Source organism: Dendronephthya gigantea, unplaced genomic scaffold (assembly GCF_004324835.1).
Source record: "Dendronephthya gigantea isolate DGI-Jeju-01 unplaced genomic scaffold, DenGig_1.0 000011F, whole genome shotgun sequence".
Classification (NCBI taxonomy): domain Eukaryota; kingdom Metazoa; phylum Cnidaria; class Anthozoa; order Malacalcyonacea; family Nephtheidae; genus Dendronephthya; species Dendronephthya gigantea.
The window spans coordinates 1,853,932-1,926,020 of NW_021163021.1; the positions used below are offsets into that span (position 1 = coordinate 1,853,932).

General features: G+C 36.8%; 7 protein-coding genes and 2 pseudogenes across 7 annotated transcripts in view; 4 read left to right on the forward strand and 5 right to left on the reverse strand.

The window, feature by feature from the left end:
• Positions 1-865, reverse strand: part of LOC114518665 — a 1,902-nt gene extending 1,037 nt beyond the window's left edge. Inside the window, exon 1 of the mRNA XM_028538670.1 lies at positions 1-865. This exon is cut by the window's left edge and continues 1,037 nt beyond it. Coding sequence (XP_028394471.1) covers positions 1-865 — 865 coding nt within the window.
• Positions 866-1,093: 228 nt separating this feature from the next.
• On the reverse strand, positions 1,094-4,258 carry LOC114518666. The gene has a single exon (XM_028538672.1). The coding sequence runs from the start codon at positions 4,256-4,258 to the stop codon at positions 1,094-1,096; it is 3,165 nt and encodes a 1,054-aa protein (XP_028394473.1).
• An 8,933-nt stretch (positions 4,259-13,191) lies between these two features.
• Positions 13,192-13,983, reverse strand: LOC114518667. The gene has a single exon (XM_028538673.1). The coding sequence runs from the start codon at positions 13,981-13,983 to the stop codon at positions 13,192-13,194; it is 792 nt and encodes a 263-aa protein (XP_028394474.1).
• A 5,358-nt stretch (positions 13,984-19,341) lies between these two features.
• On the forward strand, positions 19,342-21,547 carry LOC114518668. Its single transcript, XM_028538674.1, has 7 exons — positions 19,342-19,692; positions 19,847-19,984; positions 20,103-20,238; positions 20,402-20,582; positions 20,725-21,076; positions 21,166-21,360; positions 21,497-21,547. Exons 1-7 carry the CDS (start codon positions 19,342-19,344, stop codon positions 21,545-21,547), a joined length of 1,404 nt encoding a protein of 467 aa, XP_028394475.1.
• A 615-nt stretch (positions 21,548-22,162) lies between these two features.
• On the forward strand, positions 22,163-22,772 carry LOC114518669. The gene is made up of 3 exons (XM_028538675.1): positions 22,163-22,197; positions 22,286-22,434; positions 22,528-22,772. The coding sequence occupies exons 1-3, from the start codon at positions 22,163-22,165 to the stop codon at positions 22,770-22,772; spliced, it is 429 nt and encodes a 142-aa protein (XP_028394476.1).
• A 4,589-nt stretch (positions 22,773-27,361) lies between these two features.
• Positions 27,362-30,982, forward strand: LOC114518670 (annotated as a pseudogene).
• A 176-nt stretch (positions 30,983-31,158) lies between these two features.
• LOC114518671 lies at positions 31,159-31,950 on the reverse strand (annotated as a pseudogene).
• A 21,373-nt stretch (positions 31,951-53,323) lies between these two features.
• LOC114518672 lies at positions 53,324-55,136 on the forward strand. Its single transcript, XM_028538676.1, has 6 exons — positions 53,324-53,334; positions 53,427-53,481; positions 53,632-54,079; positions 54,391-54,474; positions 54,682-54,804; positions 54,937-55,136. The coding sequence occupies exons 1-6, from the start codon at positions 53,324-53,326 to the stop codon at positions 55,134-55,136; spliced, it is 921 nt and encodes a 306-aa protein (XP_028394477.1).
• Positions 55,137-58,597: 3,461 nt separating this feature from the next.
• Positions 58,598-59,417, reverse strand: LOC114518632. Its single transcript, XM_028538639.1, has 4 exons — positions 59,375-59,417; positions 59,149-59,286; positions 58,891-58,983; positions 58,598-58,741 (listed from the first exon to the last, which is right to left on the reverse strand). Exons 1-4 carry the CDS (start codon positions 59,414-59,416, stop codon positions 58,637-58,639), a joined length of 378 nt encoding a protein of 125 aa, XP_028394440.1. The 5' UTR covers position 59,417; the 3' UTR covers positions 58,598-58,636.
• Between the last annotated feature and the right edge of the window lie 12,672 nt (positions 59,418-72,089).

Genomic DNA, 72,089 nt, shown 5'->3' on the forward strand with positions numbered 1-72,089 from the left:
GGAATGGGCGACTGCCTTCCGTTCGATTACGTGGGAGCAGACCAGGTACAGGTTGCTCTAGGGCTTTTGCGTGGAATCTGCGGCAACCGTAGCATTTCTTGATCGCTTTCCAAGCGAGTCTGCGAAGCCTCGGGATCCAGTACTTCTCACGAATGTAAGCCATCGTCATTCCTACTCCTCCATGCAGAGTGCGTATATGAGCTTGATCCACCAACTTTGCTGTGAAGGGATGTGTGTCTGGTAGGAATATGGGATAATTTCCTTGGATTCTTCCTCGGCATACCAAAACTCCGAGTTCGTTTGGCTTCAGATTCAATGCCGATCGTTCCTCTTCGTACGTTGCGCTGGTTTGGGCACGTTTGATCCAGAATAATTTCTGCTTCTCGATCTCGTCTGTCGTTAATGGTCCTTTTAGCTTTTGTCTGGGTTGACGGCAGTTGAAAGCAAATCTTGCTACCCATGCACAGATTCTCAACATTTTCCACAAGTTGTATTTCATAAGCATCTCGTCTAGCTCGTTGATGCTCTCCAACGATACTGCCAGTACCTGTTTAACCATCTTCGCTTCGGCGTTGCTTTCCTTGGACGGGGTAGTGGTTATGTCTGCGGGCCAACTCTCTGGAGTGCTGAGCCATGCTGGACCGTTCCACCACAATTGTTTGTTCACTACAGAACCCCCTCTACTTCCCAGGTCAGCTGGGTTTTGGTCGGTTGGTACATGACGCCATTGGATACCGCTGTTCGACTTAATTTTCTGGATTCGTTGGCAACAAATTGTTTGTATTCTCCCCGCCGTTGATCCAGTGTAGCGCAACTGTGCTGTCAAGCCAACACGTGCACTGGACAACCGTGATCGGAAATCCATCTAAGGCGTTTCTTACGTTGCTGATAAGGTTAGCAGCCATGTGAGCAGACACCAGCTCCAGGCGCGGAATCGTTAAGCCTTGTTTCGCTAGTCTCGACTTTGCTGCCACGAGTCCTTGGCTAACGCCGGATGGCTGATGGACAACTGCGTACACTGCGCTCGATACACCATCACCACTTGCATCTCCGAACGCATGCAGCTCTATTGACTCAATATTTTCGCGGAATTTTACCAGTGATCTCTCGGTTGTGACTTGGTTCGGCAGACTTCGTTCCCAGCGTGCCAGATTTTTCTTGGCTTCGCTATCGATCTCCACGTCCCATCCGACCTTCTTTTGCATACTTCTCGGTAGATAAGCTTCCCTTGCAGGGTATGAGGTGATACCAGTCCTAACGGATCGTATATTCTTGCAAGTTTTTGTAAAGTTCCTCGCTTCGTTGGCTTCGTTGGCTCGCAAGGAATGACTACGCTGATGGTATCAGAAGACTTGTGCCAGGGAAGCCCCAGTAGACTACATTCTCCTCCTTTGGTTGTTCCTAGTTGTTGCTTGGCGTAAGTCACTTCGTCCGCTGATTTGTCAGGCGAATCTTCCAGCTCTGGCTCATTTGAATGCCACTTATGTAACGTAAATGTCGCATCATTGAATATCTCTGTCGCGTTTCTTTTCAGTTGCTTGGCTTCTTCGACTGTTGTTCTCCCGCTGATGAAGTCGTCTACGTACATACTCTTCCGTAACTCGCTCACCTCTTCTGGCATTCGCTCCTCCCAGGCGTTAAGGTGTTGTTCGACGACTCCGCCGAGCAGGAATGGAGAGCAGGTAAGGCCAAACAACGCTCGCGTAAATCTTAATGTTTGCAGTTCACTCTGCTCGCGTGGTTTCCAGTGGAACCGTAATGCGTCTCTGTCTGCTTCCTTGATTCTGACTTGCAGGAAGGCTTTCTTCAGGTCTCCCGTCACCGCTACAGGATGAAAGCGCATTCGGACTAGCACGTCCCACAGACGGTTTTGAAGAGGTGGACCAGCGTTGAGACAGTCGTTCAGGCTTGGCGCGTCTGCGTAGGCTCTCGCTGATGCATCGTAGACAACTCTCAACTTGGTTGACTCCGCTGATTCCCGTATCACTGGTTTGTGGGGTATGTAGAACTCATTTCCGATAGGAGGTTCACATGCGTTCTCAACAATTCCTTCTGTCTTTTGGTCACTGATTATCGCATCATAAGCTTCAAGGAGTTCAGTTCGATTTAGTTTTTGTGTCAGGTTGGAAAGGCGTCGCAAACTCCCAGTCTTGTTGTTTGGAAGGGTAGGGTGGTTGCCTTTCCATGGTAGTCCAGTCTCATACCAGCCTTCTTCACTGCGCACGAGTTGTTCTCGGAATTCTGCGTAGACGCTCCTTTGGTCGTGTTCTGGTCGATCTTCCAACCCGAGAACATCCAAACGGCAAAGTTGTTCATAGTCACTTTGGTTTGTTTGTGTGATCAGCAAGGCGGCATAGTCAATCTCGTTACCCTTCGCGATTATTGTCCACCCGAATTTCGTCAGTTCTGCTATGGGCTCCCCCGTCTTTCCTACACGGGCTGGTTGGTCAGTTTTGATGGAGATATAGTCGCTTGCTCCGATAATCAGGTGGATTGGTAGTTTGGGCTTTTGATCGTTATCGTTCATGGTGACGCCATGAAGGTGGGGGTAGTTGGTAATCAGCTGGTCGTAGTTGGGATTGTCGACATGTAGCAATTCGGGTTTATCTACTTTGGTTACACTCACGTCCATGTCAAATTGACTGTCCAGCGATTGCACGTTGATGGTGGACAACTCCATATTACGGGTCACGACTCCCAGCATCATTTCTATCCGACGCGTCTCTCGTCGATGGTTACGGGTTTTCAAGCGGTTCAACAGCGTAGCAGAAGCGTAAGAACTTCCTGCCCCGGTATCGAGCAGCGCACGACATTTCGTTCCTCCAACATTCACAACTACCACTGGATATACCATTGGGACATGGTTCTCCGCGGCGGTCATTAATTTCTCTCCCTCGGTGGTGGTGGTTTTCCCACAGATAGATGTGTGATGCTTTTCCTGACAGTTCTGGCACGTCATGGTACTTCTACATTCTGATGCACGATGTTTCGCACCAGTGCAGTTAAAGCAAAGTTTACATTCGGCCAGGAATTTCTTTCGTTCGGTCACGGAGGCTAACTTTGTGCAGTCTTTCGACGAGTGGGTTTTGTCGCCACAATACACGCAGGAACGCTGTTTTCGCTCACCGTCTTTAGCATGGTAGAAGTTTGATCGCCGCATAGTTTGTTTTGGTGGGGACTTGTCGTCATTACTGTTCGTGTTCACGACCGGGTTGATATCTCTCCACTTTTTCAAGGCTATGACCAAGCGTGGCAGGTCCCAATCTTGCCATCCTTCTTCTCCGCGAACTAAATCCGCTTTAATGCCTTTCAGTTTCTCTAATACGACACGAGTGTTCCCGTTCACCCTCTCGATTTTTCCCAATGTTTGCAAGGACTGTACGTTATGGGATAAGGTCTTATAAAAGTCATTAACTTTTGCTGGACTCGACCCGTTTATCACCGGTAAGTTTATAATCTCTTGGATGTAGGCGTTTACAATCTCGCTTGTCTTCCCGTATTCATTCTTGAGAATGTTCTTCGCTCGTTCGTATCCTTCGGAACTGAAAGGTAAACCCTCGACTTCCGATCTTACGTTAGGTTGCAGTAGTTCTCTCAGATAGGCAAACTTCGACACAGTCGGCAGCTCGGTTGAATCTATCTCGACTTCGAAGGTGTTCCAGAATGATAGCCATTCCGATAACTTCCCACTGAATTTAGTGATCGACAATTTGGGTAGTTTCACGTTTTTGACCTGAAGCTCCTTGGTGCTCTCCACGTCTGATTCCCGCGCCTTTCCGAATTTCTTTTGTTGTTGCAAAATGAAGTCCTGGTGTTCTAAATCTCGTTTACGCTCTTCTTCCTTATGTATACGTTCTAGTTCGATTCTCGCTTTCTCGATCGCTACTTGTTTTTCCGTCTCCGCTCTGATGACTTCGCGCCTTATCGCTTCGTCCCTTTCTCGTTCAATAATTGTCTCGTTGTTCTCGATGTCAGATAACACTTGCTTTAGCTGTTCAATTTTCCCTTTAGCATCGTTCAATTTATTCTCCGTTTCGGTAGCCCAAGTTTCCACATCATCGTCGCTCTCCTGGTTTAGGAATTTCATTTCTTCGATTTCCTCCTTTAGGTCATAAATGCCGTTAATTTTCTTCGTTAGTGATGCTTCGATTCGTTTCAAGGATTCCTTTTCGCGCTTTGTCACGGCGTCGTCAACCTTGGTTACTGTCAGGTTGAGTGCCTTTAATTTCGCAGTTAACTCGTTCAGCTTTGCATCCATTTCTCGCGTTGATTAAGGTCTATTTGTCATGGTTTAATATCCAGTTGAATTCGCACAATCACGTTCTTGTTAGAACATCGTGAAGTTCATGTTCTGCTATCGCTGCGCCCAAATGTTGTGGTTGTTAAAGTGACGTAAGTCTATGCTTACGCCGCGGTTTGAAAGCTCTAGATTATTACGCTGCATTTATGTTTATACCATGCACGTATTCGGTGGTTTTAACTAACTCTATACTAAAATATTTTCTGTTATATATTTTTATATATATGCTATATTCGTTTGGTTATATATTCCTAGTGTAATTCTATCCTAATAATTGCAAGTCTCCGACAGTGGCCAATGATTATTTGTCTCACATTTATTGGGATAAGACCAGTAATTGGGACAAGGCCCATCATTGGAACATGGTCCATCATTGGGGCATGGCCCGTTATAGGTATAAGACTTGGGCATGGCCCATGACACATTGGGACATGGCCCATGATCGCACTGATACCAAATTTTAAGACATTAGATTTTCTACAAGGAACGAAAAAGTTAAATTAAGTACTAGGTGAAATGATACCATATAATCTCACTCAAGATTTTTTTCAAGACTGTTTCATCACCCTGTTACATAGCCATAGTCAGACTATAGGCTAGTGTTTCATAGGCTTTGTCGTTAATAATATGACAGGTTAATAGGGACATGCAAGTATCTCAAAATTGATTTATTTATTAATGCCTGGAACACAACATTCACTACGTTTGAAGGGGAATAATTAAACAACGTCAACAATAATAAATCTACAAGTGTTTCTAAAATTAGAAATGACTGTATTTAAATTAATTTGGCGCCATGGAAATGTAGAGTTGACCTTGCTTAAATGTTGCGTGCCTGAATGCATGTGCAGCTCAAATTTTGCCTAGAAAACGTGGCGTTGACATTGCTTATTTATTGAAGGAGAACAGTATTTGTTGGGCTGCTATGGTCTAACAGTAACACATTTACAATAATATTAATAATACCCTTTATCTATACTATGTATGAAACAGAACAGAACTCAACATGAATGAAGGTCAGCTTACTAAAAATACAGGTCACTATAATGATTTTAGTAGCAATATAATATTTAGGTTTCTTATAAGTAAATGTTTTTCAGCAATCTCATCGGCTGATAAAACGGTTGAAACGAAACTCAACATGATGAATGTTTATCACCTGACAAATTGTTTATAGTCAAATATATAGGTCATTGCGGTAATGTCACTGGCACTGATGTTCAATTTTGGTAACAATATCCTGATTGAATGAAATTTTTAGGTTTTCCACTAATAAAAGTTTTTCAGCAATCTCATCGGCTGATAAAACGGTTGTATCCACATTTAGAAAGTTTGTAATTACTTCCGGAAATATAGTAAGACTGAGTGTTGAATCGTTCTCATCAACAATTGTTATTTTAGCGATGACCATCACTTTACAATCTTGAAAACACATTCTATCACCACAACAGAGACACTTAAGGATCTTTATTTGAATTGCAGGAGGAAATTTAGCAGAACACTCAACACAACTTCAAAACGTTTCAATATTGACCGACCTTATAGATTTCACTTTTATTCTGGTATTGATTTTGATTTTATTAAATTTGCCACTGAAAAAGATGTACATTACATATACAAATAACTACTAAATTACCCTAGTAAATAAAATGGCAGGGTCACCACAACAGCGGTTGCCAAAAAAACTGTTCTACAGTTAAATGCAACAAGAAATTGGTTTGTTCAGTGAACGTCCTCGATTACACTTGATGCAAACCGTTTTGAAAGAGTGTGGGTCATCGAGTTGATAATTTGACAATGATGCTTTGTAATAATTAAGCATGATTGTTTTAAAAAATGTCAGATTGTTAGTACTCAAACAAAGTTCATCTGCCGAAACGTTCCATACTCTACATGTTCGTACAAATTAAGAACGCTGATATGTGGTTGTTTTGCATTTTGGCACTACAAACTTTATCACATTGCTCGCTGATGATCTGGTCAACCTAGAGATTCTGGCCGTGGGTTTTACGGTATGATCTATAATGAATAGTCAGTGAATGATCTTGAAGAAAAGTATCATATCCTGCAGTTTATGCCAGTAGGTAATAGGAATAAGATTCAATTTTTTCAATCGAAGAGTATAATCTACATTAGGACTATATGGGATGCTAAGAATATATCTCGTTCCACGCCTTTGTATACGCTCTAATTTACCAATCAATTGGACGGATTGCGGGGCCCACACCTGGGTGGCATGACCTAAATCAGGTCGGATCAATCCTAGATAGAACGTATGCCTGATTGATGCGCCTTTTGATATAAATGGTGTTTTGCTTAATATATCCTAGAAGTTTATTGGCCTTGCCAGTTTGTTCTGAGACTTGTTTATTCCATGTTAATTTGTTTGTAGTCCATACACCTAAATCTCGTTCATCTTCAATCTTTTCGAGATCAATATTAGGAATATTCGTGCAGAAGATTATCGTTAATTTAACGGTGAGGACATGTTGGTTTGTGGTTACTGGCCAGGACTGCCAGCAAAGTGACTGGGTACAAGACAGTGATCAGGTTAGCAGACCTGCAAGGGGGGGGGGAAATCTCGGCCATAGTAAAATGAACACTACTGGATTTAAAACCTTGCTGTTGCTATGCAACTGTAATTAGTTAACATGAACTACAGGGTGTCTTAAAAAAAGCAAACTTAAATATGCAAGTATTAATATATTGTTCTAAAGTGCAGTAAGTTGTACCTCTGGAAATTAAATTAGAAGAACACAATTAGAACCATTTTAACCCTTTGCTTCCCATGGGGGATGGATTCCATCATATCCCCATGCCGATCTTTCCTGATTACTTCATGTAAAACAAGCAATGTGGTCTGTTGACAATCCTATATTATTTATCAATGCCCCTGCTGACAAATTTTACCGGAATAACTGCAAAGGTTTGACTTTCGCATTATTTTCTTGACGATTTATTCATCGCGTTTTCAAAATGGCGGCCAGAAATACAACATAGGATGTTTTATTATAGGATAATGCCACTTTATAGGTATTTAGATATTAGATATTAGATCTCTTTTATAGATTGTAATTCTACTTTGACCACATATGAATTATAATGTTATATTTACATTATTCAACATTCATCTGGCATTCCTGGCACAAAATTGGTGATGTGAATGACCACATTATGTATCACAGATGTAGCAATTTTTCATGCATTGAAAACCAATTTGTATTATAATTACAAGATAATATTTCAGTATTATTTTGGTTGAAAATACTGTTTATCGAGACTACTTTCTTTGTTTTATCTACTTTCACATCACTATGATCGGAAAAGGAATGCAAGACATATTATAATAAGAGACGGGAAAGCATCACTGGTAAAAGTTCTGCAAAATCGACTGAAAATACTAACGAAAGCATAATTTCATAACATAGCATAATTTCTTTACAGTTTTTGACCTTTTCTGTCAAAAAAGTCTTTAAAACAGTTTAGACTTAAATGAAATGATGTTTTGTTACTAATAATGGTCTTGTTTGTAACTTTTGAATTTCTAATAATTTTTTAACATTCAATGGCATACCGATTTTTTACATTATTTGAACTGTTGTAACCATAAAATTGCACCATAAAATTGGTATCAAAATGATCCTAAATATATTATGTTTCCAACAAAAGACATTACAAATCTATATCTTTAATATAGTACATTTTACAGCAGCTGAAACTTTGTAATTTTATGGTTGAAAAAAAATTGACGAAAATTCAAATAGATTATGTGACTCACTGGTACTTTTGAGGACCATATTGTATGTACTACCTTGTAGAGAATGTTATGGGCTTTCAGATGATATATAATATGTTGGTGTAGCTTTCATTGTATACATGTTATTTGGCTGTTTTCGCAGCAGGGTCCTTAGGGGGGAAAATCAGGGGGGAAAACCCGGGAAGCAAAGGGTTAAAAAATAATATTAATATTCTTGCATATTTAAGTGTTTTTTTACAATAATGGATAGTTTTACAAAGCTCAACAAAGACTGGGCAGGATTTGCTTCAGTATCACCACTTAGATTAAACCTGTAGCAGTTTACACGACTCAGGCTTTTGTAAGTATTACATTTACAGCAAGTTGCTAAATATAAGGCTATTGAAAGATTTTTTGCACTATCACTATTCTTATTTGTACTATCACTATCACACCATGCAGAACCACCCTTGCATTGCCATTCAGTAATTGATAAAAATGCCCTACTTGGTTTATATTCATCAGTCTGTGGTGTTTATGACTTATCATGCATCAAGTAGAGGGAAGTATATACTTTCCAACTAGCTTTCTGCTTTTTCCCAGAAGACAACTTAGTTTCTTTGCTCAGCTGGTATTCTACTAGGCTCTCAATCACATGGTCTAACATGGTGCTTGATCTTGCGCTTGATAATCACAGAGTAAACTGGTATTTCAAAACTTTTGTCATAGACAAACCTGGCAAGTGTTCTCGACTGACTCTACTGTACATGTAGTATTGATCCTTCTAGTTTCAGTAGCACTTGGTAATTGTGGCATATAAGCTTTTCTTGGTAATTCTTATGCACCACTTGATAGTGCATGTCTGTATGTGTTAAAAAGGGCTCATACAAAACCTGCATGCATGCAGAAATGTGACTGTTATGGCAATACACTTAGGTAAGTAATGTTTCAATTATTTATAATTTTAAAATTCACAGCCTGGATAAACTAGGATTTTTTTTCTAGGATTTTGCTGTAACATTGTATCTTCCCAGAGTGGATCTAATCATTATTAACAATTGTGAGCTGAACCGTGAACTTCTATTTTACTGCTCCTAATACGATCCAGGGACCACACCCAAGAGAACTTAAAATAAAATTTTATTAAGAAATTACAGACCATCAGCTTACATTATAGCTTGTATTTTAGAATATTTATATATTTATTAGACTGCTTGTCTTTTTCTGAATTATTTACCTTTTTCCATCAATATGGGGTAAAATATATATTTATTAGACTGCTTGTCTTTTTCTGAATTATTTACCTTTTTCCATCAATATGGGGTAAAATCAGTATTCAATCGCTCACAAATATAACACACAAATCATTTCTACACAATGCTACCAAAAAGGTAATGACATAGAAACAGCAGCCATGAAAATTTTTATTTAACATTTAACAAGGGAGAGTACATGACCAAAAGAATAGATAATATGATAATATAAAAAAAACAACTCCAAATTACTCAGTTTAAGTTTGTACACAGTATTTACGCTGGCAGATTGTCATTGTCATTTGCTATTTAATTATTAAACTTAAACTTAACCAAACGATTGAAATTTCAACATGAACAGTCTACAACCTTTAAAAAAAAGAACAATCCACGCAGTTACGACATAACCTTTGTAACAGCCAATGTCATTACGTTATATGAAACTTCGGTAAAAGCAATAAACAAAAGTTTTTCTCCAAGGCTGGTTTCGTCCATTGGCAGGACGTCTTCCCCCAGAAGAGTTTTTAAGATATCATCGCCAAATTTCAGGCTGACGATCTTATCTTCGCTATCAGCATCACAAATTTGAACTTCTATTTTTACTAGAAGCCCATACGAGCACTTGTCTGCCCGCATTACACCACAGTGTTGACATTTCACTACTTTGGAGCCTCCTTGTTGCTGAACCTTCTTCAGGCATTTTCTGCATTTCAGGAATTTATTAATACTTTCAATTATTTGAAATTCGTGAATCTGCACCGTAGCTGTTTTGGCTTTCTCGGAATATTCGTCATCGGTTGTGTTGACAGCGATATCTTTGAAAAGTTCATTATCAGTTACTAGCTGTGTTGTAGTTTTCGTTACTGTGGCCAGCTTTTTCAAGCCCGACCATACACGTAGACTGACAGGGTTTATAATGTAAACGGAGCCAACAGAAAACTTCTCAACTTGTTCCTCCCAAATGTCAAATGGAATGGACGCTGTGTCGTCAGCCAGAACAGCTTCGCACAGTGTAAGTTTTTTTGCACCGACAGTGACCGGTTGTTTCTTGTGGGTAATCTTTGCTTTTATTGCCATCTGATCCTATTCTTTTCTGTTGTTTAATATTTCTAGTATAGAGACTTCTTTCAGTGGGCGAGGCTGCAACTCAGTATACTGGAAATCGTACTCAGACTGGTTTGGCGTTGTACTGGTCATATCATTGACGATTATCTTCTCGTCGTTAGTGTGTGCAAAATCTTGAAGTTTTACCAGGGTCCTACTTCCATGCTTTCCTGCAAACAACTTGCGCTTTTGAGGAGAATAGAGCAAGACTTCACGTGTTTCTGTCTTGGATGTTTGGAGAGTCAACGTAGTGTAATTCATCGTATTACCACGATTTCTTTTTATTGGCGAAAGGTTATGCACGTATCCGATAACGGATTCTGGTGCTGGTCTCTTTATAGAGTTACTCTCACTAGACGACATTTTAAAAAAGACACGACGATTAACTTTGCATGATCAAACTGCCAACAGCTGTTCAAAAACTTTGACTGTCGCATAGCAAGTTGTTGAATATCGCTACGTCAGACCCATGTGACCAGATTTTAAAATTAAAAATTCATATGCTACTGGCTACACAGTTGTCTAATTACGCTAATTGACATAATATTATGCTAAATGCGGTTTTGCCCATATTCTGTGGTTTCTATCGTTATACTTATAACTTTATATGATTCTTGAAAGAACTAAATACAAATCTAAACCGAAGACCTGTTGAAAAATATTTGGAGGAGCATGACCCGACCTAGGCATTAACCTCGCGTTACTTGGGCTGAGCTAGGCTAGAGTACTTTTGTCTGGACTCTGTGATGACGACTAAAATAATGTCCGCTAGGCATTAAACTTGCATTGCCTAAATGCTGCTTGGGCTGACCTACTGGCTACGGCTATTGGTCCCAATAGATTAGCAGAGAAGTGTTTTATCTCATAGTTAATAAAACTCTATGGTTATAGTTTTAGAAAACAGTAATAATATATAACATGACCTGATTATTAATTGAAAGACAAAAAACATTTTTCGATGATTTATTAATAAACATGGACTAGTCTATAATATGAGGGATGTATGTGACAACAAATTATTTTTAATTAAATATATTATACTGGTAGTCAATTCCACATCAATTCAAATAAAAATTCTGGTGTCTGTGCATTTTGAATAAAACAGTAATAGATATGGCACATTTGTTGCTGAGCAACTACTAGTGCAGTTTTTCCTTTTTTTATGGTTTATTGCAGGTTTATCATTGGCAGCATATAATTCCAGTTGTACAGGCTGCATGAATCAGACTGTGTGCTAGCTGCACTGCAGTATAGTGGTTTGATTGTTACATAATCCACAGTTTATCATAATCCGGGCTCTAGCATCTGGTAACATAAAATCCCAATTGATAGACTATACACATTAAACCATTTTAAAAATAAGTCTTGACTATTTCATGATGGTGATTTGATTGTTGTAAATCCAGGTGGAGTAAATGATACAGTACCATATGGTCAGTGCATAACATCTTGGTCATGATGACACTAATAGTGGTTGGTCATCTTGTAACAAGGTATCATTAGGGTACCACAAGTGAAGCAGGAATGTTTGGCTTGAATAAACACTGGATATAGCTCATCATAATTCTCAAGTATCCAGGCAGCATTAATTTGACAAATAAGACCCAGCCTCATGATAGTGTTTTCGACTGATAGTTGTTTTAGTTCAGGTGAAGTTGATATTTTCCATATGATCACTGCCCTGTTGCCATTTTGACACTGACCATGTTGTAGTAAGGTATTGATAGTTAGTGTACCAGACTGGACCATATCAAAGCACAGTGGAACCAAAATGTTTACTTTAAATGGATAGGAAATAATGTTCATCATGATCTAGCTTCCAAGCAACACCCAGGGTCAACAGTCCGTAAAATTGTACATTTGGAATGGTGCAATGGTAGACAATGCTTGATTTGAATAGTATCCTTCATATGTGTTTTCTTTTGATGGCTGCTATGATAGTGTATATTTACTAATAACACTATTTTTTCTCTGAGAAGTTCCACTGTAAATTTGTTGATTTGATGTTATCTGTAAACGCATGGAAAATGAGATTATAATTAGTATTATTAATATTAAATGACAGTCAATTTATGAAACAGGATATCAATTAACTCTATAACCATAGAGCATACTTACATTTGTTGTCACTTGTCACATGGATCAGGCATGTCCATGTATGTAGTATCAGACCTTTTCAGGACTGACACTACAGTATTAGGTGGTGCAATTGTTTCTAGTCATGCAAAGAATCTTTAATTTATAGAGCTAGGTGAAGAGTACAAATATCAGTCAAACACAAGTCACCTTATAGCGATGATGGTTGCTAATTGGTATACATGTTATGAAATTGATTTCTATGGCATTTACTTAATAAAACGTAGATGACTATGACGATGGTCAAGGCAGAGCAAGTCTAAACATGGTTACAATGATGTCATAACATTTTGAAGTTCAATCACATTAGCTATATTACAATAATAGTTCTAGTACATTGTGTATAGTTACAGTTGTAGTTTCGGTATAATAGGATGTCCATGTTCAGATAATTGTAAGTTTGACTTTCACAGCATCGTGATCTGAATAATAAACACTGAGCACATCATTTTCAATTATTTCAACTGCTGTTGATCTGATATAAACATGATCTAATAAGCTTCCAGATGATACAAATGTTGGCTTTGTTACAATTTAAAGATAATTAAAAGAATCCATTAATAATTTAAGATCTTCAACTTGTTTATCATTGAAGTAGTTAATATTAAAATCACCAAGAACAATATCAACAGTAGTACTTGTAAGTATGTATCTCAAACATTCTATGTATTGCAAGACATTACAGTTCTGTTTTGGATAGAGTAGAAGAATATTTTGTGTTCCATTGGAGATGTTGTTAACCAGTTCATATTTGACTGTTTTACTAATTCTGTGCTGACTACCACTTGATCAAGTGTTAAACCTTGAACTTTATGTACAGTACATGCCCAAGCTAGCGTCACAGGAAATTGTACTCTCTGTATTTGTGGGGTTGATGGTTTACCTGGTCTTATTTTGATCTTGACCAAAACAGGTTCAATTGGGACAACTTGATGTTCTCTTGCCAACAGGTTGCTAGTAGTGTTAAGAAGATTTTTACCAGCATTTGGATAATCAAATTTAATGTAAAGAATGGTTGGTTTCTGGTTAGTTGGATTGACATCAACTTTAAACACAGTTCCCATTTGTCCATTGATAAGTCTGTCTGCAATGCTAATATTGCTTGTCAACATCACTCTGGCAGCTTCCTTGATGTGACTTACTAAATAAAGTCCACCTGTTTCAGAACGTTTTCTTGCAAGAACTTTATCAATATCTTGTTTCTTCACATTTGTTGGCAATTGGTCTTCAGCTTTTAGAACAAACAATGGTCCAGCAAGTTGTTCTAATTTCTCATTATTGTGTTTGTCAACTGGTGAGTTCTCTGCCCATATATGGAGTGCATGTGATGTGTAATCAGGGTCATCTAGGGATATTGATCTCGATTGGATTACCTTTATATCATCATCTGTCTGGTTAGCTGTTCTTACTCTGTTAAGAAGTTCAATAAATGCTTTATCATTTCTTTGTCTCATGATTTCTACAAGTTCTATTATTTGGAATACCTCCATGGATGCATAAATTATAAATATCATTCTTGTAAGTAACAAAAACAAACTTCTTACGTATTGGTGGTAGTTGACAAAGATCACCAACAACTATAATAGAGATTCCTGCAAATAACAGAACTTGGTGTACCAAATATATCTTTTAATCTCTGATGAATATTAAGCAACGTTGTGTTTCCTACCATAGAAATTTCATCTATAACAATAAGCTTTAACTCTGACAATGTTAACCTTAATTGTGTCCTTTTTTGATCAGATAATGGTGGTACAATATCACCAGCTTCTTTAGGAATAGCAAGACCAGTATTAATTGTTGTTCCATCAATATTAATTGCAGCTACACCTGTTGGTGCCATTAGTAATACAGTTGGTAACTCAGGGTTAACAGGAGGATGTCTAAAAGTCTTAACTGCTGTATGATATATTGTTTTAATGACATGACTTTTTCCAGGACCACCACCTCCAGTCAAGAACAGATAGATTGGATCTATGTCAACTGGTTTGAGACTGTTTAAGTTCTTCATTGTGTTGCGACACCATGTGAGGAATGTATCATATGCAAGGCATTGTTGTTTGTTTAGTGATCTGATATTGTGACGTAATACATCATCGGAGATCTCTGTTGGTTGGTTGTAGGTTGTAATAGCTCCAGAAGGAGAGTCGTTACATTGTCCTGGATCAAGATGTGAAGGTAACTGTTCATTAAATGATTCGTCTGGGTTTAAATCATCAGGCATTTCATCTAGTAAATCTGCATTCTCCTGGTCATTAAGTGAGTCATATGATTGACCAATCTTGCCTTCATTAGATTTCATTGCCTTAAATGCTTCACTAATAGCATCTGCATCAAGTTCAAATATTGATCTATTGTGTTCGACAATGTTTTGGACATCTTCTTCATAAAATTTGGATGTGTACGTTTGATCAGAAGATAATAATTTATTTTCATCTCGCCATGGGTAATAAAGCACAAGCAGGTGATGGAAATATAACTCTGGCTGTTTCTTTTTGTTTGGTGTGTGATACCTCAACACAGCTTTGACTTTTCGACATTTCATGTACTCATTTTTGTTAAGCAATTGAATTGTTTTAGGAAGGTTCTGTATTGTATCACTGGTAGTACTTTGGCTTTCAATAACATCGTCTGTTAGGACATCTGGCTGGGCATCCTGTGTCTCACAGTCTATTTTGTAATCTTTATAGTAATATGCAGCAAATTCTGCAAGACACATGTTGTCAACAATAGGTATGGATGTTGGTCTAATCATGTAACGTTCAATAATATTTGATTTAAATACATCAGTGCTATCATCATCTAGTTCATCAAGCTCATCTTGACTCTTAGTTACTCGTACTCTTTGTTCTGGAATATTAGTATTAACAAAAATTGTTTTGGGGAATATTTTTCTGAAGTTCAGGCATTGCTCTGTAAACACATTCCTGTGAGCTCACTTCCCTTGTTGATAAAAAGGCTGCACCAACTTTTTTCAACCCATCTCTAATTGTCATGTTGCTAGCTTTAGCTTCTTTTGCTGCATTGACAATTGCTTGTGAACATTCGGTCTCATCTTTAGTAAAGTATGAACACACATATGTTATACATTTATAGTGGTTAAATACAGGTTGCAAGTCAACATTTGCTGCAAATGCTTTAATTCCAGCAACAAAATAATTATTAATAAAACAGCTATGCACAGATCTTTGGAGATGTAATTCAAAATCTGAGTCTGGGGAAATGGATAATGCCCAGTAATATTGATCTTCAGTGATATCTAAAGATTCTAAAATGTCTGTTTCAGTTAATGAGGGGTCATATTCTGGCTTGGATGGGTTAAGGATGTCATCTATTTTCTGTTTGACTGAGGTGAGAATTTTGCATTCGTCTTTCAAGTATGTTACTTCTGACTGCCTCATCTAATTAATCGCTGAGAGGTTCTGCTAGAATAGTTCTGTTTGTAAAAAACTGTCCAAAATTAAATCTGCAACTAACATTTTTGTATTTTCTGCACGTTTTTGAATGATTGTGCTTTTGATAGGTGTTAACTAACTCATACAACTCTGGTTCTGCATTTTTATCTGGAAGATTGCCAGGTACATGGTTGTCAATAAATTTTATGTAAGCATCCTTGTTATCAGAAGTTAGCTTAGGACAATCAGATGTCCATATCAATGCATGTAAATGTGGAGATCCTCTCATCTGAAATTCAATACAAAGTGCATAGTATATTATTTTACCTATTGGGTTACTTTGACGGAGTAAAACTTCAGGGAAAAATGTTTCCACTCTGTCTTGGAAATGTTTTGCAACAACAACAGGATTCAGATTAAGCATCGAACATCTTTCATTGTAAGATAGAGCTTCAACTTGCTCATCGGTCATGTTTTTACCTTGTGTTTTGGCTATAATCTGGAACAGCTCAGGCCATCTAAGATCTGCACATGACAATGTCATGAACCATGTTGGAATACCCAATTGTTTGACCATTGCTGCTACTTCGTACATGAATTTTTGCCAATATGGTGGTGTGCCTGGGATTTGTCTTAAGAACAAATATGCTTGGTCTTGACAAACCAAATTTTTTAATTTATTTACGTTCGATTTTATGTCTGATGCAGTCGCAGATTGTCCCTGTATTTTTTTCAAGGCTATGTTAATACTGTCAGACACTTTCTTTTGTTCTGTTATGGACTGTGCAAAAAAAAAGATGCTCTGGGTTTGTTGCAAATCTTCCGCTATAATGTAAAAGTCTAGCATTAAAATATTTTACTGGTGATAATGTAAAAGTCTAGCATTAAAATATTTTACTGGTGACAATTTAATCTTGCGTTCATGTGTAAAGCCAAATCGACCTTTTGGAAACAATGCTGGGAATGCAAGCTCTTCATAATTTTTATGCATCATTAGTGAAACAGGGTGCTTGTTTTCACCAGGTGCAATGTTGTATACTTCACTGCCTAATGAGCAATTACTGCTGTTTTGTGTTATTGTAATTGGATAATCTGGTAACACAGATTGCAAACAGGTCACACTAGGTGCTTGGCGATGCTCATTTAAGGTGGCTCGATACAGTTTTCAAAAATTCCATCATTCATCACTTTGACACGTTCAAACAACGAATTTTTGTGATTTATTCCAGAGATATTTGGGTTTTTATGTATTTTGATGACTCTACTTTTGAATCGTATTAGTTTTAGTAGCAGTTCGTTGCTATGGCGACATACGTGTACAAAATTCACTCCAAAATGACCAATTGCCTCGGATAGTTGGAAAAAAAGCACGGTGACCCCCAATTTTTTTTCGTCCATTATTTTACTTGGAAGAAAAACTAACAATTGGCAAAAACTAACAAATGCCAAATTTTTGAAAAATGTAAAAATGACATTTTTTTCAATAATTTTTTTTGCTATTATAGAATTTTTTTATATTTTGCTAATTGTTAGTTTTTCTTCCAAGTAAAATAATGGATGAAAAAAAATTGGGGGTCACCCTGCTTGTTTTCCAACTATGCGAGGCAACTGGCCATTTTGAAGTGAATTTTGTTCACGTATGTCGCTATAGCAACGGACGATTTGTTACTAAAACTAATACGATTCAAAAGTAGAAACATCAAAATATATAAAAACCCCAATATCTCTAGAATAAATCACAAAAATGCGTTGTTTGAACGTGTCAAAGTAATGAACAATGGAATTTTTGAAAACTGTATCGAGCCACCTTAACGGGTCATCCTGTTCTTCGTTGTCATCATCAACGTGTTGTTTTGTGGTACTGGATAAATAATTTTGATTTGCAAAATCATCACCATTCTGCAGCTTTTGAAAACTTGTGGAATTGGCACCAATACTTGTAATATCAATAGTGATATCATTATACAATGGATTGTGGACTTTTAGCCAGTTCAAGGCATTGAGGAGAAATTGAGGATGTACTGCTTGGAAATATACATGTCCTCTGAATTCAAGTTTTCTTTTCAGTTTTAACATAATAATACCTGATCTTTCTGAAGCACAAGGTAAAATCTTACAGGATTGATCACATTCAACAGGGACATTACAAATGGCTCTCTTAACTTTTTTATGCTGTCCTTTTGGCATCACTACAATTTTTTCAAAAACTAGTCTTTGTGCTTTGAGAATCTGCTCTAGTTTATCTAAACACAGCAACTCATTTGGTACCTCATTAACGTACATGTCATTACATACTGCTTGACATGGTGTTTTACCCCTTGAAATTTTTAAACGGCATGTCTTGCAAATGTATAGTTTGTTATCATATGATTTAATTTCAGTGAACAAATTTGCCACACCATTGTCATCATACATGTGCTTTTGTAATAAAACAACTGACTTTCTATACAGCAGTCTCTGGCAAACTGAACATACAAAAAATGAACCATCTTTAATTTTACTTTCAAATCTTGTTATACAGGCTTCTTGATCAGAGTGCATTGATTCACACTTAGCAACTTTCTTGGTTAGAAGATCAATTTTTTGGCAGTGGTTCATTGAACTATATTTCTTGGCATTTGATTCTAGAAGAGCTTGCTTTTTTAAAGGATCCATTGATTTATATGTTTTAGCTTTGGTATCAAGAAGTGTTTCCTTTTTTAAAGGATCCATGGACTTATACTTTTTAATTGATGTTCTCTGCAATTTCTCCAAATATAGTTTTTTTTCTGCAGGCTCCAAGTCAGCATAATCAGTTCTACGTTTTTCTAGTTGTCTTCTCTTATGTTCTGAGGACTTATGTTTCCTTACAATTTTTTGTTTCTCTAACGTCGACAAATTGTGTGAACACAGTAGAAATTGAAAATTACACAAAATATTATCACATTTTTCACATTTTATTAAAAAATCATAGATTTTATCAACTAGATAATTTAGGTTGTCACAATATTCATAACCAATTTTTTTCAGCAATACATTATATGCAATTAAACAATATTTTGTACCAGATTTGTTATGTTGAAAAATGCAAGCTAAACACCAGTCAGAAAACCACAACAAAAATCCAGTGTTGTTCGAAACATTTGTTAAAGTGCTCCTGGCAGAAAAATGAATTTTACATTTTTAGAATCTTTGTTAGCAGTGTATACTCTATTCGAAAACCGAATTGCAATTGCGACTTTAGTTTAGAAGTTATTGCCACTTAAACATAGCATTTGGAAAAAAAAAACACGCAAAAGGGATTGGTACAAAATCATTGATGTGACGTCACAATAGGAACCGGTTTGACTCATTCATATTACAAAAATCATTAGCGTGTATAATTCAGATGTCGTTGTAAGAAAGGTGGCGGCGCAAAAAAATCACGCAAATAAAAATATGCCGAATAGATGTATTGTCGGGGGTTGCTCTAATACTTCTAATGCGGAGAAAGGAATTTCTCTTCATTTCATACCGTTTTCTGGCGACGAAAGGCCAGAAGCCAAAAAGAGACGAAAGCAGTGGATTGATTTCGTGCGGTCAAAGCGGGCAAAATGGGATCCGACTCCCAATTCGAGTATTTGCTCAGCGCATTTTGACAGGAAAGATTTTACACAAATGTTTTCTGGTTTCTCTGGCAAAGTACCGCGGTTAGCCTCTGATGAAATTGGCGTAGTGGCAGTTCCTAAGTACCACACAGTAACTACAGAGACAGTGGTTAAACCCTCGTCAGCGAGAGCTAGGAGAATGGTAAGTTTGTACGTATTGTTAATTGTTAATTGTAAAGAATCATTTTTATGTTTGCTGTTTCTTAAACACAGTGCAATTTTCTTTTGTCGGCTATTTGAATACATACATACGATTATATGCCGCGTTGTATGCAAATATTTATCACATTGTAAAGGTTGTAAAAGAAGCGTTGTCTGGAAGTGTGACCGCCCAAGGCAAAGCGCCGGATGAAACTTGCCACGAAACAGACCCAGCTGAACACGCAATGGAAAATGTTGGAGAAGAACTGCCAGAAAACACTTCTCCGAACAAAGTACGTATAAAGGTTTAACAAACAAATATTTCGGTGTAACATTTGCGGGCACCAAACACCGATTGACAGTGACCGCATTGATTGAGTCTACATTTTTGTGTTTGGCTTCTTGCTTTAGACAAACAGCGTTTCAACTGGAACAGACGGTTGTGTTGGTTGTGCGTACTTGCTAAAAGAAAAGCGTAAGACTTGGAACAAGTATATTGCGCTTAAAAGCAAGTACGATGCACTGGTGAAAGTAAAACATTCCAAAGGTAGCGTGTTTTTATCTTTGGTACTGTACATATGTGCTGCAGGGAAAACCCATATGTTTCATACTGTGCGAAAACCCCTTTGTAAATAAGGATATAGGTTTTCCCTGCGCACTATACGTTTTAATGATCTATTCATCAAGTGCAAACGTTCCAATTTATGTAGGTGTTCAGTGTAATATACTAAATGTGGAAGAACTAAGCCGTGCTGAAATGCTCCTAACACTTCCAGAACCCGAACCGGGAAGTGAAGAGACAGGAGATGATATGGACACCAGCGACGAGGATTTCCAATGCGGAGATGAAAGCGAGTCTGACAAATCGGAATTAGGAGACGAAGACACAAGGTATATTTTAATTATTTTTAATACTCAATAGAGTTCACAGACTGAATATTTGGCTTGCAGGTCAGCTTAGTACAAAGTTGGAATATCCTGTGATTTTGCAATGGTCGTATATTGATATACCTATAAATCTTCTCACGTTTAGTAATCCCACTGAGAACCTACGCCAGCAACCTAAATACATCATATTCCTGTCACAGTTGCTGTTGCTATTTAAGTTTTGCCATTATTGCAAAGCAGATGACCCTCTCGTTGAAACTACGACGGATGGAACCCTGCTAATTGTGAGGACAACTTGTGCCAATCCCGTTTGTAGTCGAAAAAACAACATATGGAGAAGTCAACCACTGATGCCTACGACAAAACTGAACGCTTGCGATTTCCTGCTAAGTTTCGCTATTCTTGTATCTGGAGGATCACCCACTAAAGTGCTCAACATGTTTCGACACATGGGACTTGTTGGAATGTGCAATGAATCTTACTATAGACACCAAGGGGTATGTATATATATAACTGACTCAGGTCTTAGACCCAGAGCAAATTGAGGTGTAACTTCTACTATACCAGTTGTGATTTTTCTTTGAAGAAAATGTTGTTTCCAACAATCTTTCTTCACTGGGAAGATTACCGAAGAAAGATTCTGGATCGGTTACAAGCATTGGAATCTTTGGTTATTTCTGGTGATGGACGGCACGATAGCATGGGGCATAGTGCAAAATATGGTGCTTACACAATATTTTGTTGTACGTCAGCTGAAATAATTGATTTTAGTTTGATCCAGGTAATATCAATGAAAAGAACTCAAGTGCTCTTTTTTGCTCATATAATTGATTCGAGTTTTTTATAGAGAAATGAAGTTGGAAGCAGCCTTGCAATGGAATTTGAAGGGTTCCAAAGATGTTTGAACTTTCTCCTAGCTGAAGGCCTGGACATTTCCACCTTTGTCTCAGACAGACATCAAACAATAGCAAAACACATGAGGGAGAAACTACCAAAGATAAAACATTATTTTGACATATGGCACTTGAAAAAGAGTAAGTATCTATTATTTGCAGCAGTTTTGTTTATAAATACACATCATAATAAGTACACTGCACAATTGTTTTACTCAACCTATGTATTTTTCACTTCAAGAGCTGCATAAGGTCTTGACTAAGCTGGCTAAAGAGGCAGATTGTGAAGAACTGGCAGAATGGATACAACCCTGTATAAACCACCTTTACTGGAGTGCCACATCTACTTACTCAGGAAATGGCAGGATTATACTGGCTAAGTTCAAGTCTTTCCTTGGTCATATTGTTGACAAACATGATGGGTTTGATGACCCATTGTATGATAAATGTGTTCATGGTGAACTGACTCCAAGAAAGTGGATTCTACCTGGTATGCTTTGTAAAAATGGCTCTTCGCTCATACTGCCCAGATGTTATTAATGTGATACAATTTTTTTTCACAATAAACTATATATAGATTCTCCAGCCTACACAAAACTAAGTGGTGCTATGCTAAAGAAGTCCTTTGTTAAGGACCAAACTAGTTGTTTGGAAGGTTTCCACTCTGTTATCAATCAGTTCTCCCCAAAAATGAATGCTTATTCATTTTCTGGTATATACTGCAGGTTGGTTTTACTCTATTAGTAATAAACTAACAGCAACTGATTTGGTTAGCTAGCTTATTATTTTGATTAAAATTTCTACATCATTTAGACACATCCTGGCAGCAATCCATTTTAATGCTAACTTATGTCGTAAGGCAAAACTCCATGAAGATGGTACACCACAGGTCAAGGTGTCTTATCCAAAGTTTAAAGGTGGCGATGCCACTGTTAGGGAAAGCAAAGTAAAACAAAACTTTGGTAAGGAAGTTAAAAGAATGAATGGTGCAATGAGCATTAATGAAGTATGACTGATGTGTGTTATCGTATTGATAAATAAATCTTTGTCATTAGAATATGTGGAAGAGATATATCAGACTTTCCTAAAAGCATCTGGAAATGGCACCCTCAAGAAAGCTTCTGAAAAATTAAAAGAGATGACACCTGCCCCCATGAACACCATGTTTGAAAACAAGGAATTGAAAGAAATTGCCATCAAAAAGCAGAAGGCAAGAAAAAATCTTGTTGTGGAAGATGTTCCTCCAACAACACCAAGTATGTACAGTATAATATTTTTGGCCACAATCATAACTCATTAGTTAAGTTAAAATAGTAATAAATAACTTTTCTCAGTTTCAGTTGTTCTTGCTCAGGAAAAGGCACAAAGGCTGCTAAAGCAGCCTCTGGCAGAGCAGCTCCAAGGTGTTCCTTGTGCAAGAATTTGATGAAGGGACACAAAGAAGTGAAGGATTGTCCCAAAAATCAAAAGCAAACACAGCAGTAAAACCAAACCAGTTGTAAATAAATGTACATAGTTATCTGAAACCAATAAATGTACATAGTTATCTGAAATAATATATAATGTGGAGTATTATAACATATAACATTAATGATATAATTATATACACAAATTGTCAAGAGCTATCCTCTTCCTCTACAAATCCTACAAAGTGCTCATTGTCTGTAGGTGAAAAATGACGTCTTATTCGTTCATATGTGCATGCTGGTAAGGGATACTTTCTATTTCCCAGATGCCCAAAAACCAACCACACAAAACTTCTGTAGGCTGTGCTTCGATAGAATCTACAAATCATAGAGCATGTTTAAACATGTCAGTGTGTGATTGTGCATTTAAATTTCATGTGTATAATGTACTTACTTATCTTCTGTGCTTGTTTGACGGTATTGTTCTTTCTTCCTTGTGCGTAATTTGGTTGCCGTTAAACGAAGCGACCACTTGTCTAAGCACACACTGTTAAATCCAGGATGGTCGACAATGCAAGATGGAGGGTTTTCCCTTTCCAGCTCCTGCATGACAAGCTCGCTATTCAGCGCTTCTTCACACTCTTCGATTTCTACGCAACACTGACATTCTTTAGCATTGTGAAGGAGTTCAATCCGACAGTTGCCACACTTACACCTGAAATAAAATCTGTAGTTATCGTACCCTGTGCCATTACCTTAGCACCCTAACTGGGACTCTGGTCCTTCAGTGGATTTCTTCCCAGGTGTCCCCTAAGCATTCCTGAAGGTTTTTTCAGTCGAAACTTTGCGTGTGGACTCAGGGGGGAAGGGGGTGGGGACCAACTTATCCCGGGGGGGACCAAAAAAATTTTTTTTTCTATAGACCTCCAAAGTTAAAGTGCCTATGTCACTCATGGGATCTTTATGCATTTGAAAAAAACGTAAAAAGTTAGTTAATATATTAAAAACATTTTTGATTTAGTGCAATAATTTCGAAGATACAAGCCTCTAAACTACCTGCGGTTCCTGAGTCCCAACCTCCTGGGTTTAAACACGGCTATTCAATTTGAAACTGCCCATTGTTTACAGGAGCCTGGGACTCAGGAATTGCAGGTAGTTTAAAGGCTAGTATCTTCAAAATTATTGCACTAAATCAAAAACTTTCTTTAATATATTAACTAAGTTTTTACATTCTTTTCAAATGCATAAAGATTCCACAAGTGATATAGGCACTTTAAAAATCTGAAAAATGTTTTACCCAAACTTCCGGTAACTTTGTGGGCATGCGTAAGTGCGCGTGGTCTATCCCTGTGCCAATTTTTGAAATGATTCGTTTAAAAAAATGGCAGGAAATTCAAATTTGCCTCTATTTTTAAACACTTTTGAAACCCTCACCCCACCCATAACAGGGTTAGAGTTGAAATTGGGTGAAGCTTCCACATCTCCTTATGTGGACGGTTTTTGATTTGTTGTATCGACTTGAAACTTTGTGCCACAATACACAGAAGCCCTAGCTCTTGTGTATTCAAGGTTTGTGGAAAAATATTAATCCCCTAATATTTTACAGATTTTTAAAAAATCATACCTGAAATAATGCCACTTTACAAAAAAATCTGGAAAATATTCCCATTTTAACTAAATTGCCCCAAACTTTGTACGCATTTGTAAGAGGTTGTGGGCACTATATTTGCCAAGTTTCAATAGGTTTGCTTAAAAGGAAAAGGAAGAATCAAGGTCAGAAAAAATGTCATGAGTTGGTGAAAAACATCCCCCCTGAAAATCCACTCAAAGACCAACTAAAGTGACGTAGGATAATCAGGGCGTGGTCCTAAACACGTGACTACACCCAATTCCGGTCTCGAGCCTGTTAGACTGATATGTGTAATTAAACACATATCCACTAAAGGACGACAAAAATCCACTAAAGGACAAAAAAAATCCACTAAAGGACCATGTGTTGTTAAGATTTTATCTGTTTTCAACCAAAGTTGAGTGGGGTCATTAGGGCGTGGTCCTAAACACGTGACTATGCCCGGTTTCGAGTTTCTTATACTCATATATGTCATTAAATACATAATCCACTAAAGGACCAGAAAAATCCACTAAAGGACCAGACAAATCCACTAAAGGACCACCTCTATTACAGAGACTTAAAATTTTATCCATTTTTGACCAAAGTTGGGTGGGGTAATTAGGGCGTAGTCCTAAATACGTAACCATGCCCACTTCCGGTTTCGAGTTATACACACTGAGATATGTAAAAAACGCATATTTTCATAGTTAAAACCGTTTTCAGAAAAATTTCTTAGAATATAAAATGTTGCAAATCACATCAGAAAATACATATAAAAATTTCACGGAAATATATTAATTGCGAATATTTTAAACAACTTCAATCTCATGTGAGATGTAATGGTAAATACCTTGATAAAAAAGTCTGGAAAAGATTTTAATGTCAACGAAATACCGTCAAACTCGGGCCGGGTAACTAGGGTGTGGCCCTAAACATGTGACTATGCCCACTTCCAGTTTCGAGCTTCTTAGACTGATATATGTGGTTAAATACATATCCACTAAAGGACCAGAAAAATCCACTGAAGCGCCAGCAAATCCACTAAAGGACCAGGAAAATCCACAAAAGGACCACCTGTATTATAGAGATTATATTTTATCCAGATTTCATCCATTTTCAACCAAAGTCGGGTGGGATAATTAGGGTGTTGTCCTTAATATGTGACCACACCCACTTCCGGTTTCGAGTTATAGACACTGAGATATGTGAAAAAACGCATATTTTCATAGTTAAAAATTTTTTCAGAAAAATTTCTGAGAATATAAAATGTTGCAAATCACATCAGAAAACACATATAAAAATTTCACGCAAATATATTTAATCGCAAATATTTTGAAAAAATCCACTAAAGGACCATGTGTAGTTTGATATATGCAATTAACAAAATATAGCAGCTTAAATGACTTGAAACCGGAGGTGGGTGTATGCATAGGTTAAAGACCACTCCTTCAAGACCCCACCCAAATTTGTTTGTCAACGGATAAAATCATAAGTGTCTACTTGTAAAAAAACCGAGAAGCAGTTTTTCATTAAATTTTTAATAATTTTTTAATTAATTATTTACAATTTTTTACAACTATTTACAAAATAATAAAGGACAGCCGGAACTCAGATATGATATAGTCTCTTGTAATTTAGTCTCTTGTAATATAGTCTCTTGTAATTGTCTCTTTGAAATTTAAAATTTTGCTCCGCAGAAATAGCGCTTCAAGATCTGCTAGACATGGAAAGACTTGAGAAGAGGAGAGACGGATGTTCCACTAGGATAACTATGGTATGAAAATGTGAACTATAGTATGTATTTTTATTATTATTATGGTATATTTTATTATTATGTATTTATGGTATTTATCTCAGAAACTTCAGTATCTGCGAAAGTATCTTGATTGGGTGAAAAAATGCAAAAAGGAAAAAGAGGAGGAGGTGGAGCTTCAGTGAAGAAGAACCATCATCTTCATACACAGCAAGTACACCACGTGATTTAAGGAAACTAGAAAATAATAAGCATAGGAATATGGTGCAAACGACAAAGTGAAGAAGTTCCCTAAATACGAGGATGAGAATGCGGAGGAGAGGAGGAGATGCAGAGTGTGCTGGAATTACCCAATGAAGTGAAAGATTGGATGAAAGATGAAAATGCCTTGTACAAAATGGGACATCATGCTGAAGCTTTGAATAAATTTAGTAATTGACATGACCGTATGACCAAGAATCCGGACAATTCCACTGATACCTCCAGTTGTATTGATTCGCCTGGAATAAAATGGATATCATTAGATTTCTCGTGGTGAAAGGAACATTTTGATATGCCATACATAGGTTTACATAGCATATTTGTCTTTTGAAAATTTAAAACATGAGTGGTATTTTACTATGTCAATATGACAAAAATACAAAGATTTTCACTAATAACTCAAGTTCTATAAATTCCCCTGGAATGAATTGGATATAATTAGAATTCGCATGTTCAGAGGAACATCTTGATATGCCATACATTGCTGTACATAGCATATTTGTCTTTGGGAAATTTAAAATATTTTTGTTCCAATTCAGGAATAAAAATTGTACTTTAAGCGCGCAAAAACGCGCGTCTTTGACTAGATTATTTTGGATACACCAGAATGGTATCTTCCATTTAAAAAAACAAAATACCTTAATATTAAAGTGCTTATGAAACGAAATTTTTAACTTTGTAGTTTTTATTGCTTATAGTAGTTTTTGAGCGGCTGAACAAAATGCACTTATCTATTTTTACCTATGCTGAAGAGAAAATCCTTTTTTTCCCCCTCGAAAAATGTAATTCGGCACAAGAAGGCTTCCGAAGTCTTGCGCGGCCGGTGACGTCACTGGTTAGAGTCAGCTATTATAAAGATGGCATCTTCAACAAGTTCTCACGCGAGTTCCCAAAAAAAGCAAAAACAATTGGGCAAATATTGTGTTGCTGGCAGTCCTGGTAATGTGAGTTGTAACAATAACTCACAAACTATTGGAATATCCATGCATTTGTTTCCGAAGTCAAATGAAAAATTGCAAAATGCCTGGATAAAGTTTGTGCGAAGACATCGATCCGGCTGGCAACCATCACCATATCCTATGTTTGCTCAGCTCATTTTGAAGATCGCTACTTCACACAGCGTTTCGACATCAGTTTAGAAATAGGAAAAGAAGCACAAACAAAGAGGTGGCTTGACAGAAACGTTGCGTATCCAACAGTAGATACTGCGATACCAGTCGTTTCAACTACACCTGAAATTTCTGGCCGTGAACGCAGAAAGGTAAAATTAATATATTCATAAACGTAACACATTTCAAACTGAATAGCAACATGCACACTTATTCCACGGATGGGCCTATGATCGTGCCAATTGTAAGCTCAAATAATCATTCTGGTTTAAATACGTTAATTATTCCAGATATTGAGAGATATCAAGAAACCCGACGTACGGCACAAGTCATCATCGACAGTACAAGTGTCCGTTCAAGAGCCAAATGACAATGTTGGCCAAGCGCTGTCAAACGTTCCGGACAATACTCCTTCCACGTCAAGAGTGTCAAAAGAGCTTGAGGAGTACAAAGAGCGTTTGCGCAAAAGTAAGGAACGAGAAAGAAACTGTTTGCTGAGCGTGGTGATAAACGAGAGATGCTCAAGGTGAGAATTATTTATATTATGACTATTTGTAGAGTTATACATGTCCAAAATACATGCATGCCTATTTCTGATTTTGCGCATTCAGGTTCTAGACACCTATGAAGTCCCTACCAAATCCAAAAACAATGAGAGAACAAATGAGGGGCAGACCAAGACGGTAACAAGAAAGGAACTAGAGTATGATGAAGAAATTGATATGGAATCAGATGTGGAAAGTGATTATGGGGAACCCGACCCAGACTGGGATGTCCTGGAACAAGGTGCCCGAGGACAGTGGAGATGATGCTGAACATCTGAATTCTTAGTCAAGAAATTTAATAAGGTTCTTGCATTGCAAACAATATTAATGGATTATGAAGTGAAGTACATGTTATGCAGGCCAATTGAACCTTCAAAAAGCCATCAACCCCCTCCCTGTTCTCTTGTGCTGTAAGTCTAACACATTTTATTTATTTCTTGTATAGTTCGCCTTCAGATATAAAATGCCAGGATGAACCCAAGTTTATTGTGTTCCACAGCATGCTGCTATCTATATTTTCTTTGTTTTGTTTTACCTGCAAAAAAGAGAGCCCTAAGGTGGACATTATAGAAATGGGACCATGGTAACTGTTGTGCAACATTGTGATTCTTGTGGTATGGAATCATTCAAATGGAGAAGTCAACCTTTTCTTTTTGGATGATACCCAGCTGGGAACCTTTGTTTGGAATTCTAATGGCTGGTGCCTCAGTTGGCAAGATAATTCTAGTTTTCAAACACATGGGCCTTGCTGTCTACACATCACGGACATTCTTCTACCATCAGAACATGTTTATCTTCCCTACCATCCTAACACACTGGGAATCCTATCATGCCAAATTGATAGAGTCACTTAGGAATGTCACAGATGCAGTTTGGTGTGGAGATGGTCGGTTTGACTCCATGGAACATTTTGCTAAGTTTGGAGCTTACACAATGTTTTGTGCAACAATTATGAAAATTGTACATTTTGATTTGTTGCAGGTAAGTATGAAACAATGTTGATTTGTAGAAACAAATTGCACAACTTTATCAAGTAGAGCTATAGCTATTTTTTTAATTATAATATGTGTAGCTATCTATTTATTTATTTTTGGTCCTTTTTGGAACAGAGCTACAAAATATTAGATTGCTTAACATGAAGACTGCATTGTTTTTGTTGCAGGCAAACCAAACTGGAAGCAGTAATGCTATGGAGCTGGAAGGGGCAAAGGCATGCTTTGATTTCCTCCTTACTATTGCTGGATTAACAGTCCCAGTATTCATCTCAGATCGACACCATGGGATTACCAAGTGGATCAGAGAATCCCATCCAACAATTCAGCACTTTTTTGACCAATGGCACATTGCAAAAGGCATTGTTAAAAAAATGCTGGCTGCAAGCAAGAAAAAAGGATGCGAGCGAATTGGAGAGTGGACAAAAGCTGCCAGAAACCACATTTACTGGTGCTCAACCTCTACTGTAAAAGGCTTTGGAAGTATGATCCAGGCAAAGTGGAAATCCTTTATGCGGCATGTGGCCAACAAACATGATGACCATCCTGATCAGCTATTTCCCAAGTGTGCTCATGAAGAGCTTGAAGATGAAAGGAAATGGATTAAAATTGGTAAGAGAGTCAAGTAGCACACCAATTTGATAAACAGCAATTTGCTTTTTTTCATGCAAGGAATGTAGTTGATCTATAAGGTAGTTATGCCTATTTATCGCTTTGAGAAAAGAACAATTAAACTCCAAAATAATTAGTCACTTAGATACAAGATAGTGTAATGAATAGTAATGATATTTCCTAAATGATTATTTTAGGAACCAGAGCTCATGACAAACTACAAGCCATTATCATGAAGAAAGCAATCCTGAAAGATGTGAAGAAGCTTTCGCCTGATGCTCAAACAAGTTCATTGGAGGGTTTCCACTCTACTCTCAACCAATGGCACCCTAAAATGATTTGTTTTTCATGGCTTGGGACATATTGCAGGTAATATGATTGTTTCACCATAATTATGAATTAGGGTGATAACAAATGTAAGATATGTTTGGCAAATCAGATATAATAAATAATATATTATATAATCAGTTATCTCCAACAAGAAAAGGAATATTGCTGATTACAAGATGTTAGCATGTGGGAATTTTCTTTGTTTTAGACATATTCTTGCTATCCTCCATTTCAATGAAAATATAAAACGAAAACAAAAAACAACAAGATGGCAAGAACTATGTCAGTGTGACATATACAAAATTTAAATTTGTAGATGAAGTTGTACGAAATATTCCAGTACCACCAACTTACAGTAAGTGGATTGTTGTTGATTGATATTTTGGCTTAGATTAATCATCAAGTATATGTTTTTTAATAGACTATGTAGAAGACATGAAACATTTACTATTTGCAACATCTGAAGAAGACCTAGACAAGATGATAGATAAATATGAAGAACGGGTACCAAAACCATTGAATAGTCGGTTTCTATGCAAAGTGCCTAGGGATGAAGCCATTACTAAGAATGCTGCTCGAAAACGAAAGATAGCTGAACTTTATCCATCAGGTATATATATTTTTATAGTCTTTGCAGGCATTCTAAAAAATTGTTATTATTCTATTGGTGCAATGTGCTAGGCTTTTACCTCTGTCTAAGGCTTGACAACTGTACTCTAAATATTTTTAAAAACTTTTAAGGTGAATTACAAAATCAAGAAATGGTAAAGGAAAAAAGAAGTAGACAGCAATTGCAACAGAGAAGACCAAGATGCTGCAAAAAATGCAAACTGCCAATGAAAGGTCATCCCCATTTTCACTGCCCAACACAGCAAGTAGCACCACAGTAGTGTATTGGGGAAATGTAAATAATTTTATATGAGGTCAACAAAGTTTGCAAAATATTTTTCATAGCATCTAATCTTGCATACAATTTAAAATAAACAACCCATAAAGCTTTAGAAAAGGCATAGCCATGCATATTCAAATTATGTAAACAAAGTTTACTCATCAATGTCCTGTTTTGTTACTCTTTCTTACCAGATGAATATCCAACAGAGCTGCTTGTTGGGAATGTCTTCCTTATGTTGTGATATATGCAGGCAGAAAGAGGTCTAGTGTTTTCCCATCCCATTTCACCGAACGACCATCTGGCTAGCCATCTGTAGGCAACAGCTCGCAGAAATCTACCACAAAAATATTGTTAAACATGAGATCAATACTTCAACTTTATCTGATATTAATAAACAATTTATTAAGACGGATTAGGACCTTACTCTTTTCTGTATGACCATATTTCGTGTAGCGTTTCCCACTTTTGTCTCTCAGTAAAGGTCCAACTTGCAGCAAAACTGTCCTATTAGTCAGTGGACCAAAGTCATGGTGGCTCAAAATACATGCAGCATTTATTCCCCCGAAAGTAAATTTTCCTGTAGCTTTCAAGTATTTCCTTGCAACAACGAAATTCTCTCAAACCAACAAGAAGGGAGTCCTCACAACCACCACAGGATTTTAGAGGCAAAAAAAATTATTTTTATATTTAATGAACTCTATTTGCAAGGAAAATAGATAGTTCTTACCACTGTTCTATTGGAATTTGTCTTTCGTAGCGTTGCTCCAAAACATCCTGTGAAATTCCATCCTCGTTGTGGTGTTCTTCGTTGCTGCCTTCATCCTCAGTGGTAGCCAATGGCTCATCTTGGTAGGGCAAAAAATTGTCCTCAAAAGCGTATTCCTCGCAGTCACTTACGCTGTTTGCTTCACTATTATCACCATGAAAAGATCCATCATATGAATAATTCGAGTCCTCATCAGACATATTTTCGAAATAAAAACAGTGTATTTTTGTTCTCTTGAATATACACAAATCGTGTTACAAAGTATAGGACTCTAACCAGTGACGTCACAACTCAAACCCAGGTTTCGGCTGACTTTTCTACCAAATGCAAAATTATGGTATTACAATTCATTAATTTGAAAAACTAACCAGCGCATCATTGTATTCAGCCGCTCAAAAAGTACTTGAAGCCATAAAAAGAAAAAAGTTGAAAATTTCGTTTCACAAACACTCTAAAAAATTAAAAAATTCAAGCATTTTGACTAATATCTCAAGTTCTATACATTCCCCTAGAATGCAAGTGCTATCATTAGATTCCTCATTGCCAGATCTTTTGATATCCCATACATGGCTGTACATAGCATATTTCGCTTTTAAAAATTTAAAATATGAGTGTTATTTAATTATCTCAAAACGACATAGAGTTGAGATATTTTCACTAATATCTCCAGTTCTATACATTCCCCTAGAATGCAAGTGCTATCATTAGGTTTCTCATTGCCAGAGCAATCTTTTGATAGCCCATATACGCCTGTACATAGCATATTTCTCTTTTGAAAATTTAAAATATGAATGTTATTTAATTATCTTAAAATGACCAATGTTGGAGACATTTTCACTAATATCCCCAGTTCTATACATTCCCCTAGAATGCAAGTGCTATCATTAGATTCCTCATTGCCAGAGCAATCTTTTGATAGCCCATACATTTAAAATATAAATGTTATTTATTTCTCTCAAAACCACCTGTATTATAGAAACTTAAGATTTTAACCATTTTCAACCAAAGTTGGGTGGGGTAATTAGGGCGCGGCCCTTAACATGGTACCACGCCCACTTCCGGTTTCGACATATACACACTGAGATATGTAAAAAACACATATTTTCATAGGTAAAACCGTTTTCAAAAAAAATTTTAGAATATAAAATGTTGCAAATCACATGAGAAAATACATATAAAAATTTCACGGAAATATATTTAATTGCGAACATTTTGCACAACTTCAATCTCATGTGTAAGGTAATGGTAAATACCTTGATAAAAAAAGTCTGGAAAAGATTTCGATTTCAACAAAATACCATCAAACTCAGGCGGGGTATTTAGGGTGTGGCTCTAAACACATGACTACGCCCACTTCCGGTTTTGACTTTTTTAGACTGATATATGTCATTAAATACATACCTTACTTGTATTAAAATTCGCGCAGTACTAGAATCCGCGCAGCCCTGAGTGCACGATTTTTAGTACTGCGCAAAATATAATCCGTGCGAAAAGGTAATTATGGTGTCATATGAGACACTCATTGTCAATAATGCAAATCGGTTCATTTATTAACGCATAAACACATTTCACTTATGTTTTAAGTTGTCCTGGTAACATTAAAAGTCAAAAATATCTTCATCTTCATCCTGGACAATTTCAGTCGGGATATTGTCAGGTTCCACGTAGTATTCCTTCATGAATGCCTGCATTTTGCTGTAGATCCTCTGACTTGCATGGTTTTTCAGGACTGTAACGGTAATGGGAATCTCCAAGCCTCCCTGTGGTAATGGAGATCGACGGAATTTAATGTCACACACATTTGCTTCTATATTGCCCCCATATTCAATGAAGAACTTGCAAAATTGGGAGATCTCTCGAGGCAAATGTCCAACCAGTGATAATGGCTCAATCTTGCCTCTGATTTTGGTGAAAAGACCAATAGCATATGGGTCGAATAGGTTCCTTGATTCTGGCTTTACTGTTAACTGCTGGTTGATCCTTGGAGCCCAAATTTTTCTGTATTCATGAAAACCTCGTGATGCGCAAGCCAGGGAAAACGATGTCTCCTTGGTGCTCTGTTTCACTGAATCAGAGTCGTCTGTTTCTGAATCGTAGGTTTCTTGAAGTGAATCAAGTGCATAAATGCAGTTAGATGCATACTTTTCTTTCCCATCGCACGCTTCACATAAAGCAACACTCGAACCACTTTTCCATCCAGGATAGTCTTCAGATGCAGGGATTGAACACTGGATTCCTCGGTTACAAACAAATGATTTGCACTTTAAACATGTGTATTTTTTTGAACTCATTGCAGCTAACACAAATGCCTTCCATTTTTCCAACACAACAGAACATTCAATGAGCAGTCGCGTTTGCTTTAGGTGTTACATGTCATTTGATGTTCTATTATTATTTTACTGACTGATTTTACTTCCTTATTAGTAACTAATGGGCTAAAACGTCAAGCATTTCCGTTCAAGTATTGCTAACAGAGAATAGCTTGTGCGGGAAATCAACGCACATGGCTCTGTTACGATATTTCAAAAAAGTTTCCCAGGACGATATTTCTGTTGCATCATCGAACAGCAAACTAAATGCTGCCGAAAAAACTGCAGTAAGAAAGCAAATATCTGTTGACGCTCCAGAACCAAAGAAAAAGAGGGTCAAATATGGGGCATATGATGCTTTTCAACGAGCAGAAATTGCAAAATGGGGAATTGCGCACGGAATAAGGCCGGCAGCAAGAAAGTATTCTGTACCAGAGTCTACTGTTCGTGGACTTGTGAAATCTTACAAAGATCGAAAAGAAAGCACCGAACTCGACCAATTGCCAAGGAAGCATCGTGGAGCAAAAACTTTGTTACCCATAAACATTGATGAGAAAGTTATCGGTATGATCAAAAGCATGAGAGCGGCCGGTTGTGTTGTCAATTACAACATTGCTATTTCCATAGTGAAGGGGATAGTAATGGCTAATGATCGGAAGGAGGAATCCTGGAATTCCACAATACATGGTGCCAGTCAATTTTCAGAAGATTGGGTTTCAGTAAACGCCGAGCAACAACTGCAAAACAACCCAATCTCCTGGCTTCTTGAAAGAAATTCGCTTCACATTTTGTCGTTCTGTCAAGGAGGTGGTTAGTGCTTATGACATCCCGGACGATCTCATCATTAACATTGACCAGACCCCTCTCCCGTTTGTGCTCATCAGCAAATATACAATGGACAAAACCAACGAGAAGTTTGTGCCGATCAGTGATAGCGCCGATTATCGCCAAATTACTGGCACATTCTCAGTCACCGCCTCGGGAAAGTTTCTGCCCATTCAACTAATCTACCAGGGGAAAACAGATCGGTGTCACCCTAAATTCAAGTTTCCAAAAGAATTCCACGTTACACACACGGAAAATCATTGGTCTAACGAAACGAAAGCACTTGAATTGGTCAATCGTACTCTCATCCCCTATGTTAAGCAAGTTAGAGAAGAGCTTGGTTTTCGCGCAACAAAACAATGGGTTTTGGTAGCGGATGTTTTTAAAGCACATTGGACGGATGCCGTGAGGAAGATCATTTCCGACAACAACGGGAAGATGATACCTGTTCCCAATAATATGACATCATACCTGCAGCCCTTAGATTTAACGGTCAATCGCTCTTGCAAAGCATTCCTTCGAAACCAAGCGCAAACATGGTACTCAGAGCAAGTCCAAGCCCAAATAGAGAGAGATATCCTACCTGATAAAGTGTCGGTTGATTTGAGAATTAGCGTGCTCAAACCACTTCACGCAAAATGGGCAGTGCAGTTCTATTGACTACATGCAATTGAACAAGGACATTGTCGTCAAAGGTTGGCAACGATCAGGTGTGTGTCGCATTGGATGAGCCACAACGAAAAGAGGATTCATTTGAACTCTAGCTAAAAGTTTGTTTGACTTGGTTTAAACTATAATGTTAAGCAATACCATTTATGAACCTATATTATATACAGGAATACTAATAAAGATTGTTGGTTTTGTTATTGTATTTGGTTGTGGGAACCATTGTAATACAAATACATTATTTTTTTAGTTCTTATTGGTATTTTGACTCATGCTTTATTGTTATCATACATTTTGCTTGCATTATATAATTCTGAAGCCACCTAATCAAACGTAATCGCTTTTTGATTAAGTTCTGACATTTATTGAGATATTTGTTGATGAAAAGTGCTCATTATAAATGTGTTAATTGTTAATATAGTTCTATTAAACAAAGCAACAAGAACGAAGACGGAAAATTACTTGCGCGAATTTAAAGCTGCGCGAATAAGTCTCATCAAGGTGCGCGAAATTAAATCGCACAAATTTAAAGCTGAGCGAAAATGAGTACCGCGCGAATTTTAATACAAGTAAGGTATCCACTAAACCACCAGAAAAATCCACTAAAGGACCAGCAAATCCACTAAAGGACCAGATAAGTCCACAAAAGGACCACATGTATTATAGAGATTATATTTTATCAACATTTCATCCATTCTCAACCAAAATTGGGCGGGATAATTAGGGCGTGGTCCTTAACATGTGACCACGCTCACTTCCAGTTTAGAGTTATTTAACTGAGATATGTGAAAAATTTATATTTACAGAGTTAAAAAACTTTTTCAAAAAAATTTCTTAGAATATAAAATGTTTAAAATCACATCAGAAAAAGCTTATAAAAATTTCACGGAAATATAATTTATCGCTAATATTTTGAAAAAATCCACTAAAGGACCAAAAAAATCCACAAAAGGACCAGAAATCCACTGAAGGACCAGAAAAATCCACTAAAGGACCACCTGTATTATAGAGGCTTAAGATTTGAACCATTTTCGACCAAAGTTGGGTGGGGTAATTAAGGTGTGGTCCTAAAGACGTGACCACGCCCACTTCCAGTTTTGAGTTTTTCTCACTAAGATATGTAAAAAAACGCATATTTTCATAGTTAAAAACGTTTTCAGAAAAATTTCTTAGAATAAAAAATGTTGTAAATAACATCAGAAAATACATATAAAAATTTCTCGGAAATATGTTTAATTGCGAATATTTTACACAACTTCAATATCACGTGTGCTGTTATGATACATACCCTGATAAAAAAGTCTGGAAAATATTTCGATTTCAACGAAATACTGTTATTATTAATAATTACGAATATTAATTATTAATATTAATAATTATTATTATTTTGAATAATTAGGGCCACATGACCACGCCCACTTCCGGTTTTGAGCTTTTTAGACTGATATATGTGGTTAAATAAATATCCACTAAAGGACCAGCAAATCCACTAAAGGACCAGGAAAATCCACAAAAGGACCACCTGTATAGAGATTATATTTTATCAAGATTTTATCCATTTTTAACTAAAGTTGGGAGAGATAATTAGGGCGTGGTACTTAACATGTGACCACACCCACTTCCGGTTTCGAGTTATACAAAATGAGATATGTGAAAAAACGCATATTTTCATATTTAAAAAGGTTTTCAGAAAAATTTCTCAGAATATAAAATGTTTAAAATCACATGAGAAAATACATATAAAAATTTCACGGAAATATATTTAATCGCGAATTTTTGAAAAAATCCACTAAATCCATTAAATAAAATACTTAATTTGCTTCTAACCGGAAGTGGGCGTGGCCTCTAGTGCGTGACCACGCCCTAAGCACCCCACCCAAGTTTTGTCGAAATCCGTCGAAACCACCCTGAGATATCACTGTCCCCAGTTTTAGGCGACGCCCCATCAACTATAAAAATCCACTCAAGGACCAGGGAAGGAGGTCCAGGCTTGTTAGTGAGATCATTGGGTGATGATTTGATTGAAAACCATTTTGTATTTTTGACATATACAATTTTGCCAACAATATTGCAAATATTAAACTAATTGCACGTTAAATTTTAATAAAAACATTACCATACACATATTAAGAGGTCTATCCTTTGATGACAAAGACTCTCACTCCCTTACAAGCGATTAAAATGATAAATTTAGCGACAATTTCTTCAGAACAACACAATAGATCCTTCTTTCTCAAAACAAACTTTCACTATTGTCTGAATATTGGATACACCAGAATGACATTTTCCACTTAAAAAAAGAAAATTCGTTAATATTAAAAAATGAAAAATTCAGACATTTTGACTAATAACTCAAGTTTTATACATCCCCCTGAAATGAAAGTGATATCATTAAATTCCTCATTGTGAGAGGAATCTTTTGATAGCTTATACATAGCTGTACATAGCATATTTCTCTTTTAAAAATTTTAAATATGAATGTTATTTGATTATGCCAAAATGACCTAGAATTGAGACATTCCACTAATATCTCCAGTTCTATAGATTCCCCTGCACTGATGCATATCATTAAATTCCTCTTGGTGAGAGGAATCTTTTGATACCCATTACATTGCTTTATATAGCATAGTTCTCTTCTTAAAATTTAAAGTATGAGAGTTACTTAATGATCTTGAAATAACCTATAGTGGAGACATTTTCACTAATATCTCCAGTTTTATTCACTTCCCTGGATATCATTAGAATCCTCATTGTGAGAGGAATCTTTTGATAGCCCATACATGGCTGTAAATAGCATAGTTCTCTTTTGAACATTTAAAATATGAATGGTATGTAATTATCTTAAAATGACCAATACCCCAATATCAATAATAACGTGAATAGATTATTTACAATTATTTATAACTATTTACTACTATTTAAAATTATTTACAATTATTTACATTATTTACAATTATTTACAATTATTTACAATTAATTACAATTATTTACAATTATTTACAATTATTACAAACTAATAACAATGACAGTTTCGGCTGCGATATATGTTGAACAAGTAAAGGTGAACAAGTCTTAAGTAAACTAGTTGTCTTTTCTCTTCTCCGCAACCCTTTTCCTAATGCTTTTAAATTTATCCCGGAGAGACTGTTGTGTGTGATCGGTTAAAATATAACTTTTTGACGTACATTCGTCTTGAAGTAAGCATTGGTATATCTGAGCGCTTCCAGCGTTGTCAGGCGAACTCTTGGTCACTTTATAGCTCGCATTGTTTTCCTCTCTTGTGTATTTGCGACACGACATACTCTCTAAGACAATCTTCCCAGGGCTAATTGTTTCCTTCACCAAGGCTTCTGCCGGCGTCATACCTGGGTAATCTGACTCTTCTTCAACCAGCTCAGCAACCTGTAAGTAAGAGGTTTTATATTTTATATTTAGATCTGTTATACGAGTAAGGAAAAAATTGATTTCATTCTTACCTGATCTGGAAATAATGCATGATGAAATTCTTTTGACGGGCGGGCAATTTCCATCTTCTGTCAAATTAACTCATTGTCGACAGGTGGATATTCAACCCGACAATATTGTCGGGAAAAGCAAAACATTAAATATCTCAGCAAGTATTTGGACTAAAGACCCTGGAATACCACCAAACGATAGAGCTTGAAAAGACGATTTAAATAGTATTTTAAAACCTGCATATAGTAATAAACTGTATTTGTATTATAAGTCAAAACATGAATCAAATAATATGTTGCTTTGTTATCTCAAATTACTCCCCATAGCAACCATATTACTTTAGAAATTCAGTATTTTCTCGCTTTTTTTTGTGCTCTGTGTTCTTTAAAATGTCTGAATTTCACATACTATCATTCTGTTATAGTTCTGAGTAATTGTTAGGGTAGGATGTGCAAAAGAAGCGGAGAAAATAGCATTTTATAAGTTCTAAGCGATAATTGTTGCTAAGCGCATTCTTACCGCATGCTCGGAATGTTGTCATGCGGTTGGAAAATGTGACAAAACTCCCTAATGCCTTCCCCCTAGGGTAAATTTGACCCCGGAAATCGATTTCTGACGTAAAATTGGACTTAGGGGGCAGATTTTCGGCTTTTTTTGCCCGAATTTTTTTTCGATATTTTTATTATTGTGAAATATTATCGCCGGTGACGCGAATTCATATCATCAATGTATGTTTATATAGAAAAACGGCAAAAATCTTCTAAAGGCTCGATTTTGACGCTAAAGATATCAAAATAATCCTGAATATGTGAACTAAACCACTGCAACCGGTGTTCGTTTGCATTTTGGGCAATATTTTAAGGATTAGGCCGCTTTGATGTGCAATATTGAATAATATAAAAAGCACATGCACTTTAAAGTGAATATCTTAGCGAATTGACAACATATTGATATAAAAAAAACATGTATCTACTGAGGACAATTTCTTCTTTAAAGTGCACCTATTTTTGTTAAAATCGGTCAAGTATTCGAACAGGAATCGCAAGTTATAATCAGCAAACCACTTCGAAATGTTATCCGATCTGTCGGCAGTGAGTTAATATAATTACCGTTTTAGGCACTGTCAACACAACAGAGTCGCGTAATGTAGTGGACTATAAAGAAAATTTTAAATCATCAACACCTGGACGTAAAGGTATGTAGAATTTCTGTGGCTTGTCTGTGGCTTGTTCGATAATACTCAATAAGCCAAAAATCGATGAGATTTCAGCGGCAGATCGGCACGGCGGTGGGCGTTGAATCTTGTTTGTATTTTTTGTAAAATTTTGTAAGTCATAAAGTGTGCCCGATGTTCGCCGATATTGCATTTAGGATTCTTTTGATATATCATCAGAAAAGACTTTTGAACTGTCTGTATAAGAAATGACAAGTATCCTGGGAAATTTCTCTTTCTTTCTCTTTCCTGTTAAAGAAATATATCATGGGAAATCCCATTGTCTCCTCATAGCGCGCTAATATTTAGTACAACAGAAGCTTAATAGAAAACGGTTCTCCACTAGACGATTTTTATGACTATTGTCTAAAAAATTTGCAACAAACATGCGCAGTAAGAAATAAATTATAGTAAAAAAACTCGACATTGCGCACATTGCTGCTAAAGATAGAGTAATGAATAGATTTTTGAATGATTTTATTGTTAAGTTCTAAATTTACTGAAAACAGTATTAGAAAGCAAGATACTCCGGCTTCAGTGCGCCAGCTAGAGCGCCTGACTGGCTGACAACAAGTCAGTGCAGCTTCAAGTAGTCCTTTTCGGTAATTGCATCACAACTACATGGAAGGGAGGCTAAGGGGCCAAGATATAATATTTTTATATTACATAAGCGATTCCTGGCCCCACAGCGTCGCTTCCATGTAGTTGTGAGGTAATTACCAAAAAGGTCTATTGTATGCCCTTGTATAAAAATAGGAAGTTTACGATTTACTACTGGCAAAACAAAGAAACACATCATGCAAGACAAAAGGGGTGAACAATTTGTAATCTCAAAGCTTTGATCAACAGCATTGCTATTCTCGGGGCGATGAATCTGAATTGCTTTTAACAGGTTGTAGGTGTGGACAAACGACACAAGCGCAGAAAAATAGAAAAGCAAAGCCGTCAAAGAAATATAAAAGTTATAAGCGATGCAACTGCATGATTAAATTTAAATCTTGTTGCGACAGATGCAAGTGTGTTGATAAATGTGGTGGATGTACTTACAAGACAAGAGTTGTCAAAGTTAGAAGGAAAACCAAATCTTCGCCTCGTGTTAAGCACATTTTACAGACGCAAAAAAATATATTACCTGGTGGATCTACACCTGAAGAAAATACTACAAATTTCTTGGAAGTCTGTGTTTTGTGTTCTATTATCAACTTTTTTCGATCTGGTTATATCACATTATGGGATGCTGAAACAGTTTACAGTTTATACATTGGTGTCATAGAAAGCTTATTTAACTTAAATATTGTTTTACCACTGAGAAAATGGCAAAAAGAGTTCATTTAGAGAAAGGTTTTAAAACTCAAAAAGGACTTTGAAATTTGACGGTTTTAAGATTTGCGCCGTATAAAAGTAAGCATTTAAAAATGAGAAAAGGTTAAATTGGCCTTAATTTTGAGTGGAAATTGATACACGCCAGGGACAGTTGAAAAGAATTCATCAACTATTGGCCCTCCAGCAGAAATTAGCCATTTCCCAATCGAGCAGGGGACTGGGTCTAGTCGCGAACCGCAAAGCATCTATATGAACAGGAAATATAAGCCTGAAATCATTTGTCCCTCCAAACAGTCCATGGATGCTTTGCAGTTCCCGACTAAACCCAGTACTCTGCTCGATTGGGAAATGGCTAATTGAACCTACGCCTTTTAGATGTTTGTGAAATGCTCTGACCACTTAACCAAAGGCCTTGTTTATACACGGTACAGAACAAATTTGCGTGTAAACAGGCGAAAATAAACGAATTTCAGACCTAAATTCGTCTGGTAACGTTTAAACAAGGCTTAAGACCAAGTTGACATATTGTGTCATTTCCACTAATGGGCTTAGCATATAGTTTATATTCACATTTATTAATTCATTTATGTCCAACAATGTTGATGTTAAAACTCAAGTACTTTATTGATTATTGTTTTTTATATCAAGACATATGCTAATATTGACATATTGTTAAGATTGCATGAAGCAACTTATAATGAAGTATGTAATATCTCATCGCTATTTGTTCAGCATTTAACACTCTTAATTATTTTCGCCCATATATGCCAACCAAATTTCAACACAAAAACATATTAAATAATGTTTAACAACTTTGCCAGATCACGTAGTTCCACAAGTACTACAGCAACACCAGTTAACACTCCAGCTCTATCGATGTAATTAACCTTATTTACCACTTCGTGTACGTTTATCTAAAAATATGGTTTGGGTCAGTATTCTCAATTTGTTGTGATAAATGTGAGGAGTAAATTAGAATGTGTATATAACATACCTTTGAGTCTACTGTGCAATTTATCGAACAAACCATCTGCCATTCTCCGTTTTCTTTTACTACCTTTGCTGTCTTTGCTTTTAAGGTTTTGAACGTCATTTTCAACTGTTTTTTGTGTATTTGCCAAGGCACCCTTGTCAAAGATGGTTTGTACATTTGTCAAGACACTGTCTTTGTCAAGAATGGTTTGTGTATTTGTCAAAACACTGTCGTTGTCAAGAATAGTTTCTACATTTGTCAAAACACTGTGGTTGTCAAGAATAGTTTCTACATTTGCCAAAACACTGTCGTTGTCAAGAATGGTTTGCACTTTTGTCCCACTTTTATCATTCCTCTTCCCAAGTTCTGTGAATGAAATACAAAAGTTAAATTAAAAGCGGATACTGAACAATAGGCAGGTCTCCTAAAAAGTACTCTAAAGTCAGTAAAGCTATTACATATATATATATATATATATATATATATATATATATATATATATATATATATATATATATATATGTATATATATATTATATAATAGTAATATATGTATATATATATATGCATATATATATATTATATATATATATATATATATATATATATATATATATATATATACATATATACATATATACATATATACATATATATATATACATATACATACATATACATATATATATACATATACATATATATATATATATATATATACATATATACATATATACATATACATATACATATATATATATATATATACATATATACATATACATATACATATACATATATATATATATATATATATATATATATATATATATATATTAATATACATATACATAACTTAAATATAATATATATATATATATATATTATATATATATATTAATATATATGTATATATATATATACTTAAAATAATATATATATATATATATATATATATGTATATGTATATGTATATGTATATGTATATGTATATGTATATGTATATGTATATGTATATGTATATGTATATGTATATGTATATGTATATGTATATGTATATGTATATGTATATGTATATGTATATATGTGTATGTATATGTGTATGTATATGTGTATGTATATGTATATGTATATGCATATGCATATGCATATGCATATGCATATGCATATGCATATGCATATGTATATGTATATGTATATAGTGCCCCCTTGTCAAGTTTATTACGTCATATTAAATCCGAAAATAGTATGTAATATTAATTAATCGGGCTACCTGTGGTCCAGATCTAGCCGAGTCTAGGTTTTGCGATTGTTATTTTTTTTCGTGTCACAGGCTTAGTCATCCGCGCGGACAGTCGCGTATTTACAGTGTATCAATATAGCTCAGTTTCAGTGCAGTGTCGGCTACATAGCCCGAGTTAACGCCTACCGGGCGTCTTGTTAATTAATTAAACACATGTTCAACAGTTCTACAGGCAAATGTCATCATATTAATTAATTAATTGACGCCTTTTGTATTCTTACTTTCATCCAAAACAGAGAGGTAATTTGGATCAAACCAGATCCTCTGTATATGTGCCGCGTTACATTGCTTGGGCCTCCGTTGGAATCATACTTGCACCCCAACGCAACCAATATCTCTCGATTTTATGAAATGACAAACTGAATTTTCAGTTACTGATGACAATAACTGATCGCCAGTTACTGACGCTTTTTTTCTCAGGAACTCCACCACATCTTTAACGTGGAACACGACCGACTTTCCGCATGTGTATTTTGAAGGATTATGGTCATTATCTATAAAACGCATCACCTTTGCAAATTTAAGGAAATTATATCAGATTATTTCAATTACGGTTGTTATAGACCATAGTCAAAGTGACTGTACAATATGAACAGAGGGGGCCAAAATGATATTTTTAAGTAGGTTTATAACACATCGAAAATCAAGTGGGCATATAATTATCATATTTGTATACTTCACGCAAGGATACAGGGGCCAGTTGTTCAAAAGCCGGTTAACGCTAACCCAGGGTTATGGTGTTTATTTGCATAATTTAACTACTGAAACCAGATTAATGCTTTGCCGGTATATTCTGGCTTTCCGGCTAACCACGAGTAAGAGGCTGGCGAAACATTCTGGTCTTAACAACCTTAATTTGAATGACTGTATATTATCTAGTTTATTTTTATTTTTTCTTGGTAGCGCTCATAGTTTCTACTATGGATTTATATGGCTTAAAATGTAAGCGTGCGTGTTAAAATAATATGCAACTAAAAAGTAAAAGAAGCAAGAAAACATACATAATTTGGATCCTCTTTGGCCGCTAAAGGGAGCAATTGATCATGTAGAAGTTCATGAATTACATTTGCATTATTCTGACTCTTCTCATTCGATGTGGGCTGCTGTTCTGATTCTCTTAATATGTAGCCTGGCAAAATAACTTCTTTCATTGTCTCCCATACCAAGACATAATCGTCAGCTAGATCAACTTTTTCCAAAATCTGCGTAGAAATAATTATATATAATAGTGAACTTAAACAAAGCTTAATCTACTACAGGAACATAAAGAACAATTGAGAATTTGAGAATTTCAACAAACAGAACAAGGGTATAACTAGAAAAGCTTATAATACCAGACTATATACTGATAGAAAAAATAAATCCGGAAATTATAGTAACTAAAATATTAGACGTCGTTGTAGCTCTGTTTTCAAAGGGCAAAATACAGATTATCACATCTTTTATACGTACAGTATATGAAATTTAGGCAACTGCTATTTTAAACTGGATCCTATAGAACGTTTTCAATCAAACCCTGCCTTTACGGTTGTATTATTTTTCATACGATAGATACTGGAGATAAAATAAACATGCACATACATAGTCCGCATTTTCACTGACATGCATACACTGACACTGTGACAGTCTGATTTATGAGGCTATATTTAATCCGTACATACTTCAGTATTACATACTACATACTATATTTACCTTATTTCTTCCTCTAGCTCTTCCAAAATAGTGAAGTAAGTGTCATTTTCTGTGCATTCTTCGAGATTGTTATGCATACAGGTAGTGACAACGCAAATGCTTTTGTGCGCTTCGTTCATAGCTGCTTTAACATTCATCTCAGCTAACACTTTATCCTTTCCAGTTAGCCTTGGCGAAAGTGCTTTAAATTCAATTCGCAACCACCGAGAATTAATCCTATATGAATGATAGCTATACGTTTAGATCAGTCATGTACGTAAAATTTTAGTGTTAACTTGGTGGTTAACTTCAAGTACTGCAAAAATAATAGTAAAACCCACCTTATAGTGAAACCCACCTAACTGACATATAATGAAGAATCTTATAACTATTTTGGCATTAACCCGAAGGATCGTGTATACAACTAAATAATTTGAAGACTATATATACTCACATATACGCAGTATTATAGTGATTATACTGTATGAACACACATACTTTTTTTCCGATGTGTCAAGGTTCGTGGAGACCACGGGAACAGTATGCGGCTGCAAGGTGTTCTTCATTGTGGAACTTCCACACTACAGAGTGCATGTATAATAAGTAGACAAGTTAATTAAAGACGGCTTTCAAAAGCCTGGTTTCAGTATGATCGTTACGATCGCTGTATAAATATGTTCACTGGGACGACTAAAAGTAAAAATTTTCTATATAATCGTATAACAATCGTGATCGCTGCAATAAAAAACTGGGCTGAACTTCGATTTCACAAGACTTCGTGCGGAGTGTAAAGGGCTACTGTGAGTGTAGGGTGATGTGAGTATAAATAATAAAGTTGCTATTTTGGGTGGGTCAATATGATTACCAGACAATTACATACAAACATGTGTGAAATTGCAAACCTATACCAAGTTACTATAAGACTGTAATTTTTTGCATCTTTTCATTATCGTTTTAAGACGCTTAATTAATTGTTCACGCGGTCCAAGTTAAAGTTTTTTCAATATATTAAATTAGATATAATTTCTGCTGCAAATTGATTGCTACTGCTTTTGCATTGTTTGCTGTAATTTCTGCGCAAAACCAAAACCAGTCAAAAGCGTTATACGTGTGCAAAGTCTAATTGTCATCCAATCAATTTCCAACATGTCCGCTGATTGGCTGCTCGAAACACAATTTCATTTTCAATCCTGGTAATGGTTATATGCGTGACACATAAATGCGTGGTCAAATATAATACTTACGCCATTTAAAGAATTGACTGAAACATTTTTTAGGACCTTCATATCGGACTCATCATCCCAACCAAATATAATAGTTGTGTTGCTTTGTCGATTTTCTATATATCTGCTGCTGGATTCTGAAAAAAATAAAGCTTGTTAACAAGTTCAATATACTTACTTGGTCACAAAAGTTCGTTAGTAAGTACGATAACAAATTTATATATAAAACGAACTAGATACAACCTTGGCAATGATGCATCATAAACGTTTTGTATTATTAGACCGGGAGCCCAGAGGGTCGAGCCTAGCTGGAAAGCAAACCAATTTTAATGCACATAGTGATGTTCTACATGCGTACGACTATACGAAAATGAACGTCTGCCGGGGATAGGCTGGTGGGCGTGGTTAGGATGGGCACGTGAAAGATGCGAGAAAATCAGCTAGATCAGCTGTGAGATAACCAAATAAAATATTTGCCAAAATGTTCAGCATAACTCTTGTAGTTACAAATGTCCACTGCCAGACACATTGGGTGGTGGGTTGGCCCCTTCAGAAAGCCTCGAAAGGCCACTCCCGAAATTTGTCTAGATCAGCTGTGAGATAACCAAATAAAATATTTTGCATGATGTTCGGTATAACTCCATTAGTTCCAAATTGCCACTGCCAGACATTTCGAGTGGTGGATTGACCACACCAGACAGCCTCGAATTCCCTCACCTCTAGAAAATTGTTCATGATCATCTATTTCTAGATAATCAGCAAATTATATACTTGGAAATATATATATATATAATAGTTACCAAAGGCTATTGTCAGACATTTCTGGTGGTGAATTGTTTTTAACCCAAAAATTTGAACTCATCACAGTTAATAGAAATGAACTTATTTAAGCCTAGACTGTACACAATCGGCCTGAAAAGCAACAGTACAAAATATTTGCAGTCCATTTCTGTCCGACATTACCAATTGTAATCTACACTGCGTCCAAGAATTATATGCAAAATAGTTTTCCCGCTACATTTCATTTGGTTTTTAAAAGAGGATTATGAAATTTTGTATATATTATGAAAACACTGTAACATGCCCACAACTGAAGCTTTTGGCTGATCTGAGCAGTGGTAAACAAACAGCGGCCATTTATGCTTTAAATGGAGATCTTGGGCGTCCATTTTTATATGCATATTACACTTATACTGCTATTTAGCGAATTGATACAATGGAAAAATTTATAAAATGAGACAATATCGTCTATCTAGGTAATTTTAATCAATATATTCTCACACACATTTGATAAATAATAAATTATATAATGATATACCAAAAATAGAAGATTAATATTATTAATTAATGTTTAATGTATCATCCATGATTTAATTTGACTAAAAGTAGCCTTCGATCCATCAATGCGATCAGTTTCCTGTTGCATCAGGTGAAATACCTCTAGCAGTAGTTTTAATTGCATTCCAAAGATCTTCTGTTGACGAGTACTGTCTTCCACCGGCATATACCTCTCTTTTTTCACAAGTTCTAAATTGGGTTGAGATCCGGAGAGCGTGCTGGCCATTGCATAATTTCACCTTTTTTAACAAGAACTTTACTAAGAAAGCCTGTTGTCAAGTGTGCAGTATGGGAAGGAGCATTGTCCTGCATAAAAACCATATTCCTCCGAAAAGCCAAATTTTCTTCTTATACCATGGCAAAAAATGCTCCTTTAGGAAAGCTATGTATTTCGGGGTGGTCATTTTAACCCCATCCTCGACTCTAAATGGGCCGACAAGTTCATCATTGATGATCGCAGCCCAGAACATAACTCGCCTTTTTGATGCCTGAAACACTGGAGGTAATCCTTTCATATCACACCATCCTCTTCTCCAGCCATCGGGTCCATCAAGGGTTGCTCAGGACTCGTCAGTAAATAACACCAACTCAAAGTTCTGTTTCACATATTTTTCACCAACTCAAAGTTCTGTTTCACATATTTTTTCGTCCACTCAAGTCTTTTCTCAATGAACTTTCCTTAAAAGAGGTCGCACCAAGGGTGTCTTACATTTTGCATTACGCTTTAGAATGGAACATCGGCTGCTTTAAGAAACGTTACACATACCAACTGCTTCGAAGACCTGCTTGGAGGTCTGTAGAGGATTACGGTGGACTTCGCGTTTAAGTGAACTGACTCCCCGACGAGACACACCTGACTTTTCCTGAATCTTCCCCTTGTCTGCTCTTCCATTGCAGGATTGTGGATTTGTAGCATATTTTTTGATTTTACGATGGTCGCGTTGAAGCATTTTGGCGATTTGAAGGGTGGGTTGCTTCTGCTGTAGTGCTTGAATAATTTTGGTCTTTTCAACTCCGCGGCCTATCTTGCATATAAAAATGGACGCCCAAGATCTCCATTTAAAACATAAATGGCTGCTGTTTGTTTACCACTGCTCAGATCAGCCAAAAGCTTCAGTTGTGGGCATGTTACAGTGTTTTCATAATATATACGAAATTTCATAATCCTCTTTTAAAAACCAAATGAAATGTAGCGGAAAAACTATTTTGCATATAATTCTTGGACGCAGTGTAGATTACAATTGGTAATGTTGGACAGAAATGGACTGCAAATATTTTGTACTGTTGCTTTTCAGGCCGATTGTGTACAGTCTAGGCTTTAATAAGTTCATTTCTATTAACTGTGATGAGTTATTCAAATTTTTGGGTTAAAAACAATTCACCACCAGAAATGTCTGACAATAGTCTTTGGTAACTATTATATATATATATTGCCAAGTATATAATTTGCTGATTATCTAGAAATAGATGATCATGAACAATTTTCTAGAGGTGAGGGAATTCGAGGCTGTCTGGCGTGGTCAATCCACCACTCGAAATGTCTGGCAGTGGCAATTTGGAACTAATGGAGTTATACCGAACATCATGCAAAATATTTTATTTGGTTATCTCACAGCTGATCTAGACAAATTTCGGGAGTGGGCTTCCGAGGCTGCCTGGCGGGGCCAACCCACCACCCAATGTGAGGTATTATATGGGTCAGAATCTGGGTACATAACCATGCAAATTAATCGCCTGCATTGGCATCTACCGGAGACCAGTGGTCAAGCAGGCGCAGCAGGACCTAACCAAGATGGCGGAAAGTTTGAAGAGAAAAAGGACGAAGCCTTGGAAAACTGTTGTTATAAATGGTAAGAGGAAATATATATTTGGAGAGAATCTTGCTAAAGATCAGTCAAAAGTCCGAGCTCCACATCGGATAAGTACCTCGCAAATGGTTCGTGAAGATCGGTCTACATCTTCCACAAATATTTCCCTGACGGAGTCGGAGTGTCATTCAGATTCTCAACCACAATTTTCATGTGATCAGTACGATGAAAATACAACGCCAGAAGTCGTTATTGATTGTCAACCTCCTCATTCATCGCTGGTGCAAAACACTGAAGCAAATGTGGAAATTGCCTATGCTACTGAGCTTTCTAGGTTAGAGATGGTAACTGTAGTAACCAAATGCGCATTTGTATTGCCCGACTTTAACGTCGAAAGTAAACGAATAAAGGTAAGAGCACAATGCAATGAAATAAGGCAAGTGTTGCTGATCATTAGCATCTTCATTGAGAGAAGAAAGCTCTTTATCTTGCTCAATACTTATAGTTCATATTTCAATACTGGATGATATATAATTAAACCTGTATTTACTTATTAGTTATTACAATATGTATACTGTTAGAGAATAAGAGAGTTAGCAACATGGCTGGCAATAATGATTAATTACAAAATAACTACCAATTATTGTGCTGAAGGAAATGAACTTCATTGTGGTACACAGAAGTGTCTGGCTGCTACTACCTACCAATCAGTATGATTGGCTATACAGCTGTTCATGCTCACCTAGAAGGAGTCAACTGCTCTCTGGATTGTCAAAGTTATTACAGCAGGAACCATCCTGTGAGTACACAACATATACAGCCATATGTTGCATCAGGGATGAACAATGTTGCGCTGCACTCTATAAACAGTATTGTTAATGTTGTTGAACCTTGTTGAATCATCAGTGTTGATGCAATGTTGTTGTGACAAGTTGCAACAGCATCGATATCTCAACAAGTTTCAACAACATTGTTAACAATACTGTTCGCAGGATGCAGCAGCACAACATAGTTCACTCCTGTTTTTAACAATGTGCATCAACATGGTGATTTTTAGGTGTGCAATAAAATAATATGATGTCAAGGAGTGGCAATTGTTGCTACTCAATGGCATTAGATAGTTTTATTGGTCAGGGGAAAAAGTATATCTGGATGCATTGTTAGTAAATTTGTAAGATATAGAGGTGTTCAGTGATGTTTAGGTCCTGGTATGTAATGTTTAGGCTCATAGGGTCAAAATTTTTATCCTTGAGATTGTGAAAACAGCCTATATCTACCTCTTCCAGTAAGCTGATCTGTAAAAATGAGTACACATTTTTATAAATCTTTATATATCTGTGAGTATAAGTGTTTTTTTCTTAATGCCCCAGCAAACTGAATGCAAATAATTTTCCAGAAAATGTCATGGTAGTTACCCATTTTCTCCAACCCAACCCCTCCCCCCACTCCATCCTCGCATGACACTAATAATAAGTTTTATTCTATAATGATATTTTGAATATGGTTAGTCTGGATTTAGTGAGGAATTCACATTTGTGTGTGGTGCATTGCAGACAAAATCTTGGTTTAACTTAATTTAGATCTCCGTAATTCAGTGTGTATTCACATAAAAGCAATATGTCACTTACTTCTGGATTATGACTCACAACATGGAATTACTCCAGAAGAACAAGAAAAAGAAAGTTCAATGAATGACCATACATATAAGGTAATTAAAGTAATTTTTATGTTTTCTTTCTACATCTAATTCTGTTGTACAAATTATGTATTTATTTATTTATATATTATCAGTATGATATTATAAAGCCATTAAAGGTATCTTCCTTCAGTTCCTTGACTGAGTAACGTTTTATAATTATATCTGTAGAGTACCACAAACCTGTTTGGTATTCAGATGAATGACAGTTTAATTGGAATTTCAATGCACGACGCTGCCAGTATTGGTGTACTTGCGAAGCAACGTGATGGCTCAGTTAAATGTATACCATGTTCCTCATCTCAATGTGAACATGTTATGCTTGTAAAGCAATGGCCAATGGATGATCCTGACATTCCTGAGCTCCTCGTCGACTTTCTGGAACAGGATGTTGCTACAGGCTATTCCGGGAATAGTTTGATTTCTCCAGTATCCTCGAGGAAGATACCCTTCAATCTTTTTGGCTGTCAACGTCGCTCTTTCCAAAATGGACCAGAATCTGTTCTCCCGGAAGTTATGGACGATGAAGGAAAGATGTTTTTAGCTCTTTTCCCCCCTTTTCCGGCCCTAAATGATGAACCATGTCAGTTATGTGGGAATAATTTTAGAGATGAAGATCCGAGAGACAAAGAATCTTGGTATATTAAATCTGTCAAATTGTACGGAAAGAGGAAAATCTTTGACTGTTTAGGTATGCTAGTATTGATTACAATTTGTTCTTTATCTTGTTATTCTAATATCATTTACAAAGTTTTCAGTTTAAGTTTGAATTATTAATATTTATGCAAGCAATAATCAAAACCAATACATGTAAACTGATTGCTTTGAGCATGAGCGTACATGGAAATTTAAGCCTAATGCATGTTGCCATGCGATCGAGGAAGTAAAATGGTTTATGGCATTTTTCGGGATTTGTTTCAAGAATATACGCAACATGGTTTCTTATTTCTTCTCAGTGAAATTACATAATTAGGCTGCCTCAGAAATTTCAAAGAGAAAAAGCTTCAACTTCCGAGTTTCTTTTTTTGTATTTGCTACTATAAAGACATGATTGACGTCTTTGGAAAGAAGGGTATTATCGTTAATGTCTTTTTTATAGTTTACAAACGGCCATGCTCCAGGGAAAATTGCGTGCATGATATGAAGTTTGATAGTTATGCTTACACCGTACTGAACATGGGGAATTACCTAATATCCTATGAAGTTCTAAGGGAATACATGTTCTTGTTTTTGAAAGGAGGGTTAGTCATTGATATGCTTAATTGTTATTTTAGGTAATAGGATTGTTAAATCTACATCTTAGATTTACATTAACGTTTTAAAAGCGTATTTTAAGAATTGTATCATCACCCCAGCTCGCTCTTAATAAACTTCACATCATATCACTGGTTGGTGAAGATTAAAAGTGCTCGTGTTCTTCCGAACGTTTGACAAAAAGTTACCAAGCAGCCTTGTACATGTAGATCAATTTAGCTTAATGTATTTTGTTTACAGTGTATCCATGAATACGTATTACCAGTCATGGGCGTTGTCTCTAGAGTCTTCTTTGAACATCAATTTAAACGATACGCTAAAATATAACCATTGGCGATCAGCATGGTATGCGTTCTTGCAACTTCTGGACATTGATTTCACAGATGGTTTTGAATGCCCAACGTGCAAAAGTTATCCCGAAATTATCATATGTGACGGTACAAGCTTGGCATATAGAAATAACTTATGTTCAACTCTACACATCCCATCCACTACTACAACGGCACAATCCAGTCATGGAAGATAAGTATTATCAAGCTGATAAAATTTAATTGCAAAAAAATGTTAAGAATATAATGAAATCATACTTTGAATTTGTTTTGTTTGTTTTTTTACCAGGCACAGTAACAGAGTTTTTGTGAAATCGAAGGATACAAGAAAATCACTGAAGAGAGTTTGTACAGATGTATCCGCAATTGATATAAACAAGCTAAATGCACTTCAATTCGAATGACACCAAAGTATACTGTCCCTGGCAAATTTTCTGGACTGGTGCCTTGCGATTTATGGTAATGAAGCCGCTTTTCCGATTGGTATTTCAAAGTTCATAAAGGACATTTCCTGTAATACCCCTATTTGTGCTATTCTCCCTCTTGATGAAGAATTACGACGTGTTTGTGACAAAATTAAAAGAAGTGTGCCTGTTAAAGAATTTCCGAGTGATATAGAATTGTTGCAAAGAAAGTGTCCTGCTTTATTTGGCATTTTCTCATCTTTAAGTGATTCATTTGCACCTGCAGAATTCATACCTTTGTTGACCGACCTGCTCAATATTGCTGACAATGCTTTCAAAGATTGTGAAGCACCACAGGATGATTCTGTTGTAAATCCTTCCTCGCTGTTAGCAAACTTCCCTTCCCTAAAACCTGTTCGTGGCAGAGGGACATACGCTGCAGACAAAGGAAAGCAAACGTTTGAGAATCCATGCACGAAAAAGTCTGGAAGACATCCCACTCTTCTTCCTGGTATATTCCTTATTTTTTGTCAGCATGGTAAGTTCTCTTGTTAATGACTATTCTTTTAATTTTTGCTAACGCGCGATATCATATAATTGAAAACCAATTTTAAAACCCTTATATATCTTGGGTGTAAAAGCACCAGAATTCGCCATAATTTTGGCGAGATCTTTTTTGTTATGGCTTATGGAAAACTGTAAAATGGTTATTAATACTATGAAATCGTGATAAGTGAAATATAAACCACATCAAACGAATGAATATATTGTACAGTATATCCTGCGCACAAGAATAAAGCAGCCTACTCGATATTAGTTCTCACAACAAATTTATGATAATTTTTTCAGGTATAAACTATGGATACTCCGTAATGACTACTAACGAATCCCCAGATATGCCATTTACAATCTTGCGATCTCGATTTACACGAGGTAACACTGTGAACGTGTGATGGTTATCCTTAAGAAAATAGTCAAAGTGGTATTGCTCAGTTGCGGAAATTTATATTTATCATTTATTCCAAAGTATATACTCACATTACAAAAAAAGGTTCACTTTTCCTCAACTGACTTGTCATGTCATAAGACAATAACCTGCATCTTTTTATTAATAACAATGGTTTATCGCTCTTTTTGTAGCTCCTAGAGTCGTTGTATACGATAATGCTTGTAATTTGCATTCCTACTGTCTGAATGGTGATCCAACCTTTTTTAAAGACACGCAATTTTTAGTAGATCGCCTTCACTGGGCAGATCACACAGGTAAGAAATAGCAACTGTATCCGTGATATCGAGAATTTATGCATGTGACTAGTGCTTGTATAGGATGTGCGTGTATAGTATTGTACAGTGTACGCGCAGTATTTTTATACACTGTATTTATTCATTATCAAGGTTGTTCCAGCGCCTACCATATCTCTTGCTATCCTGACTATGACTATCTCAACAGTCAGATTGCCGAACAAAGCAACTCTGGACTGAAAAAAATTAAAGGACCCCTTTCTTATATGAATGACGAAAATTTCTCCAGACACTGTAGCTTCTACTTATGGTTCAAAAATAGAGAAATTATGATGAGAAATATTAACAGATGAATTAATAATTAGTGTAATAATGTAAATACGAAGGATAGTGACGTATAAGTGTCAGTTGAATGTGTATAAAACGTAACGCTTCAAAAATAAAGGGCTCCTTGTATAATTATTTTCATTATTAATCACCATGCATTCCTTTTCGGATGAAACACATGCACGGTATATTAAGATTGTAACATTTGATCCACCGCTTGCTATATGAGTGTTTCACACCAATACCCTATAGCGTAATAACCTCTATGAATTATAAGTTTGGTGGCACAGATTTCTTTAAGGAGTCAATATATCTTGTTTAGATTTACTTGACACAAGTTGTCATTCAATAAGAATATATACCGACGTATCAAATCTAAAACCATGCAACACATCCACTCGCAAAAGCATTTAGGAAGCCTGCAAAGTTGTGTCTGGGTAGCCGTTTAACTAATGGTGTGAGTTCGATTCTCACGCACAACGTGGGCTTTAGCTGCTATATATATGAACTTAAATTTTCAACGGAAGTAACTAGTTTCTCGAATGAAATGACAAATCTGAATCATATTCTATGATATTAGACAGTATTTTTTACGAAATACCGTAAAAATGACCATGGTTAACTGTACCCAGATTCTGGGCTGGCATAACCTTGCATTTGGTTTCTGTGCCAATTTCCATGCTGAAACAATAAAATATTGGAAACTGTGATTACCATCATGCAAGCAACTTCATATTACCGTATTTTATTAACTAGATTCGTTCTGTTATACCCACCTACATTCTAACTCATTATTTCTAACATTCGTATTACCTTTCATCCTGTGGAGCGCTATCGTATCAGTTGTAGCTATAATGCGTGACAAGATACGCGTGCACCATGTAGTAAACATGATGCAGTCATTGTGAACCCTGGAAATGAAATGACGGTTTCTATACCCGAAGTATTGCAACAGAAACCTTATATGTTAAAAAAATGGAACTTTGCGACTTAATACTTACGAATGGTTACTTGTACCCAGATTCTGGAATTATTAACCATGGGCTGATGAGTCTTTTACACTGAAATGTTCAACGGAAGTAACTAGTTTCTCGAATGAAATGATAAATCTGAATCATATTCTATGATATTAGAAAGCTTTTTCCACCAAACACCGTAAAAAGGAACCATGGTTACATGTACCCAGATTCTGGAATTATTAACCATGGGCTGATGAGTCTTTTACACTGAAATGTTCAACGGAAGTAACTAGTTTCTCGAATGAAATGACAAATCTGAATCATATTTTATGATATTAGAAAGCATTTTTTACGAAATACCGTAAAAATGACCATGGTTAACTGTACCCAGATTCTGGGCTGGCATAACCTTGCATTGGTTTCTGTGCCAATTTCCATGCTGAAACAATAAAATATTGGAAACTGTGATTACCATCATGCAAGCAACTTCATATTACCGTATTTTATTAACTAGATTCGTTCTGTTATACCCACCTACATTCTAACTCATTATTTCTAACATTCGTATTTCCTTTCATCCTGTGGAGCGCTATCGTATCAGTTGTAGCTATAATGCGTAACAAGATACGCGTGCACCATGTAGTAAACATGATGCAGTCATTGTGAACCCTGGAGATGAAATGACGGTTTTTATACCCGAAGTATTGCAACAGAAACCTTATATGTTAAAAAATGGAACTTTGCGACTTAATACTTACGAATGGTTACTTGTACCCAGATTCTGGAATTATTAACCATGGGCTGATGAGTCTTTTACACTGAAATGTTCAACGGAAGTAACTAGTTTCTCAAATGAAATGACAAATCTGAATCATATTCTATGATATTAGAAAGCTTTTTCCACCAAACACCGTAAAAAGGAACCATGGTTACATGTACCCAGATTCTGGAATTATTAACCATGGGCTGATGAGTCTTTTACACTGAAATGTTCAACGGAAGTAACTAGTTTCTCGAATGAAATGACAAATCTGAATCATATTTTATGATATTAGAAAGCATTTTTTACGAAATACCGTAAAAATGACCATGGTTAACTGTACCCAGATTCTGGGCTGGCATAACCTTGCATTTGGTTTCTGTGCCAATTTCCATGCTGAAACAATAAAATATTGGAAACTGTGATTACCATCATGCAAGCAACTTCATATTACCGTATTTTATTAACTAGATTCGTTCTGTTATACCCACCTACATTCTAACTCATTATTTCTAACATTCGTATTTCCTTTCATCCTGTGGAGCGCTATCGTATCAGTTGTAGCTATAATGCGTAACAAGATACGCGTGCACCATGTAGTAAACATGATGCAGTCATTGTGAACCCTGGAAATGAAATGACGGTTTTTATACCCGAAGTATTGCAACAGAAACCTTATATGTTAAAAAAATGGAACTTTGCGACTTAATACTTACGAATGGTTACTTGTACCCAGATTCTGGAATTATTAACCATGGGCTGATGAGTCTTTTACACTGAAATGTTCAACGGAAGTAACTAGTTTCTCGAATGAAATGACAAATCTGAATCATATTCTATGATATTTGAAAGCTTTTTCCACCAAACACCGTAAAAATGAACCATGGTTACATGTACCCAGATTCTGGAATTATTAACCATGGGCTGATGAGTCTTTTACACTGAAATGTTCAACGGAAGTAACTAGTTTCTCGAATGAAATGACAAATCTGAATCATATTTTATGATATTAGAAAGCATTTTTGATTAACTGTGAAACTACATTCAAACTCAGTAATTCTAACTTAAATAATTATGAACTGAAAAGCCTCAGATTGTGCGTGAAAATCTAACTCACACCATTAACATATAATGGTTGGCCAGACAAAATTTTTAAAGCTTTTCAAACCTCTTCAAATAAAGTTTTGGTTTTTTTTCTATCGTGTGAACGTTCTTATCAACGCAACGCATACGGGCTTCGATAATTAGGGGGGGGGCGCATAGTCAATTACAACTTCGATATGCGTATCAAGGAAATCGCTATCGAATATCATGCATGCACGTTCACCTTAGGGTTGTTGTATTAAACGAATCGAGTATATTGGAGTTAACGATTTAAATACCAAATATGGCTGTTTTACAACCAGCCCTTGAAAGTAAAATGCATTGTTTGGTGCACCATTTAGACCCCGTCCACACAAGTGCGAAAGAGAAAATCAACCCGTTTATGCTATAGGCACCAATTCTTTGGTAAGGCACGTATTATACAAATATTTACCTGTATCATTTTTATTAATGATTGCGTTACTTATTTGCATGTACAAAGCTAACACAGATAAAACTGGCGGTACGAATTTCATCCGTGCCACACAAAAAACATCAGTAGTGTGAACAGGCAAAGTGCATGAAATGGACGTACACGGAATCAGAGATTGATCGTGAAGTGCAATAGGCAAACAATGTAAACTCGAAACGTTCATTCAAAATACATCATACATACTATATCGTATATACAAACTAACTATATAACCTAGTGTCTCAGTTTTATTTATACGTTCAATTGCGGACAGGAATGCAACTTGCATTTGGCATAGAACAACCATGCTCTAAAATAGTTTAGACCCTCTGCCTTGCGGATTACCTGTACAATAGCCTAAAAATAGTAATAGTTACACGCTTGAATCAATATTTGCACTACACATTAACTATTTGTAGTTAGAGCAAAGAGCATTCAAGAAAAGAGACTCAAATGTGAAAAGCGAGAGTGAAGGGCAAATGGAAGATTCTAAAAACATGGATTACCTCGGGAAGAAGCACATCTTGAAGGAATGTGTTAGCATCTTCAATCCGAATTCCATTTACAACAGGAAGATAAGCGTCAAATAGTGATTGTACCTGTGTATTTATACAATATGGTAGTAATAAATTGTACTGTACACTATTTTCTATAATTACATCATCACAAACATGAAAACTTTGCTTTCAATGGTCACGAATGGAAGAATTTGATGAAGAATATATTGGCAGAGAAGAGAAAATACTAAATGAGTATTCGGTTACCATATTAGATGACATGACGGGCCCATAATCGAGAGACTTCAGATATATCTTCATGTCCTCTGAGGAAGAGATGGCATGAGAAGAAGCTCCTGCCCTCAAGTACGGAATTACGTTCCTCTTAAGGTTCTTTGCTATCATCTTAAAAATTACATGAAAATGAAAATTAACAATCATATAGTTCAGTGTGTTACCAAAATGACATGTCCATGTCTGGAAATCTTAAGACCTTCAGTTCTTTCTTTGATAAACATCTTTCGAACATGTCCATATCATTGTATATCTTCCTAAAGATTGAAGAGATAAAAATTTATTAGCAGTGAAGAACCTAGTTACAGATTTTCCTAGAACGATGAAAAAACTGCCCATAATTCAGTATATAAGGTACGCATTTTTTGTAGTTATTTGTTTAGCATCTCCAGGTAAAGCATCACAGCCACAACTAAATCTCTCCATTCTATTGATGTGGCGTATAGATTGGCCAAGGCAGCAGGCGTGATACCACTCCTGACACAAATCACATTGTGCCAAGTCTGATTTTAAATTTGAAAAATGTAGGTTCATATTACTGTTGAACATGCACAATTTATATGGTGCTGCTCCACATTTCCAAGCTAACAAAGGCACAATGTGATTGTATTGATTACGTTGCCCATGCTCAACCGTAAGAGGAACCCACAAGACATCTAATGCTTTTTTCTTCTCTTCCTCATTCTGCCGCTGCAAAGGCTCTACGCGACTGCGATAATGGTCGGCACCAGGAAGCAAACAAAACTGCCTGATCGGTCTTTTTAAATAATTGGAGGCCAAATACACCTGTAATAGCCTTGAAAATGAATAAAACAATGAAATTATACTAGTCAAGGATTCATGTCTTGTTGGCTTAGCCACCTCCGTACGTCATTACGCCCACGAATAATTTACCATATAAGGGGAACGGCAGAAGATCTCTGATATAACGCAAAATTGATGTAAATGAATGTGATCATACCACTGTCCCTAAAATTTCTGAATGTTTCCTTAACTTCAGAAACATAACTTTCATGAACAACCTCCATAATTGTGGTTTCAGACGTGTCTTCTGTACTGCAAACAGTTTTCGACCATTGCAAAGCATCATCAAACGTGATACACTGTTCAAATATCTATAATAAAAAACATGTTCAACAAGATCGTTTTTCAAACTCATTATAAACCGTTTTCATGGAGCGCATGTCATTCCAAATTTTGTTGTTATGCTGTCAAGTTTACATAATATATTTGTCAATATATTAACCTTTCAAATGCATTAAAACTGAACGTCTATTACTTCACTGAAAGCACAAAATGATAAATATCTCTTCTGAAGTGCTATGCGTTTTTTGGGGTAAGCTGACGCCCTTTTATATTCGCCGCGTGAAAAAGGATGATCACACAGTACCTTAACAATAACCACCCCGTTTAGGGCAGAGGCCAAGCGAAGAAAATTCTGTTTGCTTTCATTCCCTGCCAGATGTATGGAAAGAGTACACCAAAAGCAATTACCAAAAGAACTCGCTTGGAATGGTTCTAACTCTGTTCCATCCTCACACAACATTGTATTGAATGGTGGAATGAAACTATAAAGTCTGGAAAAAAAACTCATTTGAGATGATTTTAAACTTCCACTCCACATAGTTAATACTAGCCCCTACTGCCTTTTTGCCCCTGTGCTTGGCATTACCTTTTATCAAGCCTTTCTAAGCCAATGTAGTTATGCGGATATGGCTCATGTATAGCGGCTTCATCGTCACTGCACATCTTTCCAATTATAACGGGGGCACATATCTCAAGAGCCCTCCAGGATAACTTTTGACAAACAGACAAGACATTGCTGCAGTATTCTTCATCAGAAAAGCTCATTGTACTCTAGAGATATAATGAATAATAAAAGGCACTTAAATTTATCATTACTGTACAAAATTTCAAACATTTATCTTAAAAAATAACAATGCAAATGAAGTTCAAAAAATAAGGAAAAATTCAATGGTCATTTGTTACAGATTAACCACAGGTGAGGGTGTACTGCAAGTACTAGGCATCTTAGTGGGAGTCTCAACCATAATATAGAAAACCAATTAAATTCCTTTACAAAATCATGCTTGTAAGACTATACAATAATTTGATTTAGCTACATACGTTTTCTTCATTTTCTTTCAAAATAAGAGCGATATATGTGATGGTCCTGCACCTGGTTGCACACTGGATTCATACCAATCTCGGTATGCAGACAAAACCAATGCCAGCTCTGCAGATTTCATTTTTGGTCCTGCTGCAGACTTGTTACTTGGATTTCTCCAAATAACATCCTCTGGCCACCACTGGGGCTTGTAACCTATTTCAGTCCATTTAATTCGAGTTCCTATAAGATACAGTGATAGCACATTATAGTATACCACTAAAGGTTTACCATTAATATAATAAACAATTTTTTCAAAGAAAAACAGTACCAAAAGTTACTGAATCTTGCACTGCAGATGACACAAACTTCCTCAGAGTTTCAGTATTTAACTGGGTGTAATCACTCATGATAGGTATGCTTGGTTTTGCAGAAGGATGTGATGTTGATGGCACATTCTGTCCTGTTGAGAATAGAACAATTGTATTATAATCCAAAAGTTTTATCCAGGAGTGGTGCCGGTAATGATAATCAACTGAAAATAACCTGAAAAATAGCACAAATGACCATACATACTGTACCTGTCACTCACTTTTCTTTTTTGTTAAATATTTACTAATGTTTCATGTTAGTATGTTTGAAAATTACTTTGTTAGTCAGCCTAAATCAGCAAGAAAATTTGTCCAATAAAAAAGGCAAATTTTACCAATATCTACAGTATCTCTGACATGCTACAATAATATAACATAGAAACAAGGTCATTGGGTAAAAATGCCATGGTCATTTTCATCATTTTGTTGATAAGTGTATATATCATATGATGATTAACATTAACATATATATCATATGATTATTAACATTTATTACATACGTGAAGAAAAAATCTGCAAAAACGATCTAGAGAACTTTTCACCCACAGATGGATCTTCAACAAAACTGGTGAAGACTTGTTCAAGATTAGGAGGACCTAAATAAATTGCATAGGGTGTGCATCATGTTCCAGGTTTGTTTAGACTAGGAACATTACTTAAAAAAATGTTAATAGTTTTGGAATTCTTTTTATGACTTACACAAAGAATGGAGTGTGCCATTTTTCCAGTGCAAAACTAATGCTGGAACTTTGCTTCTTTCATACCATTCACTGACCTAAAATTTCACCAGAACTATATATATATATATATATATATATATATATATATATATATATATATTTATATATATATATATATATATATATATACATATATATATATATATATATATATATATATATATGCGTATTTGCATGCTACTGCTGCAATATTTTATTATTTGTTAGATGCATACCACACGTTTCAATGAACTTGATGTTCTATAGTCTATCTTCCTCCGTTTGTTAGCATCTTTTACAAATTCAACCTACACGTATAACACAAATTATCAAAAAGATAGTGACATGTACATTGTAATTACCACAATTGACTGAAAAAGGACAAGAAACACATAGCAAATGCATGGAATTTTGATGTGGATCTACCATCCTAACCACGCCCACCAACCTATCCCCTGCAGACGTTCATTTTCGTATAGTCGTACGCATGTAGAACATCACTATGTGCATTAAAATTGGTTTGCTTTCCAGCTAGGCTCGACCCTCTGGGCTCCCGGTCTATATAAGCTACTTTAAGCCATGCAACCTAACTCACGGATTACAGGCATATTTACCCTTGAAAAACCTGATAAGATTGTTAATTTAGGTCTAACCCCTGTTGAGTTTTTAAAGATCTTGGCTTGCGTTATTGAGTTATAGTTTGCTTACATGGCTTAATTGTTTTGTCTACGTTCATATAGCAATTAGTGATTATAGCTGCTAAAGTCCCTTTAACACTACAGTCAATTTATCGGCACGGCACAGCTAAAATGGGCAAGCGTACCCATTAAATCAAGTGTAGTGTAAACGGGGCTTATAGCTTTTAACATATGGTGTTTAGGAGTCTATACTGAGGTGCATATATTTTATTAATTATACTTCACAAACTCCGGTCGAAATATATGGGAAAACAAATGGTAAAGCTTGTCTTACCGTGCTCTAACTCACATTTCAACGTTTCCGGAACCGGAAATGAAGAGAACAGAAAAAGAAAACAAGCCCGGGTCACATGACTCGGCCTATAAGTACGTGCCCCCCCGGCGCCTCATCGGCTTTTTCTTCCGTGCTCACTCACGTGTAACACTCTGCATTTTTACGGTAAGTCTTTACGTTTATTTCACGTTTTTATCTTGCCTTCAAGCCTTAGTTTTCTAGGATGTCTGATAATTCAACTCGGAAACGTCATCGTAGTGATCATATGTCCTCTCCCAGCGAAAAATCTTCGCCAAAAGACTCGGAAAATCGAGCTCATCGCCACAAACGAAGGCGGGAAAATAACACCGAAGCTCGTGTTAACGAGGAAACTTTGACCAAAATCCTCGAGAGTGTCAACGATATGAAGCAACAATTTGTGGCTTGGACCACTCGTGTATCGGCCATTGAGTCGAAATTGAGCGACAATGCTAGCACAACCTCAGCAGGTCTTGGCGAATTCGACGATGATCAATTGTCAATTCACCCATCGGACTCGCCGAAGGAATTCGACAACAACTCGGCCTTTGAGGCACCTTTAGTTGGCTCTATGCCACCTTTAGACGGCGCTGAGCCGACAAATATAAACGATAAATTTAACCCGAACACTGTCGTTTCGGCTGAAGAAGCTTCTTGCGAGTTTTTTGACCCTGAGAGCTCCGCTCGACGACGATGGTCTCCCTCAGACCACTTTGGCAAATTTCTTGAGAAAAACTTGCGCAGACGCCTAACATTAGACCAAGTTAACGAAATTATCGGAGACAATTCTCTCCCTGAGATCGACGCTTGTAATGCTCCTTTACTGGACAAACAGATTTTAAATTACATTCCCGCTAATCGCAAAAAATTCGTCGAACAACGCGACAAAGATTTGGCGCTTATTCAACGTGCACTACTAAACTCAGCAGGCCCTCTTTGTTGCCTACATGACCGCCTTGAACATCAGGCCACGATTTCTAACGAGGAATTATTGAACACTCTACAGCAATCGCTGTGCTTGTTGGGCTCTGCCAATCATATTGTGACAACGTCGGAAGAAGATTTTGGGTGCGATTAATCCTGATAAGGCACAACTAGCTGATCGTGAATTTCCCAATGCTGGGAAAATGTTATTTGGGGACGATTTGCCCTCCCTAGCAGCTAAGCATTCCGAGTTATCGCGGAGCCTTACTAAAAACTTGCAAAAGCATCCATACAATGTAAAACCACATCCTACAGGTGGTGGTTCCGCGGCACTAGCCCGCCCAGCAAACAAATATAATTTTCCGGAGCCTACCCAACACAGGTCAACGAGGCCTCAGCGAGGCTCTTTTTCGGCTAATGTTAAGCCCCAGAATTTTCGTGGCAGGCGGGACCAGTACAATCGCAACTGGCCCCGCTAATGTCTCAGCGAACAGCTCGGCTGCCCCTTTTCCTTCACCAGTGGCAAAGTATCACTCAGGACCAACAGGTTTTAAACACAGTTCGGGGTTATCAACTGGAGTTCCTGTCGGAACCGCATCAAAAAGTTATTCCTCCAACAAAGTGCACAGAGGACGCGATGGACGAAGAAATAACAAATTTGCTAATCAAAGGGGCTATCATCCCCGTAAATTTTTCCCGAAAGGGGTTCTACAGTCGGATGTTCCTTGTCCCAAAAAAGGGAGGCTCATTTCGACCCGTCATAGACCTCAGTCAGTTGAACAAATTCGTAAAGAACGAACATTTTCAGATGGAAAACTTGCTATGTGCAAAACAAATTATCAACCCAAGAGATGTTATGGTCAAGTTAGACCTCAAAGATGCATACCTAACCATCAGCGTTCACCCCGACTCACAGAAATATCTGAGGTTCATTTACCAGGGCCAAGTTTATCAGTTCAAAGCCCTACCATTCGGTCTAAATACGGCACCACGTGTGTTCACCAAACTGCTCAAACCAGTCGTAGCTTTCCTCCGCACACGCAACATCAGACTTCTGATCTACTTGGACGATATTCTTCTAGTAGCGTCATCCCCGGTGATTTTACAGCAACACACACAGGTTGTGCTAAATTTGTTTCGCGATCTGGGGTTTATAATCAACTACGAGAAGTCGATTCTTGTCCCAACTCAGATCCTGGAGTTTCTAGGATTTATAATCAACTCAGTCACCATGAAGTTCTCTTTACCTCCAGAGAAAATAGTGAAAACCTCCCTCCTGTGCAAATCCTTGCTGAGGGAGAATCCAACATCATTACACACGCTATCTCAACTGTTGGGTTTCCTAGAGTCTTGCCGGCCAGCGGTTTGGCTTGCTCCGCTCCATTTCCGGCACCTTCAGTCGTGCCTGATCGAGCGGGTAACGTTAAACAATGGGGGTTACCAGGGTTTGGTGTATCTGAGAAGATCAGCCCTGGGCGAACTGCAGTGGTGGATTCAGAATATCCATCGAGTCAACGGAAGTCCGATTCGTCCCCCTGCATCCGAAATGACTATAACAACGGACGCCTCCAAGATGGGCTGGGGCGCAACGTGCGGGAATTCTTCAACCAACGGACGTTGGTCGCACGAGGAGAGACTCCTCCACATAAATGTTCTGGAACTGAAGGCAGCCTTTCTTGCAATACGATCATTCCTGAAACATCAGGCGAACATAGCAGTAAAACTCCGCCTAGACAACACGACAGCTGTCTCGTACATAAACAACCAGGGCGGAACCCGCTCCCCAGAGTTGATGTCTCTGACATTAGAACTATGGAATTGGTGTCTACAACACAATATTTTCCTGAAGGCGGAATATCTCCCGGGGGCCGAGAACGTCCAAGCGGACAAAGAGTCGAGAGTGTTCGTCGACTCGAGCGATTGGAAAATACAGTCAGGGATAATAAAACCTTTCCTGCGAAGCAGAGATATCGATCTGTTTGCAACCAGACTAACGAATCAATTACCACGCTACGTAAGTTGGCGCCCGGACCCCAACGCTTATGCAACGGACGCATTCACACTGGATTGGGGCTCCACGAGGGGTTAATGCTTTCCCCACCGTTCAATCTGATCCCTCGAACCCTAATGAAAGTGAGGGACGACAATGCAACTCTCCTCCTGGTCGCACCCATTTGGCAAGCACAACATTGGTGGCCCCTGTTATTACAACTGGCAATACGCCTGCCAGTGTGCCTTCCATCCTCCCAAACACTCCTGGAGGATCCGTCCAACCTAGGGGCAATCCACCCAATGTATCCAAGACTCCAGCTAGCCGTTTGGCTCATCTCCAACAACGCTGCTCAGCAGAAGGTTTTTCGGGAAGAGTTACCCGATTATTGTCCTCTGCTACACGACAGTCGACAAATAAGGCCTACGACTCCGCATGGAACAAATGGATTAGCTGGTGTGCTACAAGGCAAATCGATCCGATTTCAGCAAATATCAGAGATATATTAAGTTTCCTAAGCGATCAATTCGAGAACAATCTCCAATACCGTACCATAAACGTCTTTCGTTCTGCCATATCATCCGTACACCCATGGATAGATGGCAAGCCGGTTGGGCAACATCCTCTCGTTATGCGACTAATGAAAGGCATTTCTAATGAACGACCGTGCAAACCAAGATATTCTTCAACATGGGATGTGTCCAGGGTAACCTCATATTTGTCTTCACTGGGTGATAATGATAAGTTATGCTTAAAACTTTTAACTAAGAAGCTTCTGATGTTACTAGCCTTAATATCACCAGAGAGGTCCTCTGTTCTATCGGATCTCGATGTCCAATTTCTAAGAATTCAACCCGATGGTTTCGTTTTTACACTTACTAAACCGCGAAAGACAGGGGATCTAAGAACTCTCACCACGATAGCCTTTCCATGCTTTCCGGAGGACAACACGCTGTGTCCTTTAAAATGTCTGCAGTCTTACATGATTGCTACAAATGATTTCCGTACACTACCTGACCGGAAGAAACTGTTTCTTTCGCCACTACGTCCGCATCGACCGGTTTCCAAAAGCACAATCGCCAGGTGGTTGTGTGATGTAATAACAGCTTCTGGCATCGATTCAACGATATTCAAAGCTCATTCCACCAGATCAGCGTCAACTTCAACCGCGGCTAAAAAACAACTACCACTAAATGATATTCTCAAAATGGGCGATTGGAAATCTCCTTCAACTTTCCAACGATTCTATTTCAAACCAACGATTGATGACAGTTATGCAAAAACAATACTCAAATCATAACTTTTTCTTTTTCAGTTACATGTTCGAATTTAAACAAAATTAATGTTGGCTAGCATTTATTTCTTGCATTTTGTTTGTTATTTTTCCATATCGTTCAATAAAACTGCGTTTTCTTGTTATTGTTCTTTGCTAGCAGATTGGTTTTGCCCTTCCACGTTGAAATCTACCATTTGTTTTCCCATATATTTCGACCGGAGTTTGTGAAGTATAATTCAAATTACACAAGGGCCTCTTGGGCCTGTTAGTGTAATTATGATTATACGAGCAAACGAAGGGAGAAATATATGGGCCCATCCCGTACCGTCTAGCGGTATCCCATCCCTTATATTTCTCCCTTTTTTTTCAGACGTGTTAAAAATAGCCGATGAGGCGCCGGGGGGGCACGTACTTATAGGCCGAGTCATGTGACCCGGGCTTGTTTTCTTTTTCTGTTCTCTTCATTTCCGGTTCCGGAAACGTTGAAATGTGTGTTAGAGCACGGTAAGACAAGCTTTACCATTTGTTTTCCCATATATTTCTCCCTTCGTTTGCTCGTATAATCATAATTACACTAACAGGCCCAAGAGGCCCTTGTGTAATTTGAATTCTTTGTTAATTTCAAGAAATGTCAGATGCTCAATCATGTTCCAACGTTCGGCACGGCAATTTTCATTCGGATTGGCTATAGTGTATAACGCAGGAATTTAGGGAGTAGTTCATCAAAAGGCAAATAGTGATCATTATCTCAAATAATGATCAAACCCGAAAAACTGAAGTCACATGAAGCACTATAAGAACAAAATAAAGGTATTAAAAACGCACTTTATTTTGTAAGCAGACAAACATTTTAAGTTAAAAAAAAATTGGGGTGAATTGTTAACTTGAAATAGATGCAACATTTGGAATAATCGTCACAACTCAAGGTCCATGCAAGATTGTATCTAAAGTATAGCATGCATTTATTTGGCCATACGAGTAAAACCACTAACCACACATAAATTTTCTGATGCCAAATATACTCATTACAGCTTTCAAGGCGGTAGTCTTTCCTGATACTGATGGTCCCATGAGCACTGGAATGGCACATCCATCAAATTTTTTTAAAATATAATCATAATTACATGCCATGCTACTGCCAGCATGGGCCAACACAACTTGGGGATAGTGGTTTTGAAACAACGCCTTCTCGGTGACCAAAAGTCGTTTAAATGCTGCTCCATCATCTAAATCTAAACATAGTTATAAAACTCCTTACCTTCTAGTGATTGAAACTAATATTAATGCTCAGGTGCACTGATTAATGATAATTTACTGAGTTTCAAATGCAACGTTCTTCATTGCAAATCTAAATACTTTTGAGTTTTGGAGGAAAATAATTCAGTGTAATTTTTATAAATTATCTTTTTAAAGAAGTTATAGTAATTCTTTAGTACTTATTACTTTTAACGATAACACTATTTATTAAAGTTATACGGAGAAGATAGCTGCGAAGATTATCCATAACTGTCTATTGTATACCGGTAATAAACCCTGATGACTAATTCTTTACTGAATGGATAAAAAAGAAGGCATATGAAGGTACATGTATTTATTACCACTGCTAATATTTCGTAAATATGGCAAGCTACTTGCTTCCATCGAAACATATGCTCTTTCGTCTTGCGGGATAAGTCTTCCATTCTTGTCGACATGCACATGTGGATTAAAAACCCATACATCATCAGTTTTTGTTTTCCAACAATCTGTATAAAATATAGCATGAACACTGAGGGCAGCGTTTAATGATATTTTTGCTTGTCCCTGCGGTGTTTATTAGAGGGAGGCGTTTATTCGAGTAATTACGGTAATATATATCACCATTTAGCCCCAAAAGGGCGAAACAGCTATCCACAGATGCTAATAGTGCTGGACACGAGTCATAGTCCATTCGTGGCCTTTGCGCAGCTTCAAAACTGTGAAATGCAGTATGTTTAGAAAGCATGGGATTCATGCAAACCTTCAAATTAACCTTATAAGCTTTCGTGGCTCATGCCACGAAAGCTTAATGCCCTAATAACAGAAAGCGCATTTGCACAACAATCAACAAATTACTTACCTCTACAGGTTTGAAACTTTTTATTTCCTCACTTGGAGTTTTCATGTACTCCTTGCATTTGCTGTATACAAACTGCGGCAGAAACATGTCCTTTGACTGGGCAATCCACAGCGGTGGGAATTTTGCAATGAGGCAGTTTACTATCGTTGTGTTGTTACCAAGCTGCCGGTTGGTTAAAAAAAATTGCCTAGAAAGCAGTCATTAAAAGAACCGAATTAAAGTGCTACTGCAACAAAATTTTCGACCCCTTTTTTATTGGCTCAATTTAAAGTGCTCACTTTTCTGATTTTATTTCTGAAAACAGAATCAAAATTGGCTTTCTCAAAAGATTTTTATAGCTCTCCAAAGTCGCGATTTTTGCCACTTCCTGTGCGAACTTTTGCTCCGCTATATTGTGGTTTGTGACGTAGAAAAGAGTACCGATTCTTAGCATGGCGTAAAAATACTAGTGTTAAGTAGCCTCGTCGATGAAGAAGCTGTATTTCTTACAGTCCCTACTAAGCCAGTATTCATCAAAATTGTTAAATATCTATACATATGTTCCTAACGAAAAGATGGATTGCCAAAGTCGAAGAAAATATTGAATTTTGTTCCGACTTTCTGTTTCATGGTTCGCGGTTTTTTGCGCGCGGCTAAGTCAATTTCAATGATTCGTATATGACTCTTGTTTAGCAAGATCCCTTAAATAAAAGTATTGAAAGAAGATTCTGTGAATATATTTGATGTCTGAACTGATCGTAGCACAAGTTGAAAGCTAACAGATATATAGACAAAGGCTGATTTTATCATCAATGCCGAGATACTTTGCGCGCACATGCATTAATGATGAATTATAATGATGTTGGCCTTGGTGTCTTAATGTGCACGGCCAATGTCGTTTCTTAAGACATTGAAGTTCAATTTAAATCAGCAAGGATGGTGTTTCTTGAGTATTTATGTAGATAAACGGACCTGTGTTAGTGTGTGTTTGATATATTTCGATATGCACTATTGCAAAACAGTGGCAATGTGGCATTTACAATAGTGCAGTATCATATTACTGTTTATGGTTTGCGGGAATATATCGCATAGCATACACCAATATTATTTATCAGTAACAAGGACATCATATCATTGCCTCCGTCTTCGTTTATTGAAAAACTAAGCAGTTTTTTAAGTTCTTCAAGATCGTCTTATGTAGGACTTTGTGGCATAAAGGACTTTGCGGCACAACATATACATGCTTATATATGGCATATATTACTACATTATATCCCTGTCAGACAGGCGAAGACTAATTTGAATTTTCTAACAAATCAGCGTATATTTTCAGACCCTTTACCAGGGATTCCTTGAATATATGTTAGGTAACAGACTTAACTTCCATTTCAAAATAAAATGATTTGGTTCTCCACGTCAAGCTCGAAAATTCGAAGCTGACAACACACAAGCTATATATATTACCATAAGCTTCGAAACATCGGTACTCGTTATGACGTCACATCAGCAAACATGGCGGCTATAAAAGTTCGCAGTTTGAGGGCAAAATTAGTCAACTTCTACTTAACACACAAAAGTCATATATACATCAAATTGTTTCTAAAATACTGAATATTTGTTTAGGCTAATAAAAATGGGGTCGAAAAATTTGTTGCAGTAGCACTTTAATAACCAATAAGTAATATTTATTTCCTAGAAATTGAAAATTCTGGTTTATGGAATTTTCCAGTGATTCTATTCAAAGCAAGTGTAGTGATTCATGCTTCCCCCTGTTTGCAGCAGATATTTGTAAATTCTCTATAAAAATCAACATGCACCTAAGCTATTTGTAAACTCAAATGACTAAACAAACATTTATTTTCGAAGACCGATCGAATTTGAAGTCGTATATGAAATTGAAGTCGGATCTTGAAATTTGCAGAGTTTTAGCTTTTGTTAGTGATTTTTGCACATTTGTAGAAGGTAATCATACATTTATATCTATCAATTTTTTAAATTTCTATACTGTATAATTCGGTGATTACAGTGGAATTGCGGTGCCCACACCAAATTTGGGACCGCATTATATTCTGCCTGTGAGTTTGCTTGTTAGTTCGCATCAACACGGACGTGAATATTCTTGATCGTTAGTTTTCTGACAACTATCTAATGGTGAACGCCGGTAAGACGCAGGCTATGGTAATGAGCAATCTTCCCTGCAATCTTTCCTGCAAGCTGATTGGCTGTAGCAGGGGGTGGAATTTTACGATATCTGACCACTGTCCGGAATCCTATATTTTACGAGTCTGACTACGATACGACCGAACGCCGCTTTTTGTAAAAAAAAAATATGTTATTTACTGTTTTGGTTCTTCCGGATAGAAAAATATTTCCCTATTTCCCTGAAAAATATTTTTCTATCCGAACCACGCAGCCGGTAAATAACATATATATCTTCTCGCGACAGTGTAATATCCTATA

Excerpts from the sequence above, each read along its gene's own strand:
- LOC114518666 (XM_028538672.1), bottom strand. The coding sequence starts at position 4,258 with ATGGATGCAAAGCTGAACGAGTTAACTGCGAAATTAAAGGCACTCAAC.
- LOC114518667 (XM_028538673.1), bottom strand. The coding sequence starts at position 13,983 with ATGAGACAAAGAAATGATAAAGCATTTATTGAACTTCTTAACAGAGTA.
- LOC114518668 (XM_028538674.1), top strand. The coding sequence starts at position 19,342 with ATGCCGAATAGATGTATTGTCGGGGGTTGCTCTAATACTTCTAATGCG. Across the intron at positions 19,693-19,846 it reads CAGCGAGAGCTAGGAGAATG|GTTGTAAAAGAAGCGTTGTC; the intron begins GTAAGTTTGTAC and ends CACATTGTAAAG. Across the intron at positions 20,239-20,401 it reads GAAAGTAAAACATTCCAAAG|GTGTTCAGTGTAATATACTA; the intron begins GTAGCGTGTTTT and ends CAATTTATGTAG.
- LOC114518669 (XM_028538675.1), top strand. The coding sequence starts at position 22,163 with ATGAATGCTTATTCATTTTCTGGTATATACTGCAG. Across the intron at positions 22,198-22,285 it reads TTTTCTGGTATATACTGCAG|ACACATCCTGGCAGCAATCC; the intron begins GTTGGTTTTACT and ends TACATCATTTAG. Across the intron at positions 22,435-22,527 it reads CAAAGTAAAACAAAACTTTG|AATATGTGGAAGAGATATAT; the intron begins GTAAGGAAGTTA and ends CTTTGTCATTAG.
- LOC114518672 (XM_028538676.1), top strand. Across the intron at positions 54,080-54,390 it reads CCTTATTTTTTGTCAGCATG|GTATAAACTATGGATACTCC; the intron begins GTAAGTTCTCTT and ends TAATTTTTTCAG. Across the intron at positions 54,805-54,936 it reads TCACTGGGCAGATCACACAG|GTTGTTCCAGCGCCTACCAT; the intron begins GTAAGAAATAGC and ends TTCATTATCAAG.
- LOC114518632 (XM_028538639.1), bottom strand. The coding sequence starts at position 59,416 with ATGGACATGTTCGAAAGATGTTTATCAAAGAAAGAACTGAAG. Across the intron at positions 58,984-59,148 it reads CCGTCATGTCATCTAATATG|GTACAATCACTATTTGACGC; the intron begins GTAACCGAATAC and ends ATAAATACACAG. Across the intron at positions 58,742-58,890 it reads AAGATGTGCTTCTTCCCGAG|GCTATTGTACAGGTAATCCG; the intron begins GTAATCCATGTT and ends TACTATTTTTAG.